This window comes from Balaenoptera musculus, chromosome 11, assembly GCF_009873245.2.
Source record: "Balaenoptera musculus isolate JJ_BM4_2016_0621 chromosome 11, mBalMus1.pri.v3, whole genome shotgun sequence".
In the NCBI taxonomy this organism is placed as follows: domain Eukaryota; kingdom Metazoa; phylum Chordata; class Mammalia; order Artiodactyla; family Balaenopteridae; genus Balaenoptera; species Balaenoptera musculus.
In genome coordinates, this window is record NC_045795.1 from 22,346,227 (window position 1) to 22,418,315 (window position 72,089).

General features: G+C 36.2%; 4 protein-coding genes and 1 pseudogene across 4 annotated transcripts; 4 read left to right on the plus strand and 1 right to left on the minus strand.

The window, feature by feature from the left end:
- Window positions 1-2,857: 2,857 nt before the first annotated feature.
- LOC118903536 (olfactory receptor 10C1-like) lies at window positions 2,858-3,820 on the minus strand. The gene is given in 1 exon segment (XM_036868686.1): window positions 2,858-3,820. A coding segment is annotated over 1 exon segment (963 nt).
- A 17,025-nt stretch (window positions 3,821-20,845) lies between these two features.
- Window positions 20,846-21,774, plus strand: LOC118903540 (annotated as a pseudogene).
- Window positions 21,775-30,342: 8,568 nt separating this feature from the next.
- LOC118903541 (olfactory receptor 2G3-like) lies at window positions 30,343-31,284 on the plus strand. Its single transcript, XM_036868694.1, has one exon. The coding sequence runs from the start codon at window positions 30,343-30,345 to the stop codon at window positions 31,282-31,284; it is 942 nt and encodes a 313-aa protein (XP_036724589.1).
- Window positions 31,285-48,615: 17,331 nt separating this feature from the next.
- LOC118904495 (olfactory receptor 2B2-like) lies at window positions 48,616-49,545 on the plus strand. Its single transcript, XM_036870697.1, has one exon. It carries the CDS (start codon window positions 48,616-48,618, stop codon window positions 49,543-49,545), a length of 930 nt encoding a protein of 309 aa, XP_036726592.1.
- Window positions 49,546-66,628: 17,083 nt separating this feature from the next.
- Window positions 66,629-67,593, plus strand: LOC118903542 (olfactory receptor 14J1). The gene is given in 2 exon segments (XM_036868695.1): window positions 66,629-66,905; window positions 66,908-67,593. Coding segments are annotated over 2 exon segments (963 nt in total).
- The last annotated feature ends 4,496 nt before the right edge of the window (window positions 67,594-72,089 follow it).

A 72,089-nucleotide genomic window follows, 5' to 3' on the forward strand; every position in this document is an offset into this window, starting at 1 on the left:
GCACAGCTCCTGGGGTTCAGCTTTGGATTTGGCCCCGCCTTTGTGTGTAGGTCGCCTGAGGGCATCTGTTCTTTGCTCAGACAGGACGGGGTTAAAGTAGCAGCTGATTAGGGTGCTCTGGCTCACTCAGGCTGCAGGGAGGGAGGGTACGGAATGCGGGGTGAGCCTGCGACGGCAGAGGCCGGCGTGACGTTGCAATAGCCTGAGGCATGCCGTGTGTTCTCCCGGGGAAGTTTTCCCTTGATCACGGGACCCTGGCAGTGGCGGGCTGCACAGGCTCCCGGGAGGGGAGGTGTGGATAGTGACTTGTGCTTGCACACAGGCTTCTTGGTGGCTGCAGCAGCCTTAGCGTCTCATGCCCGTCTCTGGGGTCCGCACTGATAGCCACGGCTTGCGCCCGTCTCTGGAGCTCTTTTAGGCGGTGTTCTGAATCCCCTCTCCTCACACACCCCAAAACAATGGTCTCTTGCCTCTTAGGCAGGTCCAGACTTTTTCCTGGACTCCCTCCCAGCTAGCTGTGGCTCACTATCCCCCTTCAGGCTGTGTTCACACAGCCAACCCCAGTCCTTTCCCTGGGATCTGAGCTCTGAAGCCTGAGCCTCAGCTCCCAGCCCCCACCCGTCCTGGTGGGTGAGCAGACAAGCCTCTCAGGCTGGTGAGTGCCAGTCGGCACGGATCCTCTGTGCGGGAATTTCTCCGCTTTGCCCTCTGCACACCTGTTGCTGCACACTCCTCTGTGGCTTCAAAGCTTCCTCCCCACCACCCCCGTCTCTGCCAGTAAAGGGGCTTCCTAGTGTGTGGAAACTTTTCCTCCTTCACAGCTCCCTGCCAGAGGTGCAGGTCCTGTCCCTATTCTTTTGTCTCTGTTTTTTTTTTTTTTTTCTTTTGCCCTACCCGGGTACGTGGGGAGTTTCTTGCCTTTTGGGAAGTTTGAGGTCTTCTGCCAGCGTTCAGTAGGTGTTGTGTAGGAGTTGTTCCACATGTAGATGTATTTCTGATGTATTTGTGGGGAAGAAAGTGATCTCCACGTCTTACTTCTCCGCCATCTTGAAGGTCTCCTCTTATTTACTTTATACCTAGTAGTTTTTACCTCTTAATCTTTTTGATGCAATTGTGAATGAGAATTTTTTTTGTTAACTTCTCTTTCTCATAGTTAATTTTTTGTGTATAGAAACAACATATTTCTGTATATGAATTTTATATCCTACAACTTTATCAAATTTATTGATGTGTCTAGTAGTTTTTGGTGACATCTTTAGGATTTTCTACATAATAATAATCTCTAATGCTTACAGATAATTCCTGCCTATTTGTGTAGCATAATTGTTAAGTAGTTATTTTTGCATGTCCGGATTATTTCCATTCTTAATTACTATACACACATATCCAAAAAACCCACAATGTATTGGATTGGCCAAAAAGTTCGTTCAGGTTTTTCCATAACATCTTACCCAATATTATGTTTGGGTCTACAATGAATCAGATAGTTTTTGGTGAAATGGGAATATCTCACAAAACACACATCTTGGTCATTAGCAAACGTCAGTACTGTCCCCTGATCATAAAATTATTACATTCTTCTTTTTCTTTTCCAGCTCTATTGAGATAAAATTGTCAAGACAAGGTGTATAATGTGATGACTTGATATATGTATCCATTGTGAAATGATTACCACAATCAAGTTAAGTAACACATCCCTCATCTCACATAGTTATCATTTGTGTATGTGTGTGATAAGAACACTTAAGATCCAATCTGTTAACAAATTTCAAGTATAAAATACAGCATTATGAACTATAGCCAGCATGCTATATGTTAGATTGCCAGAACTTATTCATCCTATACTGTAAGTTGTCATAGCAACAGTCAGAGTTCTCCATTCCTTGTCATATTATCACTACTCTATGAGTAGTTATTAATCCCTCACAGATCACAGCACCTCTCTGAGAACTAGATGTTCAAATCCAAGGCAATGCCTCTATAGATGCCCTGAGCTATTAGATTGTGTTGTAACCGTGTTCATTTCTCTTAAAAACAAGTTTTTTGGATAATTTCCAAATATATTCAGTCAGGATTCATCAGCACATATATAAATTTTATAAATTATCTAAAAACCTTTAAAATTATTTATATTGATTATTTTTAGTTCCGTTTTCTTCTTCCACCCCTGAATTTAAATATGATTTCTCTTTCTTTTTAATAACAATTTCACCATGGGGACTCCTGGTAAAAATTTCCCATATTTTTCTTGTAATATTCTGCAACAAATATCTCTGAATCTTAAGAGTTTGCTTTTTTTGGATGTTTAAATATCTTTTATAGTACACACAACTCAAAAATAATTATTTAATTCTGTATAGTGTCTATATCATAATTAAAGTGGAAGAATTTTAAAACATTTTTATGGGAGTAAATTATACACACCACAGAGTTTTTAGGTATTTAAGAGTAATGTGGGACAGACATATGTGGGAGCAGTACCCCAGTGACCAGGGCAGAAGTCAGATGGGCCCCTCAAGGACTAGAAAATGCCTAGGAGTATAGAGTGAGAATTAGCCAAGCTTCTGAGTTACAATATGGCAATTTATACTCTAAGACTGTACTTTAGCCTAAACTGAAATATTTTGCAAAACCTGTCTATTGTTGGTTAAATTATTTGTTAGCCAACTTCCTTCCAAAATTTGGCAGTGAGAACAGTGAGTACAAAGGTGTCTCCAAAATTGCAATCACTGTTACTAAAGGAGGTCCTTACAAAACAGGTTGACGAGTGCAGTCTTTTGTTTCTTTCTTTCTTTCTTTACTCTTAGGTTGTGTGTGCATCTTTTTCAAAGAGAAGATTTGTCTGATTCTCTGGAATCTACCCATGAGTCAAAACTTTTTTCTTACCCAGAGTTCTCCAAAGAGCTGCCTTGACTTCGTTGTTCCGTAAACTATAGATGATAGGATTGAGCATGGGAGTCACCACTGTATAGAAGAGGGCCAGGAGTTTATCCATCCCTGGTGAATGGCTAGCCTTGGGCATTAAGTAGGTGACAGATCCTGAGCCATAGAAGAGTGTTACTACAAATAGGTGGGAAGAGCAGGTGGAAAGAGCTTTTTGGCGGCCTTCAGGGGAGGGCATGATCAGCACAGCAGCTAGAATTCTGCTTTAAGAAGCAATGATTAATAAAAATGGGCTGGAAATGCAAAGGATGGCCACAGCAAAGACTGCAGCCTCATTATGGGATGTATCCCCACAGGCTAGTGCCAGGATAGGGGGGAGGTCACAGAAGAAGTGGTCTATTTCACAGGGGCCACAGAAGTTCAAAGAGAAAATATAGTTGGTCTGGCCCAAGCCTACAATGCATCCCACTCCCCAAGAAACCATTGCCAAATGGACACACACTCCACGACTCATTCGTGTTGCATAGTGAAGTGGGGAGCATATGGCCACATAGCGGTCCAAAGCCATGGCTGCCAAAAGACAGCACTCACTGATACCAAATAATGTAAAGAAAAACATCTGTGTAGCGCAACCCTTCTGGGAAACTCCTTGGACCTCACTCACAAGGCTCTGCAGCATCTTGGGTATGACAGAGCAAGTGTAGCCAATCTCCAAAAGAGACAAGTTGGCCAGGAAGAAGTACATGGGGGTATGGAGGACCGGGTTGGTCCAGATGGCAAAGGCTATGAGAGCATTGCCTGTCAGTGATGCTGAGAACATGAGTAGGATGAGGGTAAATAAAAGGAAACACTGTTCGGTGACCTCAGAGAATTTGGCAAATGCAAAGTGTTTCACAGACACGCTGTTGTCCTGCCACAAGGAACAATTGAGGCTCATGACCTGAAAAAAAGAAAGGCAAAGTCATCAGATTCTTTCAGATAGAAATATAAATCTTTATATTTCTCTTAGTAAGCTCTACTGAGTCAGAGAGATAAATTTCTCACCAGCAATTCTAAAAATCAGAAATTTAAGAAATTATACTCATCCCTGTACGTTTTCAAATCAAATCCTATTCTGTGTTCATTATCCCAGTTGATTTATCCAACGTATACTTAGTCAGCAGGCATAAAATGGAAAGAAAAATGTCAGCACAATTCTCTCTCATCCCTTCCTTTAATCAGTTGTTAAATACTACCACATAAAGGTCCTCTCTTACTCATTTCTTTCTTTTTCTTTTGTCACTGACTTGCTTTCTTTACTCATTCATTCAACAAGTATTTATTGAACACAGAGTATTTTCCAGTTACTGTTGTACGTCGTGGATTCAACAATGAAAAAAAAAACACTATTTCTCAAATAGAACTTATTTAGTTAAGGAAAGCAAAAATTAGATGACCATTTAATAAATAAATAATTGCTGCCATGTAGAGAATTAAAACCCAAGTATGTCTCGGCAACTGATCAGTATAGATTGAGTGTTCAAGGAGGGTTTTTTGGGGTTTTTTTAACATCTTTATTGGAGTATAATTGCTTTACAATGGTGTGTTAGTTTCTGCTTTATAACAAAGTGAATCAGTTATACATATACATATGTTCCCATATCTCTTCCCTCTTGCATCTCCCTCCCTCCCACCCTCCCTATCCCACCCCTCTAGGAGGTCACAAAGCACCGAGCTGATCTCCCTGTGCTATGCGGCTGCTTCCCACTAGCTATCTATTTTACGTTTGGTAGTGTATATATGTCCATGCCACTCTCTCACTTTGTCACAGCTTACCCTTCCCCCTCCCCATATCCTCAAGTCCATTCTCTAGTAGGTCTGTGTCTTTATTCCTGTCTTGCCCCTAGGTTCTTCATGACCATTTTTTTTTTCTTAGATTCCATGTATATGTGTTAGCATATGGTGTTTGTTTTTCTCTCTCTGACTCACTTCACTCTGTATGACAGACTCTAGGTCCATCCACCTCACTACAAATAACTCAGTTCGTTTCTTTTTATGGCTGAGTAATATTCCATTGTATATATGTGCCACATCTTCTTTATCCATTCATCTGTTGATGGACACTTAGGTTGCTTCTATGTCCTGGCTATTGTAAATAGAGCTGCAATGAACATTTTGGTACATGTCTCTATTTGAATTATGGTTTTCTCAGGGTATATGCCCAGTAGTGGGATTGCTGGATCATATGGTAGTTCTATTGTTAGTTTTTTAAGGAACCTCTATACTGTTCAAGGAGGGTTTTTGTCAATGAGAAGCATGAGCTGAGATGTGAATGACAAGAAGGGGAAGACTGTATCACAGCCATTCATATTTTTATCTATATTGTGATGCTGAGATAATTCCATCATTCCAGCAAATTTCTGTATATTTAATATTTCTCATCTGCCATCTCTTCTCCACCAGAATGTTCTTTGCTAAATGAAAATTACCATTACTTCAAGTTAAAATTCAAATTTATTAATATAATTCATGAATATCTATGAATCAAGTCACTGATTTTCGATAGAGACGTCTATCTCATCCCTTATCCAAATGGACCCCATATTGTAGTCATAGCAAAGTACTTGCATCTTTTAGTACATGTCTTGAATATTTTTATTTTTTTGTGCTCATTTCCCCCCGGGGGCTTGACATTTGCTCCCCTATTTCTCCATCTACTGAACAGCCTATGTTCAAGTTCCAGCATAGCTTCATCTGCTCTCCAGAATCTTCTTCCCAACTCCCCTTCTCCCTCGCCCCCATACTAGTTAGTTACATGCCCCTTCCACTCTGTGTTCCCAACACTCTATAACTGCTATTTGAGCACTTACACTACTCCAAGGACAATTAATTGTTCATGTCTTCCTGAGTGTAGCCTCAGACACAGACATAGAATGAAGAATTTTACTTATACCATTATATCCACTACCCTTAACAATGAATAAGCTCTTACGTAATATAAAAAGTTTGAATGCTAAGCTTTACTCTGGCTGCCTATATATTCTGCCCATTGGTGCGTATTCTATTTTCTGAAGTTAATTATGATAAATCTCATCTCCCTCAAATATCTCAAATGTGACAGTTATTTTTCTCTCAATCTGATAATTACTATCAATTCCTGGAAAAAAAATATTCCTTGTTCTTTTTGTGGATGGACTACAGTTTACATTTTTCTTTTAAAATGTCATCAATCAAAATTCTAAACAATGTTTGTCATGAAAAGGGCAGAAGAATGAGGAGGTTTTACTTTATTCTTCTGGATTCTATCTGTTCATTAGCATAACCTGAGATCATGCTTATGCTACATTCACTTATAATACATCACTGTTTATTCCACATTAACATTTGATGCCAGTATATATTTAAAAAGTATGCTTTTTGAGGTTCCAAATTGTTATGAACAGACAAAAGTATTAGGTGCATTCACAAAAACATATGTACAAAAATGTACAGTGTTGGGTATACACATATACCTGTACACTCACAGACAGAAACACACGTATTTAAATCCATACTAAATAGCATAGTAATGAGTATTCTGGAGATAGTATCCCTGGGTCCAAATCCTAGTACAGTCATCTAACACTCAGTCACAGCTAACATTCCCTTAAATATCTGTTCCTCAGTTTTCCCACTTATAAAAGGATGTGATAGTAGTACCTCCCGAATGGGGTTGCTATGAAGATTAAGTGAGTTAATTCCTATAAAAGCACTTAGAAAAGTGGTTACGTACTCAAGTATTTAGCTAGCAGTGCCTGTAAACTTGCATACTCTCATAATAAATTTACTTTCGCGTATACCCTCTCTTGCCGAATTTTAAATCACAATCCCCAATCATTTCTCCTATTCATTCTCTTCATTTCCATTTCATGTTTTTCTATTTATCTGCCATGATGGAAAGAGAAAAAGCAAAAAACACATACATACATATATACATATAAACATAAAAATGCCATGTGAATGTTATGTCCTGAGAAAAATAGTTGTATATTATGAATCATTTAATCTACTGATTTGGATTTCCACCGAGCTATGCAATAGTTCTTAAAATTTAAGGATGGAAACAAGTGGACTGATCCAAAATTCTGTTAAATATGAAATAAGAACTCTGCACAATTACAGGGACCCTCAATGTATATGACTGTTGAAAAATTTGCTCACAGTATCAGGTAGTCTATATAATGCATTTGCACTTATATTAAAGCATTTATAAACATTGTAATTAAATTAATTAATATAATTTAATATCTACATTTCCCTTGTAGCAACACAATTCAGTTAAAGCTGTGGGGAAAAAAAAGATACAATGGTTTACGTTTTTTAATTCAAAACATTTAAAAAATATCCTGGCTTCTCAATAATAGCTTATGCATTTGCTTAGAAAAGTCTGGAAGTGGAGTTATCATCCCTTTTGCTAGTTAAATACACAAACATGTATCTTGCTCATTCTATCTTCCTGTGTCTGGGAGGAACTGCAGTTTCCTCAGTGACGCTGATGGAAAGACCAAGGGGGAAATCCCAACCAGAAAAGGAGAATGCCTGACTCTTAAGTAGTGACTTTGCAAAGATTTCATTTCAAAAATACCCTTGTCCTATTTAGACTTAGACAGAAAATGCAATTGCCTATTTTGGGGGTGGGAGTCAGGGAATGTGAGGAATGGGAGAAACCTACTGGTGGATGGCACATAGGGAGGGCTGACTGCACAAAGACTAATGCATGCTGTTAGTCATTCGATATTTTTAGACCCACAAGATGAATTAAAAAATCATCCTTTTGGGAGATTGGGATTGACATATATACACTAATATGTATAAAATGGATAACTAATAAGAACGTGTTGTATAAAAAATAAATAAAATAAAATTCAAAAATTCAAAAAAGGAAGTCATCCTTGATAAATACTTTTTAAAACCTCACAAAGTTCAGAGATAGCTGAAAAAACAAGATATCAGGGGTAGTGAAGATCTGTGAGTGCTTCTAAATATTTACACTGACAAAGAATGATACTCTGTCTGGAAATAAATATTAAATCATATAGAAATAAATGTGTAGGTCTCACTGGAGGTGAGAATACAAATGAACGTCATCAAATTCCCTTCTCCCTCCCTGTCACTTGGAATAATACTAAACGAGGTAAAATCTGATTTTTTTCACAAACAAAGAAAACTTTATTCTTTGATCAAAATATGGAGAGATGCGAGCTCGAGCTCTAGAGTACATGCTTTCCTGATTTTTAAAATTACACATTCTATTATTTTCAGGATGTACTCTCTGTTGGCCTTTGTCCAGGGACCTTGAGATCCATATAGTAGAGGTCAGCTTTATGTATATACCAAGAATATTTAATTTTAATCATTGTCTACAGAAAGAGAGTGAGCAGGCGTCAGGAGTCTGCAGAAAGGAGCATCACGGGCAGTACAACAGTTTGGCACGGACATTCTTCTGTCTCTCACCTGATGCATTTTCTTGACTTAAAGGCTCTGATCCATCATTTCTGTGTGAAGGAAGGATGATAAAGCCCTTCCTATCTTTCTTGCCTCGTTGTTAGAGGCAAACCATGAATGAAAAATAAGGAATTAAAATGCAGTTTATCAGCATCAAAACCACTTGCCCTTTAAAAGCCTTATGTTAATGAACTCATAGGACACTGCGTGCAGTATTCTCTATTATTACCAGTCTATAAAAATAACCTATATTAAGAGTCAGTCGTCAACCAAATATGCACTGTGATATTAATCTAAAGATATAGGAGTTTCTTGCCCACCGATAAATTTTGTTTTCATAAGGAAATGTTTATTTCCTATCAGCCAAAGTAAAACATGTGATACCTTATTAGATATTTTATCTGAAACACATAGTACAGTGCCTGGAATACAAGAAAAAAATATATTAACCTTCATCATTCTAAAATTGTCATTTCTAAAATGCTTGAGTAGTAGATACAATTTATGTAAATTGGTCATTAAAGATTGTGGAGATGATTATCCATTGCTTTCCATAACTTCCCATAGTCATTTCATTGAGGACCTAATATTTAGCTGGTGATATTTAGCTGGTGACATAGCCAGCAGAAACTATTTTATCACTTGATTGGAGTAACATATACAGGATAATCAAGGCATTTTCATTACCCAACAATAAGAGATATATCTATTTTCTGTGATACAATTTATTTAGAACAACTTACAGCAATTTTATGACAGGGATACTGGCAAATTGAGTAAATTGTTACACTCTTCAGAGAAGGAGAAAAATAACATTAAAATAATGGCCAGAACTGAAAAATACTTTGGGTATTAGCTATTCATTTTTACACTTCAATCCACAGTCTTCCACAACCTTCTTTTCTTAAGACATCAGTTATATCACATACCTTTAATCATAACATTTGAGGAAAAAAATTAGACGGTATTTGCTTCCAATGAGCCACTCCCTGATTTTCTCTGCACACTCTCCTTATAGTCTCTCAAAATTCAGAGGATGTAAATCTCCCCAGTTCTCACTTCTAAGACCATGCACTAAGAAACTTTTGTTGTATTCAGGACCATGTCTGATCTCAAGAAGAGTGTGTGTCTCCTGAGAGAGAGCATCATGTCCCTCCTAACAATGCCCTTAGCTACACACACACACACACACACACACACACACACACACACACACACAGAATCATGCAGGGCTGTGCTGATTACATCATGGTATATTTGAGTTTTTCTAGTCCTGAAAAAAAAGAATATGAATATGTTATACTTCATTTATTCTCCTTGTTCTGAAACCTTATCCTGTCTCCCTTCCCCAGGAGACATATATTCTTTTCACTAGAGTGTCAGGAAATAGTTTGATTCTATCTCTCAGGAATTGCCACAGACAGATCTGTCTCTATTTGTTGATAAATGGTAATATTTAGGAAGCAAAAGAATTAAACGTAAAAGACAATGTAGAAAGAAAAGTAAAAGTAAATCAATAGTAAAATATAATAACCTATATTGTAGGTAGCTGTTATCATAGACTGTGTACATAATATGATCTGAATTCAGGGGAAATGTACTATGGTAACCAAGTATTTGACCACTCTAAACTATTAATATGAAATATTCAGATTTTAATTTTTTGTCTGAATTAAACAAGATAGTCATCAAAAATAATTATGAAAACTACAAAAGTAACTTTCATGTCATATTATATTGATGCAGTTAGTATTTATTCTGATTATTATAGAAGACTCAATAAATCATAATAATCTTCTAGTTACACATGAGTTTGACAAAGTGCTTACTTGTTTCTATCAAAAGTAATATAAAAATTTTTAAAAAGTAATATAAAAAATCAAGTCAAAGATATATTAGAATTATGAAAAAACTGTAAAGTACCAAATACTTATTTAAATGATATAAAAAAGTAGGTAAGTTACTGAATACCTATTATTGACATGAAATAAAGGCAAAGGAGGAAGACTAGGGAAGAGGAAGTTGTGATTTGGGAAGAAAATTCCCCTTATTGCCTCCTTATTAAATAAATTATGCACAGGAGGAGGTCAAGATGGTAGAGTAGAAAGATGTAGAACTCACTTCCCCCCAGTGAACTCATCAACAATACATCTACATGTAGAACAGTTCTCACTGCAAAGTAACTGGAGACTTGGAGAAAGACTTTTTACAAGCAAGGCTGTAAGAAAGATCCACATGGAATCGGGCAGGAAGAGAAGCCATCTGGTTGGGACGTGTGCCCCTGGGAGGGGACTCAGAGGAAGAGAGATTACATGGGCAGAGATCCTTCCTAGGTAGTGAGTGGTTCGAACCACATATAGGGCATCTCAGCCCTTCCCTGGAGTCCTACACAGGGAAGAAGAGCCCCCTTGGCTGGTTGGAGTACTGGTGCGACTAACAGAAGGGCTGGGGAAGGGAAGCCTGGACTCCAGTCCTGAGGAGCACGTGCACACTTGCTTGCTCCTGAAGCAGTGAAGAGAGGGAGGGTTGAAAACTGCATGAGTGGCTGGCGGTTTCCCAACACTGCCCCCGAGGTTCATGCCCCAGCCTGAGCCTAGGAAATGTTCCAGCCTTGCTTGCTTCAAGATGCAGCTCCACATTTACATTTTCCACACTTTTCTCTCTCTCTCCTCTTTCTGGGACCCCTATAAGCTGAATGTTGGTGCCCTTGATGTTGTCCCAGAGATCCCTTAAATTGTTTTTATTTTTCAAAATTTGTTTTCTTTTTGCTATTCTCATTTGGTGATTTCTATTAATCTATCTTTTAGATCACTTATGCATTCTTCTGTATCACCTAGTTTGCTGTTAATTCCTTCTAGTGTGTTTTTCATTTTAGTTATTGTATTCTTCAGTTCTGATTGGTTCTTTCATATATTTTCTAGTTCCTCATTAAAATTCTCACTGTGTTCATCTTAATTCAGTTAGCATTACTAGTACTTTGGATTCTTGATCTAGTAAATTGTTTATTTCCATCTGTGTGGGAGCATCCTTATAGTGTCTGTGTGTGCCCAGTGGCTTTGGTGAGAGAGATGGTTTTGACACGAACACAAGTTATGCCTTTCCTCAGGGTGTGCTGACAGCTCTCACCTTGTTAGGAGGTGGGGCTGGAGATGAAGGGGCTGGGGCCAGAGCCAGGTGTGAACCAGGGCTTCCCCTCTGTTCAGTAGCCATCACAGTCCTATTGGGGGTGTGGGTGGGTCTCAAGTTGCTGGAGCAGAAGCCCTGAAGGTTGGGTCAAGCTGGCTTCATTCCCTTTAAGTGTGTGCCCTTCGCCCTCTCAACATTAGTCCCCTGAGCCCCAGAGGTGAGAAGTGCTGGAGCAAGAGAAGCTGGTATGATTATTCAGCATTGGTCAGTGTATTGGGTGTGGTGGTCTGGTCGCCATCAGAGATGTGGTTTGCTTCTAATGTGCTGCCCGTGTAAGTGTCAGTCATGGCCTCCCCCTCCCTGCTTAGAGGCCATTTAGGGTTGGAGCTGCCACAGCATCTCACAAAGAGCTTTCTCCTTGATCATGGCAGCCTTTGCTCCAGTGTGGAGCTGTGACTAGAAGCTACAGCTGTGCTGGAGCATTAGCTCAGCTCAGGGTGGGGTACGCAAAAGGGCAGTCTCATGAAACCAGTCAGCCAGCTGCATGGTTTCACTCTGCCCTTTCCACCCTACTTTGGGAGGAAGGAAGCGTTTGTGCACTACTCTCAAGCAGAGTCAAGGCTTCCCATAGCCCAATTGTTAGTCCCATTGGGCTTCCAAACACCCAAGGGGGCTCTCCTTCCCTTTGTTGGACCCCAGAACTAGAGTGACAAATATGTGGTTTGAGCTGCTCGCTCCCCATAGAGGATCTCACCTTATGTCATCTCCCTTTCCTCTGAGACCCTTCCTAGGGGTACAGGTCCCAACCTGATTGCTTCTCTTCCCTTCTGACCTGATTCTGCATCTTTCTTACAGCCTTGGTTGTACAGGAGTCTCTCTGCTAGTCTCTAGGTAGTTTTCATTGAGAATTGTTTGACATGTAGATGTATTTTTGATGCGTTTTTTGGGAGGAGGTGAGTTCCGAGTCCTCCTAAGCTGCCATCTTGATTTGAATCCAGCATATTCCTTAATCTTGTATGTCTTCTCTTGATCTTACCATGCACTAGGCTCACTGTTGATAGCCTCTAAAAAATTCTTGAAATAAACATAACAAAATTAATAGTTGATGACTCTGAGTTGTAGGAATATGTGTTCTATTTTTTTTAATATTTTAAGCATCTAAAAGAATAACAAAGAAAAACTAGAATTGTTTGTTAAAATATCAGTTCAGGATCAATCCAAGAAGAAGATATAACAATTGTAAATATTTATACACCCAACATAGGAGCACCTCAATACATAAGGCAAATGCTAACAGCCATAAAAGGGGAAATCGACAGTAACACAATCATAGTAGGGGCCTTTAACACCCCACTTTCACCAATGGACAGATCACCCAAAATGAAAATAAATAAGGAAACACAAGCTTTAAATGATACATTAAACAAGATGGATTTAATTGATATTTATAGGACATTCCATCCAAAAACAACAGAATACACTTTCTTCTCAAGTGCTCATGGATCATTCTCCAGGATAGATCATATCTTGGGTCACAAGTCAAGCCTTGGTAAATTAAGAAAATTGAAATCATAAGTATCTTTTCCGACCAAAACACTATGAGACTAGATATCAATTACAGGAAAAAAACTGGAAAAAATACAAACACATGGAGGCTAAACAATACACTACTAAATAAACAAGAGATCAATGAAGAAATCAAAGAGGTAATCAAAAAATACCTAGAAACAAATGACAATGAAAACACAACGACCCAAAACCTATGGGATGCAGCAAAGGCAGTTCTAAGAGGGAAGTTTATAGCAATACAATCCTACCTCAAGAAACAAGAAACATCTCAAATAAACAACCTAATCTTGCACCTAAAGCAATTAGAGAAAGAAGAACAACAACAACAAAAAAACCCCATGTCAGCAGAAGGAAAGAAATCATAAAGATCAGATCAGAAATAAATGAAAAAGAAATGAAGGAAACAACAGCAAAGATCAATAAAACTAAAAGCTGGTTCTTTGAGAAGACAAAATTGATAAACCATTAGCCAGACTCATCAAGAAAAAAAGGGAGAAGACTCAAATCAATAGAATTAGACAGGAAAAAGGAGAACTAACAGCTGACACTGCAGAAATACAAAGGATCATGAGAGATTACTACAAGCAACTATATCCCAATAAAATGGACAAGCTGGAAGAAATGAACAAATTCTTAGAAAAGCACAAACTTCTGAGACTGAACCAGGAAGAAATTAAAAATATAAACAGACCAATCACAAGCACTGAAATTGAGACTGTGATTAAAAATCTTCCAAAAAACAAAAGCCCAGGACCAGATGGCTTCACAGGCGAATTCCATCAAACATTTAGAGAAGAGCTAATACCTATCCTTCTCAAACTCTTCCAAAATATAGCAGAGGGAGGAACACTCCCAAACTCATTCTATGAGGCCACCATCACCCTGATACCAAAATCAGACAAAGATGTCACAAAGAAAGAAAACTACAGGCCAATATCACTGATGAACATAGATGCAAAAATCTTCAACAAACAGAATCCAACTGCACATTAAAAGAATCATACACCATGATCAAGTGGGGTTTATCCCCAGAATGCCAGGATTCTTCAGTATACACAAATCAATCAATGTGATAAACCATGTTAACAAATTGAAGGAGAAAAACCATATGATCATATCAATAGATGCAGAAAAAGCTTTTGACAAAATTCAACACCCATTTATGATAAAAACCCTCCAGAAAGTAGGCACAGAGGGAACTTACCTCAATGTAATAAAGGCCATATGTGACAAACCCACAGCAAACTTCATTCTCAATGGTGCACAACTGAAACCATTTCCTCTAAGATCAGGAACAAGACAAGGTTGTCCACTCTCACCACTATTATTCAACATAGTTTTGGAAGTTTTAGCCACAGCAATCAGAGAAGAAAAAGAAATAAAAGGAATACAAATTGGAGAAGAAGAAGTACAACTGTCACTGTTTGCAGATGACATGATACTATACACAGAGAATCCTAAAGATGCTACCAGAAAACTACTAGAACTAATCAATGAATTTGGTAAAGTAGCAGGATACAAAATTAATGCACAGAAATCTCTTGCATTCCTATACACTAATGATGAAAAATCTGAAAGAGAAATTAAGGAAACACTCCCATTTACCACTGCAACAAAAAGAATAAAATACCTGGGGATAAACCTACCTAAGGAGACAAAAGACCTGTATGCAGAAAACTATAAGACACGGATGAAAGAAATTAAAGATGATACAAACAGATGAAGAGATCTACTATGTTCTTGGATTGGAAGAATCAACATTGTGAAAATGACTGTACTACACAAAGCAATCTACAGATTCATTGCAATCCCTATCAAACTACCAAAGGCATTATTCACAGAGCTAGAACAAAAAATTTCACTATTTGTATGGAAACACAAAAGACCCCGAATAGCCAAAGCAATCTTGAGAAAGAAAAACAGAGTTGGAGGAATCAGGTTCCTGGACTTCAGACTATACTACAAAGTACAGTAATCAAGACAGTATGGTACTGACACAAAAAGAGAAATATAGATGAATGAAACAGGATAGAAAGCCCAGACATAAACCCACGCACATATGGTCACCTTCTTTTTGATAAAGGAGGCAAGAATATACAATGGAGAATAGATAGTCTCTTCAATAAGCGGTGCTGGGAAAACTGGACAGCTACATATAAAAGAATGAAATTAGAACACTTCCTAACACCATACACAAAAATAAACTCAAAATGGATTAAAGACCTAAATGTAAGGCCAGACACTATAAAACTCTTAGAGGAAAACATAGGCAGAACACTCTATGACATAAATCACAGCAAGGTCCTTTTGGACCCAACTCCTAGAGAAATGGAAATAAAAACAAAAATAAACAAATGGGACCTAATGAAACTTAAAAGCTTTTGCACAACAATGGAAACCATAAGCAAGATGAAAAGACAAACCTCAGAATGGGAGAAAATATTTGCTAATGAAGCAACTGATGAAGGATTAATCTCCAAAATTTTTAAGCAACCCATGCAGCTCAATCTCAAAAAAACAAACAACCCAATCCAAATGTGGGCAGAAGACCTAAATAGACATTTCCCCAAAGAAGATATACAGATTGCCAACAAACACGTGAAAGGATGCTCAACATCACTAATCATTAGAGAAATGCAAATCAAAACTAAATTGAGGTATCACCTCACACCAGTCAGAATGGCCATCATCAAAAAATCTACAAACAATAAATGCTGGAGAGGGTGTGGAGAAAAGGGAACCCTCTTGTACTGTTGTTGGGAATGTAAATTGATACAGGCACTATGGAGAACAGTATGGAGGTTCCTTAAAAAACAAAAAATAGAACTACCATATGATCCAGCAATCCCACTACTGGGCATATATCCTGAGAAAACCATAATTCAAAAAGAGTCATGTACCGCAATGTTCATTGAAGCTCTAGTTACAATAGTCAAGACATGGAAGCAACCTAAGTGTCCATCGACAGATGAATGGATAAAGAAGATGTAGCACATACACACAATGGAATATTACTCAGCTATAAAAAGAAACAAAATTGAGTTATTTGTAGTGAGGTGGATGGACCTAGAATCTGTCATACAGAGTGAAGTAAGTCAGAAAGAGAAAAACAAATAGCATATGCTAACACATATATATGGAATCTAAGAAAAAAAAATGGTTCTGAAGAACCTAGGGGCAGGACAGGAATAAAGATGCAGACGTAGAGAATGGGCTTGAGGACACGGGGACGGGGAAGGGTAAGCTGGGATGACGTGAGAGAGTGGCATGGATATATCTACACTACCAAATGTAAAATAGATAGCCAGTGGGAAGCAGCCACATAGCACAGGGAGATCAGCTTGGTGCTTTGTGACCACCTAGAGGTGTGGGATAAGGAGGATGGGAGGGAGACGCAAGAGGGAGGAGATATGGGGATATATGTATATATATAGCTGATTCACTTTGTTATAAAGCAGAAAGTAACACACCATTGTAAAACAATTATATTCCAATAAAGATGTTAAAAAAATAAATAAAAATAAACTATTATGTGTGTTTAAAAAAAAAAGGCCAATGACAACAAATGTACAGATGCTTTTTCTAGCACTAAAGTCTGACTACCTGAAAAACAGCTTATCATTCTAATATATAGCAGTTCAACTCTCAGAAAGTGTTTCTGAATAACTCACTTCAATACTCTTTCAATTGAATATATTTCCTCTTGCTTAATTATTAATGTTCAATAATAAGAACAATCACCACAACATATTTGGTATGTCAAGTCAGTGAGGAACTAATACATTATTTAATGGGTCAAATGGTCAAATATTAGATTTCTGGCTAACCAATGTAATGAAAATATACATAAAAGGGTTAAATAGTAAAGATTTTGCTGCAAAGGATGAATCTTACTTGGATAATGGGAGAAAATATAGATGAGTACTTGCATAAACTTAGTATTTGGAAGGTTTTCATAAGGCAAATCCAAAGCCATGGTGATGTCACGAAAGGATGCTCAACATCACTAATCATTAAAGAAATGCAAATCAAAACTACAATGAGGTATCACCTCACACCGGTCAGAATGGCCATCATCAAAAAATCTACAAACAATAAATGCTGGAGAGGGTGTGGAGAAAAGGGAACCCTCTTGCACTGTTGTTGGGAATGTAAATTGATACAGCCACTATGGAGAACCGTATGGAGGTTCCTTAGTAAAAATAGAACTACCATACGACCCAGCAATCCCACTACTGGGCATATATCCTGAGAAAACCATAATTCAAAAAGAGTCATGTACCACAATGTTCATTGAAGCTCTAGTTACAATAGTCAAGACATGGAAGCAACCTAAGTGTCCATCAACAGATGAACGGCTAAAGAAGATGTGGCACATATATACAATGGAATATTAGCCATAAAAAGAAACGAAATTGAGTTATTTGTAGTGAGGTGGATGCACCTAGAGTCTGTCATACAGAGTGAAGTAAGTAAGAAAAAGAAAAACAAATACCATATGCTGACACATATATATATAGAATCAAAAAAAAAAAAAAAAGGTCATGAAGAACTTAGGGGCAGGATGGTAATAAAGACGCAGACCTACTAGAGAATGGACTTGAGGACACGGGGAGGGGGAAGGGTAAGCTGGGACAAAGTGAGAGAGTGGCATGGTCATATATACACTACCAAATATAAAACCGATAGCTAGTGGGAAGCAACCGCATAGCACAGGGAGATCAGCTAGGTGCTTTGTGACCACCTAGAGGGGTGGGACAGGGAGGGTGGGAGGGAGAAGCAAGAGGGAGGGGATATGGGGATATATGTATACGTATAGCTGATTCGCTTTGTTATACAGCAGAAACTAACACAACAATGTAAAGCAATTATACTCCAATAAAGATGTTAAAAAAAAACAAACCATGGTGATGTGTACATTTTTTGTCTAGCAGATTGCAAGACAAAAATAATCACTGAATTGGAATGAGTGGAGGCACTCTTAGGCACTGACATTATAAGAAATACAAAGTTTTTTCAACTCCTTTAAATATAACAATGTTATATCTATAAAGTTAATATGTAATATTAGGAGAACATATTTACTTATAAAGCACATATTTTATTATAAAAAATTTCATCATAGCAGTTTTTAACTTATGTTAAAATTATAATATGGAACTTATTCAAATAATTTGGTGCATTCTTATAATAAAGTATTACTCAGGCACTGGTGCTATGGTTGATATTTTTTGACATTGAAAAATATTTATACTTGTTAATGAAAATAGCTGGTTACAAAAGAGAAACAAGTCTCACTTATTCAATTATGTAGCTAAAGTCTAATAGCAAAGGCATTGCTTTTTTTCTTTTCTTCACCCACAGGAAAGAATATAAGAACACCCACACTTGAGGGGCTGGGTTAGAGGTGACAGAATTTGTCTGTGATATTGTCTGGCTGGAGATAAAGCAAATGTCCAGTTGAGAAATGCCTTCCTTTATGCTTCTCCCTTGAGAAACCCATGTTCTGGACACTCTATACAACTCCATGTTAATTAGTAACTTGGAGATACAGATCCCCAAGGTCTTGAGCATCCATATCCTATGTATTTCTCATTTTTTCTAATTTGATTTTCTCGAAGGATTACTACTCAAGAAATGTTTACTTTCACCGAGCTCATTGGTATTGGGCAGTGATATTCACTTCAGTGGAGCAATTCTAATATGCCTAAGTCATGTCACCAATCTTTTTTTCTGCATGCTGACAGAGATAAAAGACAGAAGGGGGATGACCTAGATGATGCAAGAAACCTGTCTTGATTTCTTGTATTGCCACATCTTTCTCCCTCTTGAGTGGCCTCCAGGTACATTAGTCAGCGTTGACTGACTCAGCGACTTTAATGACCGGCTTTGTCTCTTCTCTGCCTTCCTTTTCAGGAGTCCTTTCTCTATGCATCGATGTCAAATATAATCATTGTTCATACCACAAGAATAATCAGAAAAAGGCATGGTAGGAAGAAAGTTCTTGAATTTTTTGCCAAAAGGAAAAAGATTTTCCTTTAGATATTTCTTCCGTTTTACATAGTTAAAATATGGAAATAAGCTAAATGTTCTTCAATGGAAGAATGGATAAAGAAAATGAAACTATCTATCTATCTATCATCTATCATGTTCAGCCATGAGAAAGAAGGAAATCCTGCCATTTACTACAACATGTATGAAAATACTATATGGTATCACTTATGCAGTGAATTAAAAAAAAAGAGAGAGAGAAACAGAGAATAAAGAATAGAATGGTGGGTTTCACAGGCTAGGGGCAGGGGTAAATGGAGTGATGTAGGACAAAGGATACAAATTTTCAGTTATAAGGATAAGTTCTGAGGAGCTAATGTACGACATGGGACTTTAGTTAATAATGTGGTATTTTATACTTGAAAGTTGCTGAAAGTAGATCTTAAGGATTCTCACTTCACACAGAGAAAAGAGTTAACTATGCTAACTAGGTGAGGTGATGAATATGTTAGTTTTCTTGATCTTTGTAATCATTGTGCAATATATATGTATATCAGGTTATCATGTTGTACACTTTAAATACAGACAATTATATTTGTCGAGTATTCTTCAATAACATTAAAAAACAAAATTTTAAAAGTATAGTCATCCCACTTAAAACACAATGTTACTTTTTGAAGTACAAACATACCTGAATAGGCTGACAAATTTAGCTTTCATTATTCCTAAAAGTAAATGACTCAATAAGATACTGACTTTAGAGCATTAAATTTGATGATGATAATGTAGAAAAATAGTAAGTGAAGAGGTATGGTGAAATATATTATAATCTGGACTGGTTTTGTTCTATAGAATGTAAAATGGATGACAAAGACATATTTTGCCTTTTCATGACTTGACCAAATGCCAATTCCTTGTCTTTAACTAAATGGGTGTGTGTAGGTGAGTTTTTACCTTATTTTTTTATCTAAATGTTTTTATCAAAAACATTTTATCAAAAACTGAACAAGTGTGTGCACATCTGAGTTTGTGTGTCTGTGTTTTTATGTGCATGTATCACAAATATCTTTTTTTCATCAACTTTGAGATATAAAAACTGTGGTCAGTTGTTAAATAACATAAAATTATTTAGCTTCCCTCTGTGTTGAAATTCACCTGTGTCTGACCCTGTATCACACTCTGATCAAATACTTAGTTGTAAGAAACATTATCATAACCTGCTTTGTCTACTAGTAACAAAAGACAGAAAATATATTCCATTTATTTTTCTGATCCACTACTTCACTGTTATCCATTATTTTTGCATTGTAATTTCTGTAGAAACAAACAATGATCACTCATAATTCATTTCATACTGGGCGTTTAAATTTGCTTCAGCATTCCTATCTTCTTTTCCTCTACTAACAGAATTATATAGCCACCCAAACTGAGGGGTTTTCTTTTCTTCTTAGGAAAATTACCTTTAATAATAATTTTCAACAAATGGGAAAAAGAGAATGGTCACATGAAAAAAGGAGGATGGTTCAAATATTTTTTGAGTCAAGAAATGATGACAGAAAAGAATGCCTTTGTTTTTAAGAATGTCTTTTTAAAAGACATTTATAATTACCTTTTAATAATTACCTTTTAAAATAATTAATAATACCTTTTAATAATTATCTTTTTAAATAATTACCTTTTTTCCTTCTCTGTGAAAGCTCACTAGTTTAAAAAAAAATCTGAGTTTACTTCAAATATTACAAGCAAATATTAATAATGTTCTTTCCCTCAATTGAATTTTGTATCCATTTTTTTCTTTTACAATAACAGACTAATGGAACAAAACAATGAAATGTCTGGGGGAGATTTTATTTTGCTTGGATTCTCAGACCAGCCTCAACTGGAGGTCATCCTTTTTTGGTAGTTTTGATATCATATCTTTTGACCCTCCTGGGCAACACAGCCATCATCCCGGTCTCCTGCCTGGACTCGAAACTTCACACATCTATGTATTTCTTCCTCACAAATCTCTCCTCTCTTGACCTTTGCTTCACCACCAGCATTGTCCCCCAGCTATTGTGGAACCTGAAGGGACCAGCAAAGACCATCACACCAATGGGCTGTGCCATACAACTCTATGTGTCTCTCTCACTGGGTTCCACTGAGTGTGTTCTCCTTATCATCGTGGCATTTGACCACTATGTAGCAGTCTGCAGACCTCTCAATTACACTAGTGTCATGCACCCATCATTTTGCAGGTCCTTAGCAGGACTAGCATGGCTAAGTGGAGTAGGACACACTCTCATCCAAGGAACCATCGCCCTTCGGCTTCCTTGATGTGGACATTACCATGTGCCCCACTTCTTATGTGAAGTGCCTGCCATGATCAAGTTGGCCTGTGTTGACATCCATTCATATGAAGTCCAGCTTTTTGTGGTCACGTTAGTTCTCCTTCTTCTTCCTATGGCATCGATATTGGTCTCCTACAGATTCATTGTGCAAGCAGTGACAAAAATTAAGTCAGTCCAAGCTTGGCACAAGGCTCTAGGGACCTGTGGTTCCCATCTACTACTGGTGTCCCTCTTCTTTGGGACCAGCTCAGCCATATACGTTCAACCAAAGAGATCCTATGGCCATAGCCAGGGCAAGCTCCTTACACTCTTTTATACTGTTATAACTCCCACCCTCAAACCCCTCATATATAGGAACAAGGATGTGAAAGGAGCCCTGAGAAGACTGCTGAGAAGAGAACAAAATTCCTAAGGAAAAATCAGGGAAACAGTGACTTTCTGTTGTGGAAACTTATTAAAGAGACATAACATTAAATAACTACTCCCAACTTGTTGCTTACCTCTCTGTCTGTATTTACCTACAATATGGCTAGCATGGTTTAGAAAAAAGAAGCACATTTAGATTCCACTTACATAGCTCATGGAATGTCGTGTGTGTATATGCGTGTGTTTTATAAACATATTCACACTTCTCTTATTAAATGTCTTTGAAGGGCTGAAGCATATCTTAAAACTGGGAGATTTTGTGATCTACCCAATACATATGTGCTTGCATATCTGATTAGGGAATTAAATAGTGTTTAATATGCAACCAGAAAATTGAAAAGTATATATTAGTGTGAGGAGATTACTGTAACACTTCCTTCGTAAAAGAGCTGTTGTGTAATATTATTTAAAACGTTTTACACACAGTATCCCAATCCTTTCAAGAAAAAAATACAACAAAACTTGAAAATGTGGGCTTTTTTTTTATAGTAAAGGATCAGATCCATGAATCTACTTAAAATGCTATTAAGAAAGAAAAATATTTGTTTTTAAATAAAAACAATAGAAATAATTGTTAAATAATTATAAAAAATTACTTTATAATTTAATGAAATACTAAAACTTAATGTAACCTAGTTTCAGATGGACCTAGAGTCTACGGGGCAAAACCTTGTGTTCAATCTTATTCAACGCCGTATTTTTTCTCCCAGTGTCTTTGTTTTTTTGTTTTTTCTTTTTTTAAACATCTTTATTGGAGTATAATTGCTTTACAATGGTGTGTTAGTTTCTGCTGTATAACAAAGCGAATCAGCTATACATATACATATATCCCCATATCTCTTCCCTCGTGTCTCCCTCCCCCCCCCCCACCCTCCCTATCCCACCCCTGTAGGTGGTCACAAAGCGCCGAGATGATCTCCCTGTGCCATGTGGCTGCTTCCCACTAGCTATCGGTTTTACATTTGGTAGTGTATATATGTTCATTCCACTCTCTCACTTTGTCCCAGCTTACCCTTCCCCCTCCCTGTGTCCTTAAGTCCATTCTCTACGTCTGCGTCTTTATTCCTGTCCTGCCCCTAGGTTCTTCAGAACCATTTTTTTTTTAGATTCCATATATATGTGTTAGCATACGGTATTTGTTTTTCTCCTTCTGACTCACTTCACTCTGTATGACAGACTCTAGGTCCATCCATCTCACTACAAATAACTCAATTCGTTTCTTTTTATGGCTGAGTAATATTCCATTGTATATATGTGCCACATCTTCTTTATCCATTCATCTGTTGATGGACACTTAGGTTGCTTCCATGTCCTGGCTATTGTAAATAGAGCTTCAATGAACATTGTGGTACATCACTCTTTTTGAATTATGGTTTTCTCAGGGTATATGCCCAGTAGTGGAATTGCTGATATGACATAAATCACAGCAAGATCCTTTTTGACCCACCTCCTAGAGAAATGAAAATAAAAACAAAAATAAACAAATGGGACCTAATGAAACTTAAAAGCCTTTGCACAGCAAAGGAAACCATAAACAGGACGAAAAGACAACCCTCAGAATGGGAGAAAATATTTGCAAATGAAACGACTGACAAACGATTAATCTCCAAAATTTACAAGCAGCTCATGCAGCTCAGTATCAAAAAACCAAACAACCCAATCCAAAAATGGGAAGAAGACCTAAATAGACATTTCTCCAAAGAAGATATACAGATTGCCAACAAATGCATGAAGGAATGCTCAACATCATTAATCATTAGAGAAATGCAAATCAAAACTACAATGAGATATCACCTCACACCAGTCAGAATGGCCATCATCAAAAAATCTACAAACAATAAATGCTGGAGAGGGTGTGGAGAAAAGGGAACCCTCTTGCACTGTTGGTGGGGATGTAAATTGATACAGCCACTATGGAGGACAGTATGGAGGTTCCTTAAAAAACTAAAAATAGAACTACCATATGTCCCAGTGTCTTTGTGATTGTAAAACACATGGGCTCTGAAGCCAGGCTGCCTTGGTTTGAAACTTTGCTCTTTCTACTCACTATCTATGTATAACCCTTTTCTCTTTACCTAACCTCTATGTTCCTCAGTTTAATCACCTCCTAGGTTTGCAGTGAGAATTAAATAAATTAATTCATGCAAAGTACTTAAAAATCACTCATGGCACTGGTAAGTGCTGAATAAATCTTAAAGATTATTAAAATTCTTTCAAAAATAGTATGGTGCTCTACAACCTACAAACTCTTCACTCGTCCTCCATCCTTCTTAACCTGTGCTTGGTTTGTTTGTTTGTAATTGTCTTGTATTTTGTATTGTCCTGTACATTGCACTTCTTTTTCACTGTGCTGGAAACACTAAGACCAGCCAAAATCTCTCTTCACTTCTCTTTAGATCAGCAACAATTTTCACTTCTTAAGAGCCGGTTTTGACTGTTTAATCTGTGCTCCAGAGAATATGATTGAGACTTTGGGTTAAAATGCTTGAGTTCAAAACCTAATCTGTCAAGCTAATCAAGTAGGTCTGAACTTAAGTACTTGAGAGTGCTGTGTCAAGTCACAGTGTCCTCATCTGAACAAGAGTGGTAACAATAGGTCCTACTTTACATGACTATTGTGGTAAACTAATCTGAATTTAGTCCATAGCCTGTTAGATATTAATAGAAACAACCCAATAATTCAGGCTATTTCTATACCACTTTTGTGATTTCAAAACTCATGATGACTTCATAGACCTTAGCCATTTGATCTCTCTGATATCTTTAATCACTTTCTAAGATTATTCTAATAACCTTTCAATAGACCAAAGGATCCCCATTCTTTTTCATAACTCCTCTAACTCAGCATAAACTCTAAGTGTGAGTTCTACATTATAGTTAGGTCTACCTGACCCTCACATGAATATAAAAGTCTTCTTAATCTTATTCCCGATTGTTATCTTAACCCTTTGCCTCCATCTCATTCATGTTCCAGTGCCCTAATTCAGATCCTCTGTCACAAAGTTTGCAGATTTGTGGCCCTGAGCTGAAATGAGTTTATAGACATATTTGGTGTGGAGATCAGAGTTAATTCAATGACTGTGAGTGTCCTCAGCTGTGTAACTCGCTCTCTGCTTCACAACAGACCTTCACCCCAGCCCAAGGAGCTCATGTAGCTCACCTTCTAGCCTCTTAGGCACATAACCTGTTGGTATCTGTGACTGAATTTCTAAAATCTCCTAACTGTTTTCTTCAAACCTTATTTTTTCTCCATGATAAGTTTGATTATTCTATAAAATTATTTTCCATATATAAACTCTACTTTTCTCATTTAAATGGCTTCAAATGATTACCAGTGTTAAAAAACATAAATTCCACCTAGTAAATTTGAAGATCTAATTGGCTTTATTGAATGAGTCATAAATCGGGCAGCATCCCATCTACCTAGTAGAGAGAAGCTATACAAAATGGGAGCCTATTATAGGCAGGAGAAAAGAGTGAATTGTTTCAGGTTTAGATAAACTACCTATGCGGGATGGAAGGGGACTAAGTATTAGATTGCCTCATTGGTGCTGTCAACAAAAAATTAATCAGCTGATCTAAGAAAGAATTGGAAAATTTTATTGGAGCCAAATTTGAGGATTATAACCCCGGAAGAGCATCTCAGAAAATTCTGAGAACTGTTCCGCCCGTTAGAAGTCAAGACACAGTTTATAAAAGTTTTTTGAGACAGAGGGCTGTACATCAAATGACATATTACTGACAGTTTACATAATCCAGATCTAAGCACCATCGTGGTGGGTCATGTGACCCCTTACAAGATCAAGAAGGAATGTCATCTTTTAAGGAGTTGTCTTGTTGATGCTGGGAGAAAGTTGCTCTTTTTATGGTTGAGCAGGTATTTCTGCTGATGGGAGAGGTTTGGTGGATACATAATGCAGATACACAATGCACAGTGTGGGGAGAGAGGAGGCCAAAGAGCAGAGAAGAAGGTTTATGTTTAAATTTTTATTGTATTGCCAGAAAACATTAATTTTATTTCAGGGTGCTGACCAGAAAATTCCAGACTGACCAGCTAAAACCACATTCCTGGAGGAGGTTGTAACTGCAATTAGGTTAGGTATTATGTCTTGGTTTGCTTATGTGGGCTTAGCACAGTGACTCCATTTTAGGCCTGTTATTTCTTTTCTAAAATAAGTCTAAATAGCACATAGTTCCAGGTTCTCCATCATCCTGATCTAATTTATCCCTTATCTTCCACAACATGCTGTCATTCATCTTATGTTCAATTAATATTTAAACACCCAGCAGTTTCTGAATATTTTTCCTTTTATTAAACTTTTGCAATTTACACTGTATCTACTTCTCAAAATCCAACTTAAATCTCATCTTTTCTTGTTGCCCAATTATATTCCCTTCCTCTGCATTGCCAGGTCATCTTTCACGTACTAATTAATAAACATATGAGAAAAAACCGGATCTTTCAAGGAATTCAAGTACTCTATTATAGCAAGAGGAGAGAGAATGTAATAGGAAATGACAAGAGATACACTTGGAAGAGTAAAAAAGGACTAAATCACAAAGGGACTTACAAATATATTATGCTAAGGAGGTTGAACTTTCCTATGATCTCTAGGAGAGTATTTTGTATTATATAAGATCATGGACTCTACAGTCAGACCAACCTAGGTTCTAATTCCCAGGGGAAGTTATTGAACTTCTAGAAGGTAAAGTTTTCAAATCTATAGTGATTGGAATAACAGTACCAAGTTCATAACGTGGTGAGCAATAAGTGAGATAATGCATGACCTGCTTGGCTGAGTGCCTGGCACCTAGCAAAACTCAGTGCATGTTTACCCACTGATATATTAACAATGAGACTACTCATGGGCTGTGATTAAAACAGAAGAACAATAATTTTATTGCTTTATTCATCCTGCCCGTACCAGGTAGCCATTCTTTCCTTGCTCCTGGATTACATCTTTAGAATGCCCCATAATCTTTTTGGTCATTTTCAAACAGTAAAAATGTCCACTTTTAGTAATAAAGTATTCTCATGTTAGTACTGTAATTAAAATGTTCACTATGAGGCAACACTTTATTTACATTTGAAGATTCTGTGCTTCCCAAGCTTGGGCCTGTTCCTGTCTGAGACCTTGCAGTGGGGATTTGGGTAAAGTAAGAGTTGTTACTATCCATCTTGTGCATCTTCCTCTGTGCCTCTAGCTTGGTAAGTGCAGTTTCTGAACTTGCCAGGGTAAAACTCTGCAGAGGGAAAAGGAGAAGTTAGGCAGTAAAGTTTACTTGACTCTGTAGCCAAAGACTGCTTTTCAGTTTCTCACATTTATGTATTTATTTTTTGTCAATTATCAGGCAATTATAAATGTGAAGTCATCTGGTTAACTTCATCAGTTATCAGGGGAGTACAAATTGAAATCATGATATATACCACCAAATTGGCTAAAATTAAAAAGACAGAAAATATGAAGATATGAGTCAACAGGATATAGTTTTAAATATATATGTACTTATATGTATAATATAGATTATCTGATTGGAAATTTAACATGAATATGGCAGAAATGAGAAAACAACTCAGTGTTGGGTGGTTATGAGGCCAGAACTTAAATATCTTTGTGGTTTGGCCTAGATGGAAACAAAAGTGAAAAAATCAGAGGGGCAAAACTATCTCTTTCAGAATCATCTCCTGGGACAGTTCTTCTTTGGATACTACAGAGCCTGGTACTAATTGCCATATTGGGAGAACTGTGTCCCTGGGATCTTTCCAGATTCAGTGTCCTGTGTCCTTCCCAGTCTTTGCCTACTTGCTGATCTTCAGGGAGCTCCATCTCAAATAATAGTCCCTACAACCAATACATGGGCCTTTGGCACTCTCTTGTCATTTCAAGGTAATAATAATTTGAACGCTATGGCTTAAAGTTCTTTTTCACATTACACTGAGAGTATCAGTGTGCCAAAAAAAAAAAAAAAAAGTCTGGAAAAGTTCCTCTCTTTCAACTTATTTACTTCTATTGATGCCTTGATTTTATATCTACACGATGCCTATGACTTTTAATGGTAAATTGAGATTCTGGTTTAAAGTAATGTTCATCCAGGTGAGGAGAGATCATATAGTACACCAATGATGATCAATTTTGCATCATAGTGGAATAGAATCCTTCTACAAGCCTAAAGTGAACATACTGTTATAACTATCCTTATAAATAGGGAACCAGTTCATGACTGTGAATTGATCTTTCATGGTATTTCTGTTGAAGTATTGTGTTGTGTGTGTATGTTTGTGGCGGAGTGGGGCGTGGGTTAAAACACAGGAGAAATTCTCATTTGACTGAGAGGATAAGGTAGCAACCTGCAGGCTGGATTAAAGAGAATTGAACAAACGACATGGGTCTGGCTTTTTCTTATTCCTTTGATAGGAAAAATGAGTACTTTTTAGGGTAACTAAATGGATGGGAATTGACCATGAATAAGAGAATGGAAGGAATTATGCATGTATGTGTATATTTGTGTTTTTGTGTATGGATATGAATATATATAATTGTGTTTATAAGAAAAATGTCTATATAATATCAACTAGTTTTTCCTTAGCGATTCTTTTGTAGTCTCATTTTACTATTATTTGCTTTCGCTATTTTGAGAGATCACTCGGTGACTTCATACTGCTGTTGAATATCCGGATCCCCCACCTGACCCTTCCCTCAACTTCATTCCCTTTCCACTGGGTTCTGCTAAGTATCATTTTTACATGATAAGTTAAATTAATATATCTATCATTGAGAATATATTTTACTTCTATGATTAATTTTCACAACAAGTAATAAAACAATTTTAGGATATGCAGTTATTAGGGAAGTATTTTGAAACCTGAGTGATTTTCAGTGATGACGTGTAAAAGTGCCTGTTTGTCTTAAACATGAAATACAGTTACGGTCTTTGGGAATACGCTTTGTATCAGTGAATATATTTTAAACTTTTGCATTTATAACAGTTTGGGCTTTAAAAATCATTAAAAATCATTAAAAATCTTGGCCTCTTTATATACAAATCAATTTTCACTGCAAAGTAAAGGAGCTGCTACAGTGGAGGATTACTGGACTGAATGTCAATATTATGACATAGTATGAGTGTGTTTCATGTTTGGTAATTGCAATCATTGTTGCTTTTGTTGTGGTCATCCATGTACAATGCTTGATGTCTATTTATCTCTTGTAAAAATAAAATACAGTGTGTGTGTGTGTGTGTGTGTGTGTGTGTGTGTGTGTGAAAAAAAGATTTTGGAAAAGAGAAATGGATTTAGTAAATATTGCAGAACTGATAAAAATAAATTGTGAAAAAAAAAATCTTGGCCTCTTTAATCTTCTTGAAGGTAAAAACTCGACGTGGATTTGATGTGCATCGAGGAGCCTCTTTCATCCCGCCAAACAACCTTCCTTTCCTTGATTCTCATTCCCTCCATTAAGATTCAACCACCTTGGGCTTCCCTGGTGGCGCAGTGGTTGAGAGTCTGCCTGCCAATGCAGGGGACACGGGTTCGAGCCCCGGTCTGGGAAGATCCCACATGCCGCAGAGCAACTGAGCCCGTGAGCCACAACTGCTGAGCCTGCGCGTCTGGAGCCTGTGCTCCGCAACAAGAGAGGCCGCGACAGTGAGAGGCCCGCGCACCGCGATGAAGAGTGGCCCCCGCTCGCCGCAACTGGAGAAAGCCCTCACACAGAAACGAAGACCCAACACAGCCAAAAATAAATAAATAAATAAATAAAAAAAAAAAAAAAAAAAAAGATTCAACCACCTTGTCTTTCATCATGCAAGACAGGAAAGCTGACTCCCGTCCTCAGCACCATGCACCAAAGAAGGCAAGGAGGTTTGCTCTGAATACGTGCATGAATTTACGTTACTAATAAGCTGGTGGACTAAATTAGTTAACTAATCCTTAAAGGAAATGTATTTTTGACATTATGTGTGCATAATGATTAAACATTTAGATATAAATGTTAATATTATTCCTTTCAATAGCCACATGTTTGCCATTTTGTAGGAAAAATAACCTCTATAATCTCCAGAAGTAGACTGTCATTTATATAATGAAAATCCTGGAAAAAACATGTCCACCTCAAAATTACAGTTGAAAAATTGCAATGTTATTTACATATATTATTTACTTATATTAAGCATCAGTATTACGGGGTTTTCCCCATTTAATTTGAATGATTTGTCATAAGCTATAAATTAATCAAATATACTTTTTTCTTCTGATATTCTTCCTTTATTTTTTTCTGTGATAAATTTTAACTCACCTTCTAATAGTTATCTCTCAAGAAAACTCTTTCTTCTACAATTAGCCTTCATGTGCCTCTCTGTACAGAGTCTGGTCCTTAATGTCATTTGCTGCAGCTTCTGAAGGCCACTGCCAAAATTTATTCTATGGGGCACAGTAATTTCTCTCAGAGTCAGTGTTTCAAAGAGTAATTTTAAAAGGTTGTTATTGTGACCAGAGGCCAACACATTATCCTCTCTAAATTCTTACAATATTTTCCTCCTTTTTGTGAACAGGGTGATGGGCATGAACAGTAGTAGTGCGGAAGACGACTTCATCCTGGTGGGCTTCTCTGGTCAGCCCAACCTGGAAAAGATACTCTTTGTGGTTGTGTTGGTATCATATCTCCTGACTCTGGTGGGAAATACAATCATTATTCTGATCTCCTCCATAGATCCTAACCTCAAAACACCCATGTACTTTTTGCTCACTCACCTCTCTCTAGTTGATATCTGCCTTACTACCAGTATTGTTCCCCAGCTGCTGTGGAACCTAAGAGGACCAGCCAAGACCATAACAGCCCTGCGCTGTGCTGTCCAGCTCTACATCTCCCTGGCTTTGGGCTCCACTGAGTGTGTTCTCCTGGCTGTAATGGCTTTCCATGGCTATGCTGCAGTGTGCAAACCTCTCCACTATGCAGCTGTGATGAACCCACGGCTGTGCCAGGCTCTGGCAGGGGTTGCGTGGCTGAGTGGAGTAGGAAACACTCTTATCCAGAGCACTGTCACCCTCTGGCTGCCTCACTGTGGACACCGGTGGCTCCATCATTTCTTCTGTGTGGTACCCTCAATGATTAAGCTTGCATGTGTGAGCGTCCAGGCCAGTGAGGTCCAGCTATTCATTGCTTCATTGGCCTTGCTCCTCTTGCCCTTAGCACTGATATTGGTGTCCTATAGACATATAGTCAATGCAGTTATTAGGATCAAGTCAGTCCAGGCCTGGTGCAAAGCCCTGGGGACATGTGGATCCCACTTGATGGTAGTGTCCCTCTTCTATGGAACCATCACAGCTGTCTACATTCAGCCCAATAGCTCTTATGCCTGTACGTATGGGAAATACATCTCCCTCTTCTACACAGTAGTGACCCCAACCCTCAATCCTCTCATCTACACGTTGAGGAACAGAGATGTGAAAGGAGCACTGGGAAGACTATTTCACGGAGACAGAGACCTAGGCTCATAAAAAATGAAGCAGAGCACACAGTGGTCAATTTTTTTATGGCAAAAAAAACCCTGAAGTTCATCTTGTACAAGATGAACTTTACTAACCTATAAGAACTTTACTAAGGAACTTTACTAACCTATGAGAACACATGTAATCTTCACAGTCTGCATTATTGTCTATTACTTGGCCTCAGAACTATCTATCCTCTTCAACCTCTTTCTCAGGCTTCTTTTGGGCCCTTTATAAGGCAATATCTCCCCACACCCTTTAAATGTGCATTATTCACATCATTTCTGTTTCTTGCCCTCGTTTCCTATGGTTTTCTTCAGTCTTCCTTCCTTTTTTCCACTCTCCATTCTATTTTGTCCATTGTTCTTTCCTTTTTTACCCCTTCCCTTCCCTCCTTCTTGTTGCTTCCTTCCTTTTCCCCGTTTTTTTTCTTTCTCTTCTTTCCATTTTTATGATGTGCTTAACAACCATTTCCCTGGCTGCTTCTACATTATATCCCTTCCCATAAATATTTGAACAATTCCTGGAAACAACTATCTCTAAAAGTAATTTCCTTTATTTTTATTATTTATTTATTTTTGGCTGTGTTGGGTCTTCGTTTCTGCGCAAGGGCTTTCTCTAGTTGTGGCAAGCGGGGGCCACTCTTCATCGCGGTGCGCGGGCCTCTCACTATCACGGCCTCTCCGATTGCGGAGCACAGGCTCCAGACGCGCAGGCTCAGTAGCTGTGGCTCACGGGCCTAGTTGCTCCGTGGCATGTGGGATCTTCCCAGACCAGGGCTCGAACCCGTGTCCCCTGCATTGGCAGGCAGATTCTCAACCACTGCGCCACCAGGGAAGCCCCAAAAGTAATTTCCATTTATTACATTTGCCTTGTGGTATACAGTGGAGAGATTAGACTAGAGAATTTGGATTTTAACTCCACAACTTCCTTTTGGAGCTTGTGCAAGTTTTATTGAAGTTTTTTGTATCCACATTTACTTATGAGTAAAAAAAGAATGAGCTTTATTATTATGTTGATTAAAAGATCCAAAAGGTAATATAAGTGTAGTGTATGTTTAACAGTTTTTTGTTTTTGTTTTTGTTTGTTTGTTTTGTAATGCAAGTGCCTGACTTAAGCTTTGATTGTGGAAGCATCCACTTCAAGGGTTCTCAGAAAGAACCATTGGTTCATTTTAGGTAACTGAAAATTTGGGCCGCTTGTTCTTCTCTTCCTGCTCTTTTAATTCCTGCTCTTATGTTTTCACCAATAAAGAGGGAACCCAGAAACCTGAGGCCCCCACCTGCAGCCCCAGTAAAAGCAGAACCCCAGACCTGCTCTCTGTCTCTACCCGAGGCCAGACTTGCCATGTACAATCTTGAACTTGTTAGTAATGAACCTTTTTCTTTTTTCAGAGTTTCCCAGTGGTTATTGTTGAGGGCATCTGGCAATCATAAGAACCACAAGGGCTAATCCAGCCACAACACTGCTTAACCATAAGGTGAGACCAGCTTGAAACAATAAGTAAAGCAACTGCAAAAAGTAATCAATAAATATCAATTAAAGTCGTTTCAATCTTCTAATTTTCTGATCATAATATTCCCTCTGTTTTAATCTAATATATGCTTATTACTTTCAATTGCATTCAGTTTACCCAGTCAATAATTAGATACCCATTTATGTTTATATCTGAATGGAAAAATAATCACCTGAAAATATGGCAAAAATAAGTTACTCTTTTTTTTGTCTTCATAATATGGAAATAACATATGATTTATTTTCTCCACTCACGTATTAAAAAGTATGACACACTTGCTTTAATGGTGACAACACAGTTGAAATCATTATTTCCAAAGGAAAGATATTGTAGTGTGGTAGTAAAGAATATTTGAACTCAAAGAGACCAGAGTCTATGCCCTGTCTCCATCATTCATTTCCCAACTGCATAACTCCAGGTAAATCACTTAACATTTCTAAACCACATTTTCTCCATTTCTAAAATGAGGACAACCTCAGAGATTTGTTGTATTTTAGGAGATCGTTAGAAGGCATATAGTAAGAACTCAGTAAATGCCAGTTATCATTAATAAACTCTGTTGATCTTGGTGATAATTATGGTATCAAATTGAGTGGTCTTGATGGCAAGTATATGTTTTCTGGGCATAAATTATGTGGGTAGTCACAAGTCACAATTAATATTCTACTAAGTTCACTTGTGATAATCAAATGAGTTCTGCTTTTAACATCTAACCAAATATGTTGGTTAGTTGTTTCACTCAAACATGCATTTTTTTTCATAGACAAGCCAATAGCAACTAGTCTACTGTGATCTAGTAATTGTGACTCAATTACAGTATCTAATTCTTGCTTTGATTTCTGTGGTTTCATATTCTCAGAGTCTGGGGGAAAATGTATTCCTCATGTAAACTCTGAACAAAGATATCCCTATCCAAACATTACAGCACACCTCATGTTTGGTCATATAGTTCACCTTCCAACCTACAAGCTGGATTCACATACTATAACAGTATCAGATGAGGTCCTTATTGGCAAGTTCTTCTGAAAAGTTGTACCAGCATGAGCCGTTACTCACCTGTATAATTATCCATATTTTTGTTTTCTCTTTTATTTAGTTTTTATAACCACAAGCTGTCTTTTTCTCCTTGTTATCCTCACAGTTACCCTTTTATATTTTCATAGCATTACTTAATTTCTCACTTTAAATCAATAAGAAATTTATATTAAAGAAAACAAACCTATGATCTCTGCCCTTAAAGAACTTCCCTTAAGAGGAAAACATGTGCACAAAGAACTGATGAATCAAGTCATAAATCAACATATCAACAGTTTATTCATTATTCACTTAATAAGTAATAATTTATACACCATTGTATGTTTATCACTGTGAAGAATTAGAACATCTTAGCATTATTGACAAATATAATAGTCCTATAAAATATATTACATGATTTGTGAAACAAAAACCAATTTAAGGTCATAATAGATGCAAAATAAAACAAGAGGGCAAGTATATTGAATGCCCGTGTGTTTGAGAAATTCATAGTAAAGGATAGATCTACTGACTACTGAGTAGTGCTTTGAAGGAAGAGATAAAACTACAAATATATGTGGAATCAAGCAAGTTGCTTTCCACGTAAGAACGTCCTGAATGTGCTAAGGCTCAGAGGGCATCACCTTTGAAGGATGAAAATCAGATCATTGGCTTCCAGTGATCTATATCAGGAATAAAAATAATATGGCACCTTACATTTTTATAACTGCATAAATCTTTATTGAATAAAAAGTTAAGGTGAATTTTTTTTGAGCTTAACACGTATTTTCTATTATTTTATCCTCATAACCAGCTACCTAAATAGATTTTTAGAAAAATGATTCTGATTAAGCATAGTAAATTTAACAAAAATATTTATTACCATTCCGTTCTAAAAAACCATAAAAATTGTATTAAATACAAAGTTGTATGAATCCGTAAGGACAAATAGAACTAGAGAGGATCTGAGAGCAGAGAAGAGATCGATAAACTTTTGGAAGATAGGAAATAGGTGGAAGAAAGTAAATGACTTAACAGAAAAAAAAGTGACATCTAACTGCTTTTAAAAGATTGGGAGGCAGAGAGGAGCAGCCAGTAAGAATAAAGGTAATTTGTACGACAGAGCCCTGGAGTAGCAGTGGAGGCTTGGGAAAGGAAAACATTGGGTATCTTATAAGGCAGGTTGTAGAGGCTAAAATCAGAACAATTAAAAAATCTGCCTAAAGGGACTTCCCTGGCAGTCCAGTGGTTAAGACTCCGCGCTCCCAATACACGGGGCACAGGTTCAATCCCTGGTTGGGGAACTAAGGTCCCACATGCCGCACACATGGTGTGGCCAAAAAAAAAAAGAAACTATGACTGTGGAGCACAGAAAATAGAGATTCAATATAAGAATAATTGGTACACCTGGGAAGAACAAATGGAACAGAAGTTATTTAATAATAAAAGTAAACTTAAACAAATAAAAATAAAAATCTGCCTAAAAAGTGGATGTCCCTCTAGCCCACACAACCAGGTGAGGGGCCTTCTGATATCAAAGCAGATAAAAGGTGTGGTCACTCTTAGAAAAGTTAAATCAGAGAGCCTCGCCAGGCCTGGCTGAGATTTGACTGTGGTGCCACCCTAAAGGCAAGGAAATCGGTTAGGTGCAACATATAGCATCCCTCTCTCAATTTTTTCCTCATTCTGCTCCCAGAACACTGGCCTGACCTATAACTCTTTAGACAGGAAAATCAAGTGTTTCCTGTGGAAAATCTGGAAGACCAAAAGTGTACTGACATTTGTGTTATTCCAATGAAATATCTTGATCGTCCTATTAACAAGCTTTGCCCAAGTGTGAAGCACTTCCAATCAGATTTCTAGTGAATGCATTGCCTCACCTCTGAATGAAGACTCTAACACAGAGAGACAAACATAAACAGAGAAAGAAAAAAAAAAGAGAGAGAGAGAGAGAGAAAGACATGTAAGAAGCAGAATAAAAGAAGAGCAAATATCCTTATAATTGGTATACTTAATGAAGATTCATGAAACAAACAAAAAAAACCCCGTGACTCCAATAAAAATTAAAAAAACAAACAAGAAACACATTACATTGACTTAGTTATTATTATAATTATTACACATTTGATCAATATAACAAAATATATTGGTTTGTAAGTTTCTGACAATTTTTAAACTAAAAAATAAAGTTTTATTGGAAGTGTAAAAAAAAAACAAAGACAAAAACAAGAAAAACAAACACCCATGATTTAAATGCAGAACAATAAGGAAAAAAGGATGGTGATCTAGCAATAAAAAATATTAGAACAGTAAAAACAAATTTAAAAGACAGAAGTATTCAAGGATAAACTTGAAATTTCTTAGAGAGTAGAAGAAAAAAAACAAGTAGATGAAAAATAGTAGAAGAAATTTTTTAAAAATCAGAGGATGAATGGAGGACATTTGAAGGAAGGGAACTTCAGGCAGAGAGAAAGGAACAAAATTGAGGGAAGGAAAATGCTTTTAAAATATAAGAATTTAAAGAGCTCACTGAGCAGTGGTCTACCAACATGGGGCGGTGGGAGCTGTCTTCCCCAGGTGCATGCACAAAGCGGGTACATTGTAGAGAATTTTAAAACAATAATAAAACCAACTGAAGTCAATCTGCTTGTTATTATCACTTGTGCTGCCAATTCTAAACAAATTCAGTGATAATGTATACTTGTCAAAAAAAAAATCAACAGAAAAACTTATGGATCTAAAGTCTAAACAATTGCTGCAGTCTCTATTTAGTTTTAATAATGTAAATTTTGACTTAGTAAATTTTTATTACTTATTTTTAAGAAGCATTGCATTCTACCTGGAAGTTGATTTAGAGAATTCCCAGTCAGCTTCTGACATAAACAGACTTAAGAGTTACTTTCTAATGGCTGGAATTATTCTAAATAGCTTCAGACACAGTTTGAAACTCCAGTCCCTGTAGTGCTGCATATTTCTGCACTTGAACAGTAGATTACAAATAAACATCGATACCATAGCAATTGCAGAAACTTGAGATACTTCCCTCTGTCTTCTGATATGACCACCTGGAGTTTTTAATTTATGTTTAAAATTTAAAACAGTGAAACAAAGTGTGAATTGAAGGTATAATATCTTTGGTAAGTGAATGTTTAACTGAAGTTGACTACTATAATTAAAATAGAGATTTGTTCTTTTTAATTGTTAATTGCCTTTCTTAACATTAAGGAACAAATGAAGAAAATAAAATATTACATCAGTGGCAGATGTTGTTCCTTTTGCAGATGTTTGGTTTTCATATTGTAATATTTGTTTTATTTGTTTTATTTTTTATTTTTTATTTTCTACTGACACAATTATATATTCAAAGTTCAGTGAAAGAATATATTCTTATACTATTTTTTTTTCTTTTTTGGGTAAGGTGAAATTTCCCCTCTACCCCTCTTGAGTTCTGGTGGCTGGACTAATAACAAAATTGACATAAAACAGATTAACAGGAGAAAAATAAACTAGGTTTAATTTGTGCACGTGGAGGTCTCATAGAAATGGGACTTAAGAAGTGGCCAAAGCTGGCCACTTTTATACATTTTAGACAAAGAAACAATAAATTTATAAAGAATTGATGGGACAAAGAAACTTAGGTTTTGAATGTTTAATTAGTGAAAAATCTAAACTGTTTGGGTGCTGGGTGGTAAATTAAAGAAGTAACAAGGTTTGTTTATGCAGGCTTCTCTGCCCACATTCTCTGTCTCTGGCAATAAGTGTGTCCTTTTACCTCCAGATGCAGGGAATGCCCCTTTCACACGAGAGATTTGTTTCCTGCTTTCAGGGAGTCAGAGAGGAGGATCAGAGTGTCCCTCTTGCCTTGGTCACTTATTAAGTAATTTTGATTCAAAATAATCAACATGCCAGAAGCACGTTTTGGGGCGGCCTACCCTGACCATTATTATTATTTAATTTTATGATTATGGCTGAAAATAATTTCATTGTGTAAAAGAGAGAGTTGAAAATTATCTACCTGTTGCATGTGTCAACAAGTACACAGCAAAATGAAAGAAAATAGATCCACACAAAGAGAGCAAAATGAGATTGCAGTTACCAGCAACCAAGCAAAAAACTAAAAGCTAGGAGGGGGATGGGGTAGAGGCTGAAAATTCATATGTAAAGACTGGTAAATAAAAATGGCATTTGAGTACTCATCAAAAATACCAGAAAGTAGACCATAAAGAAACAACAGTTTCAAAGTGTTAAAGGAAATTAACTTTTTACTCAGAATTTTATGCTCAGACAAAATATCAATCAAGTAAATATTATGAGATACTAAAGAAATTTTCAGATATGAGAGCTCTCATTTTTCTTCTTGTTTCAGCATTCTCAGGAAGCCACTGGGGGCTACACTCCACCAAAAGGAAGGAGAAAACTAAGAAAGCCAAAGGCATGGGTAGCAGCATACTAGGGATTTAATGCAGGAAAGAGAGGGAGAAAATGCCTAGTGAAGGATTTCAGAACATAACACCTGACATATGCCACTCTGGCATATTCACTATTTTGAGTTAAAGGTACTTGAAAAACAGCACATACAAGAAAAACACTCTGACCTTTTTTTTTTTTTCTTAAAATCAGGAGATGACATTCGCATATGAAAGATGTCCTCCTTATACCAGAAGTAAAGTAACAGGTCTTATCATCAAGGACCAGAGGTGAAACCAAGAAAATTCTACACAGACCTTGTTAAAATAATTCTTATTTTCCTTAGCCTCCTCATATAACCTGACATAGTTTAGTCACTTTTCCACAATTTTCTCTCTTTGTTCTACCTGATATAAAAGTAAGTAGATTTTGCCATTTTCTTGGGATTTCACTCTTTATGAGGTCTCCCATGTCATGTAAACTTGTATTAAATAAATTTGTATGCTCTTCTCCTGTTGATCTGTCTTAACGTCAATTTAACTCTCAGTTCCAGACAAAAAGAACCCTGAGGATCAAGGTAAAAGTTTGCCTCCTCGACACTAGGACGGTTGAAAAGGTCAATTTCAAGAAGACGTGCATGTAGAGAATCCAGTTTGAAGCATGAACGCTCCAGCAAAGCCCATCAAGAAAAATGAGCTGATAGACTACCTAATGTGTTCGATCATTCTGAAATGAGCCTTGCAGTTTTGTAGGCTAAATTAATACCAAGCATAAAAAAATTACACACAGGCATAAAACAGTTATTAACTCAATGAACAGCCAAAAACATATGAGAAAAATTTAATCACAGTGCACCACACAGCTTAGCTGTGAAAACTATCTTTGTTATCAATATAATATACACTGAATCATTAAAAATTGAGGTATAATTGTACTGGGGGCGTTTGAGGAACAGCTGCATGTGTTTTAATGTGGGTGTGAAAGGAGGAATGAAATATTATGCAGAAGAAAGCCTAATTCTTATCTTCCGTAGCAGGAAGCTAATACATAAATATGCAATGGAAAATAAAATTTAGAAATAGCAGCCGATATCCAGTGCCTCAGGAAATCCTGTTATCTCCAACCTCAAAATATATCCAGAATTTTACCACTTCTCTTGCTAAGACCATGCTCTGAGTCTCCACTGTCTCTCAGCTAGATTACTGTTTTAGTGTTTATTTTTGTTATCACTTCCGTGCTTCCAGGGAATTCTAAACACAACAGAGTAATTCTGAAACTCAAGGTCGATCATTCCTCTTCTCATTTCTCTGCTTAAAGCCCCAAATGTCTATGCACAGGAAAAGCCTAAATTCTTACAATGGCCTCTCCTGACCTCATCTCCCTACCCGCTCTTGACTCACTCTGCTCAGCCTGCTGGCCTACGTGTTGTTATTAAAATACACCAGGTAAGGCCTTTGCTGTTCTCTGGCTGGAAAGCTTTATCCCAGTTACCTGCTTGGCTAACTTCTTCCCCTCCTTCAGGTATTTAAATCTCACCTGCTCAAGGAGAGCTCTCCTGACCACTCTGTTTAATTCTACCATCTGTCCGTCTCACCCACCTGATACTCCTCATCCTACTTTATGGTTTCTTTCATCGAGAACACTTACCATCTTCTGACAGATTATACAGCATAATTTATAAGGCTTATTATTCATTATTTTCCCCCTTCCTCTAAAATTTTAACTTCAGAGAGACAGCAATCTTTGTTGTTGGCTGATGTACCCCAAGTGCATGGAGCAGTACCTGGCACTCCAAGCACTGAGTGAATATGTTTGAAAAGTTGAAATAATTTAGAAATATTCAAGAAACTGCCAGATAAAAATCTAAAAGAGCTGAAAGTGCTTTCCTTGTAATAATAGGAAATGGAGGTAGAGAGGGTGTGGGATACTAGCTGCTGCTGTTTGTTTTTTTATCTATGTAGAAATATTTGACTTTAAATTATTTATGTATATCTTTGAGAAATAATTTTGAATTAAAAAGTCAAGTTTGAAAATAAAGATGCATAGTAAGGGAAATTTGGTTAAGGTGAAATGTTGGTTTAATTTCAGGCTTTAAGCACATTTTTTTTCACAGTTGTAATCACATTCTACTTCTACTCCTCAGGAAATCTTTCACAAAGGACACCGTAGTTGTGGTGGTGTTGTTTTGTCCTCATTATTGTTAAAAGTTCAAAAAACGTAAAAAATCTAAGACAAGAAATACCATAATAAGACTTCATGGGGCAAACAAATCTCTCCTCCACTCCTAACTCCCCTCTACTCTTTCTGAGATATTCTGTATGTAAACTAGCACATGTGAGGTTTTTACAAGTGTGTTGTTGTTTTTTTAAAAATAAATTTATTTATTTATTTTTGGCTGCGTTGGGTCTTCGTTGCTGCGCGCGGGCTTTCTCTAGTTGCTGCGAGCGGGGGCTACTCTTCGTTGCGGTGCGCGGGCTTCTCATTACGGTGGCTTCTCTTGTTGCGGAGCACGGGCTCTAGGCGCGCGGGCTTCAGTAGCTGTGGCTCGCGGGCTCCAGAGCGCAGGCTCAGTAGTTGTGGCGCACGGGCTTTGTTGCTCCGCGGCATGTCGGATCTTCCCGGACCAGGGCTCGAACCCGTGTCCCCTGAATTGGCAGGCAGATTCTTAACCACTGCCTCACTAGGGAAGCCCTGCAAGTGTGTTTTTATATGTATATTTATTTATATATGTATGCCGATAGGTGAAGTAACATCTTGTGTTATCAATACCCTCTTGTAACTTTTTTCTCCGTAAATAAATATACCTTAGAGACCATTCCAGTTTCGTAGCCATAGACTTGCCTCATCAATTTTAATAAACACAGAATATTACGTTGTAAAGACATATTTAACAACTTCAGGATTGGTAGTCACTTATGATGTTTGTAGCCCTTTGCTAATGCAAACAACGCTGCAGTAAAGTCTTTGTATATCCCTCTCTGCATGCATAAGTGATAATATCTGTCTGGGTGAATTCTAGAAATGGAATTGCTGTGCCAATAGACACGTACATTTTTACACATGGTATATAATCCTAAAATGTTCTAAAAAAAATGCTAAAGCAAAATGGCTTTTCAACATGATATAAAATTAGATATTTTACTTTAGGCCAATTTGATAAGCAAAAATTGTAACCCATTAATATAATTTGCATTTGTGTATGTATAAGAATAAACCAATTTATCATGTATTTGAAAGTCATGCAAAAGCCTGTGGTCCTGGACCTTTGCTGTTGTTTCAGTTGGATTATTGTTTTTTCCATACTAATTGTTTTAATAATTGACAAGTATATATTGTTTTTAGCCTTTTTAGTCTTTCACATGCTTCACAAATGTTTTTTGAAGTTTATCACTTATTTTATGTTTCATTTTGTTTATCATATTTGTCTCTACAGAAATTTTTTTTTTATGTATCAAATACATCAGTCATTTTAAGGCCTCTGAGTTTTCAGTGATCTTTTGAGTGATTGTAGATTTTTGCATGCTATTATCTTGTTTCTACATTTAAAGTTTTCATTGTTTTGGAGTTAATTTGAAGGTAGGAATTTACGGATTTTTTTTCACAGATTTTAAGTCAGTTGACACAACCACATTCTATTGAAAAATTCTCTTAATAATATGAAATTATAATATTATAAAGTTCTTTCAAAAAATTTATTTCATATGATAATTTGAAGCCAAGTTAATTCAGGAGATTTAATAACCAGACTTTTTATGATAAAGAAGTACAAAGTCTGGCATTTGGAGTTACTTGTCCAAGATTACAGATTTAATATTTATAAACAATCATAGGAGTTTCATGTCCATTATTTTTTCTACTACTGCGTAGGTACTGTGAAAGAAAAAAGAAAGGCTAATACAGTAGAGATACTGGATAAAAACATGCTGAATTTTAATGTTGACATTCAAACTGGGGAGTCTGGATTAGTATTGCTCAATAACTTGGAGGGAGAAAAACTAGATCTAATTTGGAAGCACTGGTTTTATTCCTGGTCTACCTGGCTGTGATCTTGGGCAAGTTATTTGATTTTTCTGAATTTTAGAATTATCATTAGCTAAACCTGAATTATTAAAAAGTATTCCCCTAATTTATACAGTGACTATGCCTATCAAACAAATTAATATATATATTATGTTTATTAAATAGCTTATATAATAAATACAAGTATAGAGTGAGAATGAGGAGCCACTATGGGGGGAAACATGAAAAAAATCATACTTTAGGGACTTCCCTGGTGACGCAGTGGTTAAAAGTCTGCCTGCCAAAGCAGAGGACATGGGTTCGAGCCCGGTCCAGGAGGATCCCATATGCGGCGGAGCAACTAAGCCCGTGTGCCACAACTACTGAGCCTGCACTCTAGAGCCCGCGAGCCACAACTACTGAGCCCACGCACCACAACTACTGAAGCCTGTGCGCCTACAGCCCGTGCTCTGCAACAGGAGAAGCCACCGCAGTGAGAAGCCAGCACACCGCAACGAAGAGTGGCCCCCGCTCGCCGCAACTAGAGAAAGCCCATGCGCAGCAACGAAGACCCAACGCAGCCAAAAGCAAATTAATTAATTTTTTAAAAATCATACTTTAGAAAGATGACTTTTGCAACTGTACGTAGTGGTCCTATTTTTCTCAGAATAGTAAGCATATATAAAGGGTAATTTTACCTATTTAATAATGTATATTATAAAAATTATCGAGACAAACACTAAAGTCTTATTGGAATTGATTTGGTTTCCTCTGAAATGACTCTCCAAACTGACATGCCCGAAGTTTGTATTTCATTAGAAACATTTTCCTGATTGTTTTTGAGGTTGTCTCACCTTCTAGTCCCTCTGGTTCTTTTCTCCTGGACATGCTGGCAGCAGCAGATGTTAATTATACTGAATCTCAGAGGTTTAAATGGAAGGATGGGACTAAGATAGTAACAGTATGAGAACTCATGGGAGAGCTCCCTGTGGATCTACGAATTCTATGGACAGCCTTAAATTGGAGTTAGTTTCTTGAAGCTGACCATTTAGTAGGTCAGAGAGAGCTTGGCTGATACTCTGCAGAACTGAGAAGAAATGCAAACAGAAAAACAGAGTCTGGGTATTAATTAGGGTTGAGCCACAGGTCAGTCTCCCTTAACTCCCCCCTCTTTGTCATATACTAAAAAACTGATGAATTACAACCCAGCATCAAGTAAATGCAGAAGGGATTTGGAGAGGTAAGGATAGTAAAAATCAAAGGTCACCTTGCTTTGTCATTGGTTGCTTCATAAGATGGAGTAAAGGGACCATTCAGGGGTAGAACTCTAATGTAATTTTTTTTTTATTTCAGAAGGTTGATTCCACAGCTGCATATATTTTTGTTTGAGAGGAGAACAATGAAATTATGAAAAGTGTACTGACCTAGGATTCAAAATCTTATATTATTCAAATTTCTGCTTCTGAATTTTCTAGATTTATATACTTGGGCAAGTCCTGTAACTACTTGGTGCCCAAGTTTCCTCTCTTCTATCATTAAAAAAAATCATTTTTACTTTAGAAGATTATTATGAGAACAAAACAAACATACATGTGAGGAGGATTGTTATATGAGTACCAAAGCAAATTACATATACGTTTATGGAAAGTTTGATATGAATAGTCTGGTGTTTCTAAATCCTTGGTATACATTATTTTATTATGAGGAAAGCTATGGGAAAATACAAATTTACTGTTAGTGTTATTTACCTTTGGGACCTTATATTTTCATTTAAATATTTTTAGGTGTGTCTTTTTATCACTTCTCTAGATTGAAACTGCTATTTGCATTACCAAGTTTATGAATAATAAGATATTGATTTTGTGTAGAAACCAACTGAGCTCTGAAAGTCATACTATTTAAACAAATCAAAGATTGTTTAAATCTATGACAATTTAGAATAAGGGAATCCAATAGGCACAGTGCATGACATTGAAATTACAGCAAAGATCCTCAGACAATAATATTAAGAAGAAATATCTAAAGTGAATCAGAGGTGAAATGAACACCTAGATGTTGTTTCTATTTTATCTTAATATATTATACAGGAATCATGCTTACAAAGTTGTTAAAGAGTGTATCAGGATGCAAACATCTAAAAAAATGTCCGTTTCCTTAAACCACGTATTCAGATACTTCCTTCTTGCTGCCCTTTCATTCCTTTGCTGTTCCTATTCGCTTGAGAAGCACAGATTCTTCTTTCTTCCCAGCTCCATTTTCTTACCCTCTGGGGGACTCATCAGCATTTTCTTTAACTTCCTATTTAGACAAATTAAGCTCTACGAATCCCATAATTTTCATATACAACCAGAAAGGCAAGAACTCCCCTCTATAAGCTGTCTTATTCCCTTTTTCCTTTTTCTTTTTTAATAATTCTATTGATTCTGTTTTTTTTTTTTTTTTTTTTTTTTTTTTTTGGCCGCGCTACCCAGCATGCAGGATGGAATCCGTGTCCCCTGCAGTGGAAGTGCAGAGTCCTAACCACTCGACGGCCAGGGAATTCCCTTGTTCCCTTTTTTCTTTCTTCATTTTTTCCCTCTTTACTTTCTGAGTTTATCTATTGCTATCATTTTAACATCACTCACTTTATCACCATGTTTTTATATATCTTCAGTGTTTAAGAATGCTGTCATGTATTCTGAAAACCAGTAAAACATGCTACATATTTATCTTTAATAACTTTACTGTTCCCCTGGAGTATGTGATTTGATTTTATTCATAACAGTCCAAGCTTATCTCAGAAACTTAATGGCATGCTGTGTCCATTTAGAGAGATGTAATAAAAAACAATAAAGATTGTGTGGCAGTAATCTTTGAAAGGTAGGAGAAAATTTTCAGCTTTCTTTAGATTTAGAAAAATAGTATCTGAGTGCAGGTAACTAAATAATGAGATCCTCAGTCTTTATTTAGCAAGAAAACAATTCAGATATGGTGAATTCTACAGTTGTTTCTTTTGATTCTAATTGAATAAGGAATTACTTGCATGCTCATTAAGGGGCATCCTTCTGTAAAGTAACCCTGCAACACAGGAGTGATTTTTCTTTGATCAAAATAGATTAGGTAAAATTTGGTTCAGAGATTATGTATAAAGATAAAATTGTTTCTCAATGTTGAAACAGGATACTATGTTTTATTTCTATAATAATTCTCTAGTCAACTGACAATGATATCTGTCCCATTTCTTTGGAAATAAAATATAATACAAAGCATAATCATATTTCCAAGGCTCTATTCCTAAAGTCTCTCTATCATAGGATAAGAAATGGGAGAAGAAAAGAAATTGGATAAGACCAGTTTAAATGAAGAGTGTTATTTTAGTTATAAAGATAGGGTTTATAAGGGGAAGTCTCAGGAAAATAAACTTAATTTTCCACAGAAGGTCACAGGCACTTGGAAATTTTCAGAAACATTCTTATATAATTTTACCTAAGCAGTCCTACTAATATTTCAGCTACTGCTTTTATTTCCCTTAATATTATATATTATAGTGCATAGTTTTTTCTTTATCTAGTTGTCATGCAAGCAGTATGGAGTTTATACACAAGTATTTTGATTCTTATTCTCTAGGTGAACAAATCTAGTCACAAGTGTATGGAGTGACATGTTCAAAATCCATTGATTTTGGTAAGTAAAATAAATGTATTTATTGATTGGCTACATCATTTTGAGAATTAGCAGTAAAACCCTTAAAATGTTTGCATTAAGAGTAAAGAAGGGCATATTTAAACTCAGCTTTGGTTTTTGGGCTCGAAATGGAAAAGCAAATGATGTATCTGGGTTCTGTTGCGATGAAATAGCAATGAAACAGATTGAGGTCATAAATGAAAATAACTTATAAAATCAAGATGCTAACATAATCTAACATATAAGAACACCAAAGGGAAGAGTTTCACAGTTGTTGGTTTCAATAGAATTGAAATTAATTAAAATGTAGTAAATACTTATCATGTTTAACATACACTCTTGCTTCTACCGCATGCTTACTCTTTCAGAGTATATAATCAATATGGTCAGGAAAATAGGACAGGTACAGAAACAGAAACAAATTATATATATAATTTTTTATAAAATATGGAGTGTATCATAAGAGAATTACAAATAAAGTGCTCTGGAGGATTAGTAAAGAAGGAGAGTGGGAAATAATTAAGAACATTTTTGTACTTGAAACGGTCCTTACAGGATGGAAAGCAACAATGGTGTTTCATATCAGCATAAACACAAGGGAGAAAATAAAAAGTTTGGCTATGAAAATTAAAAGTTTGGCTATATTTGAGCCATTATTATAGGAGGCATTGAATCTAAGGCTGCATTTTAATATAATGTGTTACAATGTGGAGATTCACTGCTGAATTTTGAACTGAGATGTGCATGATCAGACTTGAACTTGCGGACTTGCAAGACTTGGTCTTGCGGAGACCACTTTGAAAGCTAGAGACTATGTAACATTGAATTATTTTCTATGTGTCTGTTTTAATGTTTTTGTGTAGATATAGATTTAATGGATAAATACAAGAGACAACATTAAAGAAAAGTTGGTCCAGTTTGACAACTTGGATGACAGGTAGGCAATTGTAATTCAAAGATAACTATTAGGATACCAAAAGAATTGTGGTTTTATAACTAAAGCAGAGAAATTAGAAGTGTGAGATGGATAGATAAGGAGCTCCATTTTAGATTTAATGATTCTGAGTTTGGGGCTGTGAAGCAAGCACTTCTCCCTGTTGTTTCTCACTGTCACTCACTACCCCCACGCTGCCTAATTCCACAACTCAATGACACCAACATAAAAATAGACCTGGCCAACTAAATCTACTAATTCTACTAAGTTAGGAGCACAAGAAGAATATAATGTAAGGCCAACTAAGAGGATCAGAAAATTAAGTAATCAGAGGTTCCTGGGCTCTTTTCCTAGCAGTCACATCATGTTTATTGTCGCTCAGTATCTATTAATTATCTATTTATTACAAATACCATTATACACTGCATAGAGATGCACAAAAATAAGAAAAATCCAGTATTTTAGGGAATTCATAATTTGGGAAATAAATATTAACAGTTATTGAATTACTAGCATATGAAAATAACTGAGTTTTATATATACAGTTTACATTAAATCACTCAGTCCTATGAGATGAGTATAATTATGCTCATTTTAAAGATGAGAAGATTGAAGCACAAAAGAGTTAAATGACATTTCCAAAGTCACACAGCTAGTAAAAGGAATGACTGGGATTTGAAGGGAGAAGGAAAATGTCTTTTATAAAATAACTTGAAATAAAATACGAGACAAATTTGCTAAAATGTGGGAGTCAAACCTAAAGAAATGTAGGTTTTAGAGAATTAAAAAATTAATAATTGGAGTTATCCTTCAGAAATGTTATAATAGAGGAATTATGTGATTTGGATGGAGGAAGAGTGGGATAGAGGCACCTCAGATGGTAGAAGTATTATAATGAATGAGTAAGAAAACAAAATGAGGAAGGAAGAGAAAGGGGGGACTGTTTAGTGTGCTCATGATTATCTTGAGAGGTTAGAAATTTATATATAGCCCCAAATTTCAGGGAGCCAAATATCTGAAACTCTTTCTGGTGATTTCACTCAGAGGTTAAAAGTTCATCAAATTTATTTAGATATCTTTAGAGGAGCATTTCACAGCAGGCAAGTTTCTGAGGCTTGATTATTTTGTGTGTATGTTATCTTATTTGAATTTTTTTGTTTCTTCCCCCTACTTTAAAATTTTCTTAATAGGATCAGTACTAATGCTTGGGAGGGGTAACAGGAGTCCTGATACTCCATCTTTTCACTGTACAAACTTTATGAAGTGCTCCAATTCCCATGATGTTTCTGACTAGGGTCAGTTTAAGGAAGAAGAAAATGCCAAGATGCCTTGGCTCCCCCCTCAGCTGCTGACCCACCTGCCTTCCTCATCTGTCTTTTGTTCAGCCTGTATTTGGGAAGCTCTGCCTTCTCGCAATCTGGTTTAATCTATACTTTGTTGTTCCTGTTAAATATTCATGACAAGTAGGGTTGACGGTAGTTCTATCGAAACTTTTTAGAAGAGAAGACATCAAAATCCAAAGGAATGATAGCTAACCAGAAGACACTCATTACATAAGGAGAATTTCCCAACTACTTTGCTAGTGTTCTTTTTATTCTTTTCTTAATAATCTTTCAATATTACACTGATAATGTTGGCTTGACATTTTACCATAATTGGGGTATAGATGCAGATTACAGCAAAAATGAGAGTTTCATCTTAGCATCTCTGGTCCTTAATTTCCAGTGGCTTCCTTTTACCATTGATGCCCATCCCTAGAAGTGGGTATTTAGAGGTCTCAACTGGAATTTCACCTATCGGTGCCAGTATGTGGATCAATAATCAGAGCTCACTAGATGATTTTATCTTATTGGGATTCTCTGATCGCCCCTGGTTGGAGACACCACTCTTTGTAATCTTTCTGGTGGCTTACATTTTTGCCCTGTTTGGAAATATCTCCATTATCCTAGTTTCCCGCCTGGATCCCCAGCTTGACAGTCCCATGTACTTTTTTGTCTCTAATCTATCCCTTCTGGACCTCTGCTATACTACCAGCACTGTCCCACAGATGCTAGTCAACCTTCAGGGACCAGAAAAGACCATTAGCTACGGTGGTTGTGTTGCCCAACTCTATATTTTCTTGGCCTTGGGTTCTACTGAATGCATACTTCTAGCCATCATGGCCTTCGATTGTTATGCTGCTATTTGCAAGCCCCTTCACTACCCAATCATCATGAACCAGAGACGCTGTATCCACATGGCCACTGGGACCTGGATTAGTGGCTTTGCTAACTCCCTTGTGCAGTCCACTCTCACAGTGTTGACCCCAAGATGTGGACAGAGGGTGATGGACCATTTCTTCTGTGAAGTTCCTGCTCTTTTGAAACTAGCTTGTACTGATACTCATGTGAATGAGGCTGAGCTCAATGTGCTTGGGGTTTTGCTACTTCTGGTGCCCCTTACCCTCATCCTGGGCACTTATGTGTTCATTGCTCAGGCAGTAATGAGGATCCGCTCTGCTGAAAGTCGCTGGAAGGCCTTTAATACCTGTGCTTCACATTTGCTGGTGGTCTCCCTCTTCTACTTTACAGCCATCAGTATGTATGTCCAGCCTCCCTCTAGTTATTCTCGTGACAGAGGGAAGATCATGGCTCTGTTCTATGGGATTGTCACACCTACACTCAATCCATTTATCTATACACTGAGGAACAAGGATGTGAAAGCTGCCCTGAGAAGGGCACTGACTAAGGAATTTTGAGTCAGGACAAGATGATCTCTGAAGAGAAGACCTAAGAAGTAAGGATGGATGTGTTTGCCTTTCAGAGAAGATGTCAGACATGGAAGTGATGAGAGAACAGTGTATCAAGTGTCATAAAGTTCACAGGTGGAACAGGGCCAAGAAAGAAACAATCAACTCTTAGTGATCTCCACACAGCACTTATCCACTTTTGAGACATCTGTTTTACAATATTGAATCTTACCAAGTCATATCACTTTTATCCCTAACCCTAACTACTAGTTAACTTAATTTTAGGGGGAGAAACTGGTTTAATAGCTAGAGGAAAGATATTTAGAAAGTTTAGAAAATATATTTGGAATAAACTGTTTCTAAGTGACTGCCAAGTAAATTGGAAATGATCCCATCTTTTAAAAAAATGCCACTACTATCCTGAGTTAACTTTAACCAACATGTGTTGACAGCATTTAATCATCTTTTAACATTCAAAGTCCAATTATATCATTCACCAAAGGCCCCAGAGGCAAGTGATATCAAAAGACATTTAGGTCAAAAGCATATAAGATAGAAGTATGCAAAGGGAAATGCATAAAAATATTTAGAGACGGTGATTTTAAATATAAATTACTTTTACCATAAACCTCAGTCAGTCTTATACTGTTACGATAAACAATGAGGTTATGGTCGATACAAATAGAATTTACTCTGGAGGAAGAGAGAAAACACAAGGATGCTTTGGACAGTGAACAGTGGTGGAAAAACTAAGGCAGAAAATATTCTAACTTGAGAAAACTTACTAGTAATTTATGAGCTTAAAAATGTAACTTCCTTTGTCACTTGACTGGGTAAGTTTGGCCCATTTCAATGTAGGGGTTATGAGAATATCATGTTGAATTAAAAGCCTTGGTTGATTTTTTAGCTTTATTTAAAAAAAAAAAATCTTATAGCCTCTGGCTATGAACTGCCTCACAAATACATATTAGTCAAAGATGCCTAAAGAAAATAGAGTGAGTTCAGCAAAAACTCAACATCATTGCCTGAAATGCAAATCAAATCTCATTCTTCATTAGTGAGTATATGTAGCCCCATAAACAGAGTGATGTACAATCTGTGTGCCTTTTGGGGAAAACCATTCATTATCTTTGACTATAGTTTCTTTGCCACCAAATAGGGATATTAACACTTGCCTTAATTCAAAGGTGTATGAAATTGCCTTTCTTACAGAACATTGAATTTAATATTTAATATTGTAGCTCTGTGTCCCATAAAGTAAATCTAAATAATAAAATTTTAATTCTAAATTCATAGAACTCTACATAATTTTCTATTTGATGATTTATAAAATCACAAACAAAGCACTTATTCTGAGGCATTAGTACAATTTCTGCCAATCTCTCTTTCATATACACATCCCCAAACTTTCTTTATAAAATTATCCTTTCCAAAGTGCAATCTATTGATAAATACATTTAATCATTTTTATTTATTTCAATTTTCTGCAGTTATGTCAAAGTAATGAATCACAGTCTCTTAATAAGATATTCTCTAAGGTCTTGATAAACATGAATTTTCTCAAAATCCATCATTGTGTTTCATCAGTGTGTTTCTCCCTTAATTTTGGAGAATAAGTATGCTGGATGGTATGAATTCTGGAGTCTGAATTAAACTGGTATATGACTGGGAACACTAACGATCTATGTAAGTTCAACACTGCCAAAGATCATGTAAATTTGGAACTGCAAATACTGAAGATAGGATTTAATATAAAATATGCATGAAATCTCCCCCAAAAGATGAAATATTCTGGTAAATTGAGATCACCTCATGTAATGGAATATTTCATATGAATTTCTCTTCTCCCCACACGTCAGCATGAATCCTGGTGCTTTCCTACTCAGCATACTCAACTGCATTTTAGTATTTGTTTTTCTGAGAACACTGGTTATCCCCAAGCACATGCGGCGTCCTCCCCTCAGGTGGGTCCTATTTGAACACCTCATCAGTGCATTGCCTGTCAGTATAAGTCCTTCCCAAGCCCAGGCAATATTCATCTTTGTAATTTCTTAGATTTCTGCAGATTTCTCTATCATGCTTTGGACCTGATAAATGCTCAGTAAATGCACCCACCGTATTTGGATCTAGAGCTACTGCTTTTATTCTTTTTTCCAAGGACCACTGCAACCCTCCCCTCTCCTCCTAAAAAGAAGAGTGCAAAGATCTACTTCCTGTCAATTACATACAGTGAGCACTTCCACTTTCTGTGGTCCAATTGGGAGACAGATGAAGCTAGAATATGAGGAAACAGCTTTTAGAAAAATGAAGGTTCCTGGTTATATGAGAGAAAGAGAGTCTGTTTCCTTAATTCTAATGTAATCTGGAAAAGGATACTAAACATTAAAAAAATTTTTTTTATCACAGTGTTTCTCACAATTCATGATTCATTTTTACATAGGACCTCATGTCAATATGATATTATATATATCTTAATATATGTATTGAGAAAAAATGTTTATAGTGTTAATTTATTCATTCTGTTAAAGCAGTGTACTTCTAAGAGGTTGTGTATTTTACTTCTCAGAGGGTATTTGAGGTTACTAAATAAAAATGCTATATCTTCTTGAGTTTGTTAGTTTTGCTTAAAGGTCTAGATCAAATTTAAATAAAAGAACACTGAAACTACTATTTTGTATTGGAACAAACATGGATATACTATGTTGTAGAAGTTGCATACATTTTGAAACAAAAACATGGGTCAGCAAAGAAATTTAGTGCTGCTGTTGGAGATTGCTTCAGATATGTCCCCAAAACCCTAATGGTATATTTTGATTTACCTTCAATATTACAGGCATATCAGAGCAAACACCTGAGACTTAACCAAAAAAACCGTTCTGAATTTTTAATATTTTTACCTGAATGCTAGCTGATATTTTAGAAGTTTGTACATTTAAATACACAATTAAATTAATTATAGTACATGTACTGTCAAGCAGGCAAATTAATATAGCGCAATGTTGAAAACATGATTAATGAAGAAATCTTTTTAATATTCTTGAAAGTATTACTAAAACATCAGTAAATTTGTTAAACGTTATATTAGTAGATTTTTTAAATATCAGTAAGTCATTAAATAGAAAAATGGTTTGTGATATAGAAGGAGCAGTAGGGAAGCATGTTCAATAAGGTAAAAAATATCTATTTCAAAACAAAGTCTAGTATCTATTATTTATTAGAGGAGCACTAGAAAATTCCCAACAGTGTCAGGAACAAAGCAAGGTTTAAGTAATGTGGCACTACACTGTTTCCTCTTTCTTACCATGTGTGATACCCCATTTTAACATCTACCTTCTAAGTACTTTGGAACCACATAAATCAGAAAAATAAAATGTGACTGTAAGTGATAATTGTCTTTTCTGGGTTGACACAGTTTAAAAAAACATTTTTTTTCCCTACTTCTTGCATTCCTCTTGTGCTGTAGCAACCTCAAAAGCCACGTTTTGAGATGGCTAGATCACAAGATAGACGAGGTCTGGATCCCTTAGTTACTGGAAAGAAGGAAGCACCGACTTCCCAAATCAGATTTTATGTGAATAAGAAATATAGTATTTTGTTTTAAATCACTGGGGTTTGGAATTGATTTGTTACTGCAGCAAAATCTATGTGATTGTACCTTGACTAATATAAGTATAGTATACATAAAATCCCAAATGTAAGATATTTTATTATCTAAATATAATTGTGGAAAAAATGCTTAAAACTGATACCTGCGGTAAATATCACAATTAGGTAAAATACCAGTATTCCCATTATGGACCATGTAAACTTATTAGAAATGTAAGCCACTATTGCTTGTGTTGCCTCTTACATCAATAGCCATATTTATAAATGTAACCCAGCACATGATTTTCTGAGTTAAAATTATAAGATTAAAAAACCCTAAATTTCTTTCTAAATCCACAGCTTGATTTGTGAGAGGGTTATATGTTAGAGAAAGCACAAACTAGTGAGCAGGCCAAAGTCATATTTCTTACATTAATTAAATTTGTACAAAAATATGGCACTAGTTAATATAAACTTATCCACCTGAAACTCTATCACTCTTTTTATTACAAATACTTTGATTTTTCATAAAAAAAGATTCCAGGGAAAAATTTGGATTAACAACTCCATTGGACCACAGGATTACTGCCTTAGGACCACCTGCTTATGACCATAATTCTACAAGAATCAATCTTATTGGGCTTCCCTGGTGGCGCAGTGGTTGGGAGTCTGCCTGCCAATGCAGGGGACACGGGTTCGAGCCCTGGTTTGGGAGGATCCCACATGCCGCGGAGCAGCTGGGCCCGTGAGCCACAACTACTGAGCATGCGCGTCTGTAGCTTGTGCTACGCAACGGGAGAGGCCGCGACAGTGAGAGGCCCGCGCACCGCGATGAAGAGTGGCCCCCGCTCTCCGCAACTGGAGAAAGCCCTCGCACAGAGACTAAGACCTAACACAGCCAAAAATAAATAAATAAATAAAATTTTAAAAAAACAAACAAAAAAAGCAGAACTTTAAAAAAAAAAAGAAAAAGAATCAATCTTATTGGTTACTTTAATTTTCTAGATTAAGGAGTAGCAGAAGAAAAAAGAAACCTGTTAAATGAGTTCTCGTATTTTAATCCTGGATACTGAAAGTGAAAAGTAGAAGGAAATGGAGTTAGGTATTTCTCCCCAATCACATAGCAATAGGTTCTAAATCAAGAAATCCTTGAAAGTAGAAGGTGAATGAGATTTCAGGTCTTGAATTCCTCACTCATCTATCTGTGAAATGTTCTCAGACCATAATGAAATTAAACTAGAAATCAGCAACAGAAAGATAACAGGAGGATATCCAAGCATGTGAAAATTAAATAATATTCTTCTAAGTAATCCATGGATCAAAGAGAAAATCACAAAGGAGATTAGATAGTATTTGGAAGTAAGCAAAAATAAAAATGCCACATATCAAAATTTGTGCGATGCAGCTAAGGCAGTGCTTAAAGGACAAAGCATATTATTAAATGTTCATATGAAAAAAGAATAAAGGTCTCAAATCAATAATCTAAACTTCCACCTTAAAATCAAAACTAAAAGAGAAAAACAAAACCAAGTGAAGTAGAAACCAGTAAATTATAAAGAAAAGAGTAGAAATCCATGAAACTAAAAGTAGAAAATATTAAAGTCATTTAAACCAAAATCTGATTCTTGGAATAGATCAATAAAATTACTGAAACTTCAGCATGACTAACAAGGAAAATAAGAAAGAATATTCAATTTATCAATATCAGGGATGAGAGACTATCAGTAGAGATTCTGAACATTCAAAGAATAATAAGGGAATATCATGAAAAATATTTGCACGTATATTCTACAACTTTAGTGAAATCAATGAGCCTTAAAAACCAAACACTAAAACAGCTCACTTTTGACAAAATAAATAAACTGAATAGTCCTATAACTGTTAAGGCAATTAAATGTGTAATTGAAAAACTTCTAAAAAAAAATCTCCAAGCCCAGATGGCAAATTCTTCCAAACATTTAAGGAAGAAATAACAGCAGTTCTACATATTTTCTTCTAGAATATAGAAGAGGAGTGTAGTTGATATGATTCAACAACAGACCACAAGAGAAATTGAAACAGAGAGGTTTATTACTCACAGGTCCAGGAGGAAGTACACAGTATGCCGAGACAGGCCACAAGGGAAAGTGAAAGCAGAGTGCAGACAGAGAGTGGTAAGATCTGGGGCACATGTCCTTACTAGGGTCCATGGGTGGAGTGGTTTGGGGTTCCCAAGCTAAGGCCAGATCAGTCATTTCAAACCAAAAGGGTGGGGTTTTGGTAAGCTCCACAGGGGTACACCAGGGGAAGGCCCTGGGAGGCAAAGAAGAGATTGTTGATCACAAGGGCTGTTGGGGAAGTCACATCAGGAATTTACATTTTCTTGTGACTCTGAGGCTGTTATGTAGGGAGAGCAGTTGCATAAAGGGGCTAGTGTCAGTTTAAGGTCCCTGCCAGCCTCTTGGCCAAACAAAATAGATGCCAAGGCACCAATACTATGGAGTAGCTTAGCTAAACTCTCGACAATCTTCTAATTTAATAGTTCACTATTTTCCAAGCAAAACCAAAAACATTATTGATCTCAAGGGGAAAACCAGTAATGACTCAGTTACATTTTATCATTTATCTTCATAGACAATGGGGAGATATCAAAGGTAAAGTGAGAATTAAACTTTTAATGGAAAATCTTTCCATCTGAGACATATAAGCAATTGCAGACCATCCAATGTTATCAATTGGATTATAAATAAAAAGAAGTTCTGGTCTTTCTGCTAGCTTAGGGAAGCTGTGGAAGAACATCTTCATGGCACGGATTAAGAGCTGGAATCTTAAAGTCATAGATGCACGAGTCAGAAATTGAAAGTATAGATGGAAAAAAAAAAAAGAAGAATTTTACAAGAACATTGCAGTTAGATTTTTGTCTGAATTCTAAAAGGTCTGCATAAAATTTTTGTCCAGAATCTTGCTTTAAAGAAAATTCTTCCTCATACTAGTGTATTCACTGTATCTCCAGGAACAGAGTTTGAAGATTATTGTTTATTTTGAGAAAACCTCCATGTGAATATAGCTAATACCCACTATTTCTAGTTTGATTACAGGGACATAAATCATAATTTTAAATTGATTCAGACAAAAAGACAACCATTTTTTAAAATATACTTTAAAATTTCTCTTGAGATTTCTTCTTTGACCCTTGTGTTATTTAGAAGTGTGTTGTTTAATCTCCATATATTTGGAGATTTTCCAGTAATCTTTTTGCTGTTTTCTTCCAGTTTTATTGATATAATTGACTTTAACATTGTATTCATTTTACATGTACAACATAATGATTTGATATATGTACATATTGTAAAACGATTACCACAAGTTTAATTAACACCCATCACCTCACATAGTCACAATTTTTTTTCTTGTGATAAGAACTTTTAAGATCTACTCTCTTAGCAGCTCTCAAATTTGCAATACAGTATGGTTAACTTTAGTCACCATGCTGTACATTACATTCCCAGAACTTACTTGTCTTATAACTGGAAATTTGTACCTTTCGACCACCTTCTCCCACTTTGCCCACCCTCCCCCCCAACTGCCTCTGTCAACTACCAACCTGATCTCTTTATCTATGAGTTTGTTTGTTTTTTCATATTCCACATATTAGTGAGATCATACAGTATGTCTTTAACATTTCACTAAGACAACCAATTTTAATATTTTGCAAATATAGGTCCTTTCTGAGCTTTCTAGTAATTTAAATGAAAGATATCTAAACACTTTTGTTTGCAAACACACCCATTTGTCTACGATCTTCTTAAAGTGTTCAATTCTGAAATGATAAATTCAATTTTGGTCAGATAAGGGAGGTAGGTATTATTTTAAGAGTTTTGTTGTTGTTGTTGTTGTTGTTTTTAGTGTTTTGGTGGTCATTGGATGCTATTAACATGTATTGATTATATTTATCCATTCTTTAAAAAAATAAAACACCCACACACTTCTCTGATTTTATGTGATTTTATTTATGAAATATAGTTCATTGTTTTATTCTATGTGAACTATCCCACAATTTAAGAAAATTATCCCACTATTTTAATATGTTGAAATCTTTGGATTCTCTATTAATCAGCATGTATAATATTGATTCTAAATGTTGATTTAAAGTCTAAATATTCTAAATGTTGATTAACTTCTAAATATTGATTAAATATTAATTCTAAATATTGATTTCTTTTGGTAATACCCTACTATCTTTATCCAAAGCTTTAATGAAAGTATACAATAGACCACAATAAAAAAAAAACTATGTTAAAATAGAAAATTCTCTCCTCAAAACTGAACCTCAGAATATGTTTTTTTGATCACTCACGAGTTGCCTTTTTTATTGTTCATAATAGCCTTGTAAAACCAAGGTGAAACATATTGCAATATTTAGGCAGCACTGTATTAGTCACTGGCAATCAAAACTGATTTTACAATGTTTGAAATTCAATTTCTTAGCCTTAAAAAATATGAAAATATTTTTATTAAATATAAAAATAGGGGAACAGAGCTATTTTTAAATAGTTGTCAAATTGAATATAATTTACATTGAATTTTTAAAAATTTTATTGGAGTATAGTTGGTTTACAATGTTGTTTTAGTTTCAGGTGTACAGCAAAGTGATTCAGTTATACATATACATATAGTCATTCTTTTTCTGATTCTTTTCTCATATAGGTTATCACAGAATATTGAGTAGAGTTCCCTTTGCTATACAGTAGGTCCGTGTTGGTTACCTATCTTATATATAGTAGTATGTGTATGTTAATCCCAAATTCCTGATTTATCCCCCCCTCCATGTTTCCCCTTTGGTAACCATAAATTTGTTTTTGATGTCTGTAAGTCTGTTTCTGTTTTGTAAATAAGTTCATTTGTATCTTTTTATTAAAATTAGATTCCACATATGAGTGATATCATTTGATATTTGTCTTTGTCTGACTTACTTCACTTAGTATGATAATCTCTAGGTCCATCCATGTTGCTGCAGATGACATTATTTCGTTGTTTTGTGGGGGGTTTTTTGACATTTAAGAGTAGATATAAGATTTTAAAATTTTTTAAAAATTTATTTCATTGTTAAAAAGGTAGATCTCATGTTAAATGTTCATACCACAAGTTTTTGAAAATGCCTTTCTCATTAGGTATTTGAAAACTGAATACATTCATCCTTGGATAAAAATTACCCATCTATAGGATTGTTAAAATGGCGACTAGATTATCAGGTTCAGAGTTATTTTAGAAAAGATATAGTGTTTGGATAAAGGTTGGACTCAATGACCTCTAAGTCTTGTTTTAACTCTAAGATGCTTTGATTCTGTAATTTTGTATGAGTTTATGTAACAATTACTAAACATTCTCTTTTTTACATGAGGTCCAAACAAACACGCATGAATTCATGGGTGACCAATAAAGTTGAAATTGATAATTCTTGCTAGAGGAATGTAAGTCTGAACTTATACTATAGAAAATAAATCTTATACTATAGAAAATAAATAAATAAAACCAGCTCAATTCTAGAATAAAGATGCTCAGTTTTAGGATTAAGTGAGATTGGTTCCTACTGACTAAGATCAACTCTGGTGAGTGAAACATTCATCAGTTGACAGGCACTTACATTGTTTTCATATCTTGCTGTTGTGAATAATGCTGCAATGACATGGTAATATAGATATATCCTCAAGATAGTGATTTCATTATCTTGGGTATATACCCAGAAGTGGGACCGCTGAATCATATGGTAGTTCTATTTTTAATTTCTTGAGAAACCTCCATACTGTCTCCATAATGGTTGTACCAGTTTATCTTCCTCCCGAGAGTGTACAAGGGTTCCCTTGGTGGCAGCTGCAAGAATTGGGGTGCCAGAGGAGTGTACAAGCTCCTTTCTGGGAGACACTAGTGAACTGAAGTAAGGCAGAGGGAAAGTGCAAAGATGACATCCGTTGGCTTCCATGCCTGAGAGAATATCAGTAGACCACTATATGTGTGCCCAACCCGATGCCTGCCCCTCAGGCTGAAGCTCCAGGAGAAGCAAATAGGCCTTTATCACATAAAGAGTTAGGGTGTGTTTAAGTCTGCTGTCTGGTCTGGTCCCTGGGGCAAGTCAGTCCAAGTGCGCAAATACTTTAAGAGCTGTCTCTAAGTTTGCTGTAGCCTTGTGGGTGTCATGGACACACCCAAGCCAGCATTTGCTATCTCTTATCTTTCTGATGATGGCCAGTCTAACAGGCTGAGGTTATTTCTCATTGTGGTTTTATTTTGCATTTCCCTAGTGGCTAGTGATGTTGAATATCTTTTCATATACCTATTGGCCTTTTGTACATCTTTTTTGGAGAAATGTCTGTTCAGGTCTTTTACCCATTTTTAATTGAGTTATTTGAGGTTTGTTTGTTTGTTTGTTTTGCTATTAAGTTGTATGAATTTTTTTAAAAATTAATTTTAGATATTAACCCCTTATCAGATATATGGTTTGCAAATATTTTCCCATTTTGTAGGTTGCCTTTTCATTTTGTTGATGGTTTATTTTGCTGTACAGAAGCTTTTTTGTTTAATGTAGTCTCACTTTTTAAATTTTTTTGTTGCTTGTGCTTTAGGTGTTATATCCAAAAAAACTGCTGCCAAGACCCATGTCAAGAGCTTTATCCCTGTTTTCTTTTAGCAGTTTCATGATTTCAGGTCTTACATTTAAGTCTTTAATCCATTTCAAGTTAATTTTTGTATGTCAGATAAGGATCCAGTTTCATTCTTTTACATGTGAATATACATGTGATATCTCAATATCATTTATTGAAGAGACCATCTTTTCTCCATTTAATATTCTTGGTTCCCTTGTTAAATATCAGTTTGCTATATATGCTTGGGCTTAATTCTGAGCTCCCAATTCTGTCCCATTTTTCTATTTGTCTATTTTTATGCCACTACCATACTGTTTTGATCACTATAGCTTAACACTATAGCTTAAAATCAGGAAGCTTGATGCCTCCTGCTTTGGTTTTTTTTCTCAGGATTCCTTTGGCTATTTGGGGTCTTTTGTGGATCCATATAAATTTTAGGGGTGTTTTTCCACTTCTGTAAAAAATGCTATTGGAATCTTGATAGTGATTGCATTCAATCTATAGATGACTTTTGGTAGTATTGACATTTTAACAATACTAATTCTTCCAATCCATGAAAATGGGCTATGATTCCATTTATTTGTGTCTTCTTTGATTTCTTTTATCAATTTCTTGTAGTTTTCAAAGTTGAGATCTTTCACCTCCTTGGTTAAATTTATTCCTAAGTATTTTACTGTTTTTGATGCTATTATAAATGAGACTGATATCTTTATTTTATTTTCAGAAAATGCATTGTTAGTGTATAGAAATACTACTGTTTTTGTATGTTAATTTTGTATCCTGCAACTTTATTTACTTCATTGATTAGATCTAACATCTTTTTTGTTGAGTCTTTAGGAATTTTTGTATTGGGTTGGCCAAAAGGTTCATTCGGTTTTTTCCATGAGATGGCTCTAGTAGCACTTAGTTGTCTTTAACTTCATTCAAAACAATATTGTTAGATTGTATATGACAGCTGTCATATCAGTGTGCATTAAAAAAAAGACATCAAAACTTGTGAATTTTTGTGTAGCCGTTTTAATCTTGAAGATGGAAGAAGAAAAGCAACATTTTCGGCATATTATGCTTTATTATTTCAAGAAAGGTAAAAATGCAACTGAAATGCAAAAAAAGATTTGTGCAGTGTATGGAGAAGGTGCTGTGACTGATTGAACATGTCAAAAGTGGTTTGCGAAGTTTCGTGCTGAAGTTTTCTTGCTGGACGATGCTCTAGAGTAGGGTAGACCAGTTGAAGTTGATAGCGATCAAATCGAGACATTAATTGAGAACAATCAATGTTATACCACACGGGAGATAGCCGACATACTCAAAATATCCAAATCAAGCATTAAAAATCATTTGTACCAGCTTGGTTATGTGAATCGCTTTGATGTTTGGGTTCCATACAAGTTAAGCGAAAAAAACCTTCCTGACCGTACTTCCGCATGTTATTCTCTATTTAAATGTAATGAAAACGTTCCATTTTTAAAACAAATTGTGACAGACGATGAAAAGTGGATACTGTACAATAATGTGGAACGGAAGAGATCATGGGGCAAGTGAAATGAACCACCACCAACCACACCAAAGGCCTGTCTTCATCCAGAAAAGGTGATGTTGTGTATATGGTGGCATTGGAAGGGAGTCCTCTATTATGAGCTCCTTCTGGAAAACCAAGTGATTCATTCCAACAAGGACTGCTCCCAGTTAGACCAGCTGAAAGTGGCACTCAACGAAAAGCGTCCAGAGTTAGTCAACAGAAAACACATAATCTTCCATCAGGATAACGCAAGACCGCATGCTTCTTTGACGACCAGGCAAAAACTGTTACAGCTTGGCTGGGAAGTTCTGATTCATCCTCCGTATTCACCAGACATTGCACCTTTGAATTTCCATTTATTTAGGTCTTTACAAAATTCTCTTAATAGAAAAAATTTCAATACCCTGGAAGACTGTAAAAGGCACCTGGAACAGTTCTTTGCTCAAAAAGATAAAAAGTTTTGGGAAGATGGAATTATGAAGTTACCTGAAAAATGGCAGAAGTTAGTGGAACAAAAGGGTGAATATGTTGTTCAATAAAGTTCTTGTTGAAAATGAAAAATGTGTCTTTTATTTTTACCTAAAAACTGAAGGCACTTTTCAGCCAACCCAATATATAAACTTATGTCATATGTAAATAGAGACAATTTTGCTTCTTCCTTTCAAATTCTGATACCTTTTTTTTTTTTTTTCTTGGCTAAATACTATAGCTAGGATTTCCAATTCTATGTTGAATAAGAATGGTGAGGGGTCTTCCCTGGGGCTTCCCTGGGGCTTCCCTGGTGGCGCAGTGGTTGAGAATCCGCCTGCCAATGCAGGGGACACGGGTTCGGCCCTGGTCTGGGAGGATCCCACATGCCGCGGAGCAACTGGGCCCATGAGCCACAATTACTGCGCCTGCACGTCTGGAGCCTGTGCTCCGCAACAAGAGAGGCAGCAATTGTGAGAGGCCCGCGCACCGCGATGAAGAGTGGCCCCCGCTTGCCACAACTAGAGAAAGCCCTCGCACAGAGGCGAAGACCCAACACAGGCATAAATAAAAAAAAAAAAAAAAAAAAAAGAACGGTGAGGGAGGCACACTTGTCTTGTTGCTGATCTTAGAGGAAAAGTTTTCAACCTTTCACCACTGTGTAAGATGTTAGCTGTGGGCTTATCATATATGAATTTATTATGTTGAGATACGTTTCTTCTATGCCTAATTTGTTAAGTGTTTTTGTCATGAATTGATGCTAAATTTTGTCATATAATTTTTCTGCAGCTATTGAGATGATCATATGGTTCTTTTCTTTCTGTCTATTAATATGATGTATTACATTGGGTGGTTTTCATATGTTGAACCGTCCTTGTACCCCAGGTACAAAGTCCATTTGACCATGGTGAATAATCTCATTAATGTGCTATTTAATTTGGTTTGCTAGTATTTATTGAGAATATTTGCATCTATATTTATTAGGAATATTGACTTGTATTTTTCTAATCTAGTAGTGTTTTCTGGTTTTGGGATCAGAATAATGCTGGCCGCATAAAATGAGTTTGGGAATGTTTTTTTCTCTTTGATTTTTGGAAGAGTTTGAGAAGGATTGGAGTTAATTCTTTTTTAAATGTTCGGTAAAATTCACCACTGAAGTCATCTGGTTTGGAGCCCCATTGGTTTTCAAAGCTAAATGTTTGGGGGGCTTGTCTTCCAGGTGCAGGTCTTAAAAGTTGGGGTGCTTGATGTTAGATTCAAACCCTTGGCTCCTTGGGGAGAAGCTCCAGGTTTTGAGTTTCCTCTAGTGAGATTGTCTCTCAGTCTCTCCTACCTGCTTCAGTATAAATTTTTTCTTATTTGTAGATGTTTAGGAGTCACAAAGCCAGTTTTTAGGTTTTTGTTCTAGAGAAAATTGTTTCATATGTAGCTGTAGATTTGATGTGTTTATTAGAGGAGGTGAGTTTAGAATCTTCCTACATCACCGTCTTGAACCAGAACTCATGATAGCTTTCTTAAGTTCTCTTTCTGAAAATTCATTGTTAGTGAAAAAAAACACTATATTTATGTTGATTGCATCCTGCAACTTTACTGAATGTTTTTACTAGTTCTGATAGTTTTTTGATGGAGCCCTTAGGGTTTTTCTATATTTAATATCATGTCATCTGCAAATAATGACAGTTTTACTTCTTCCTCTCCAATTTGAATTCCTTTTATTTCTTTTTTCCAATTGCTCTCTCCTGGACGTCCAATACTATGCTGAAAGAAGGGGTGAGAGTGAGCAGCTTTATCTTTTTTCTGTTCTTAGAGTGAAAGCACTCAGCTTTTCACAGTTGCATATGATGTTGGCATGGCTTGTCATATATGACATTTATTATGTTGAGATACATTCCTTCTATGCCTAATCTGTTGAGAGTTTTTATCATGAAAGAATGTTAATTTTGTCAAATGATTTTTCTGCATGTATTGAGATGATCATATGATTTTAATCCTTCATTCTGTATACATGGTGTATCACATTTATTAATTTGCCTACGTTGAAACATCCAAGCATCATAGGGATAAATACCACTTGGTCATCCTGTATATCCCTTTTAATGTGCTGTTGAATTTTGTTTCTAATATTATTTTGAGGATTTTGCATCTATATTCATCAGGGGCATTGGCTGTAATTTGCTTTTCTTGTAGTATACTTGTCTGGCTTTGGTATCTGGGTATACCTGGTCTCATAAAATGACTTTGGAAGTGTTCCCTTGTCTTCTATTTGTTGGAGAAGTGTGAGAAGAGTTAATATTAATTCTTCTTTAGATTTTTGGTAGAATTTACCATTGAAACCATCTGGTCCTTGACTTTAAAATTATTAAATGGAAAGTAATTTGAGCAGAATGCTGTGTAGCCTTTAAAACTTAGTAAATATGTATCCATGTAGCTTCAGAGGAAACCTTTGTAACATAAATTTCATAAATTTATAGTCATATGATTATTACTGAAAATATTAATAATGTGTATAAAACATGGCAAGAGAATTCAGAAATTACAAAACAACATTGTGGGCTTACATTCATTTCTAAGTACTTATAAACTAGTAAACAAATATTTAAATAATAAACTTTAATGGACTGGGCCTCTTTATGAGATTCTCAGGTACTGTTGCTAAATTTGTCTTAGGATCTTTTAGTAGATAGTTTTATGTTTATTAGAGATCATAATGGATGCCCGAAATAGCTGTTCCAAATCTGAGATGCAATGCATAGGCTTCAGTTTCTATAAACACTGACCTCTAGTTTTCCAGGACACCCAACATTAAAGATTTCTTTTAATGTTTAAAATCTTGTTTGCCTTTTTGGAATGCATGATTTAACTATCACAGTGGTTCTCCAAGTGTGACACTCAGACCAGCAGCAGCTGCAGCAGCTGCAGCATCTGGGAGTTTGTTAGGCGTTCAAATTTATGGATGTCACCTCAGACCTCCTGAATCAGAATTACTAAGTGTGGGCCTTAGGTACTTACGTTTCAACAAGCTCTCCAGGTGATTCATACCACTGCTAAAGGTTGCAAACCATTGAACTAGGGACAAAAAAACCCCCACAGTTTACCAAACCACTCCTCGTCTGTGCAAAAAGTTCCAAGTGCCAGGTGACAGAGAGGTAGAGAAAATGAAATGTTTTTATTCAGTTCAGGCTTCCATTACAAAAGATGAAAGAAAATAAAAAGAAAAGCCCAACAACAACAAAAACCCTGGGTTCTCAAGGGAAACAACATGCTTAAAAAGATGTCACTATAGATGAGAAAGGTCAGAATTTTGTGATCAGCTTTGATAACTACCTACATACCAACAGCTGCTGTGGTAAGTTTTACAATCTTGAATGAGGAAAGAGAAAAACGTTTTATGGAAACTGACAGAACCTTATGTTCTTCAAATTGAATTTGAAAAAGCAAGACTATTAATTCTAACAAGGAAAATGAGCGATTAATCAAGGTCATATATTTAATTCACATGAATATATTACAAAATGAGCAATTTAAGAAAAGCCAGTAAATTAGGAAACATTAATATTTTATGTGTTTATATAAATATTCAGTAAAGTAATTGTACTATAACATGTAAAGTACTTATACTGTACTATAACAGTATAGTAGTTGTACTATAACTATGGTGATATCATAGTCTCTGATATCACCATGCAAGGCAAAGCCTTGGATAGGTAAATGTTCAGTGTAATTTTGGCCTTTTTCCCAGTGTTTCCTCATGTCTTTCATAAATACTTAGAGATTTTAGATGTAATGCGATGGTATGAATTGCAAAGGAAAATGTTTGGTACTCAGACTCAATTCTGTCACTTAAGTACTCTAAACCATATTTTTTTCTTTTAAAAATAGAGATTAAAATGCTTACACCATAGAACATAAAGAAATAAAACTTGTATGGATTAAATGAGACATATTTTATGACAAAATAGAGCATGGTGTCTGTCTCATGAAAATGAATGCTCAAAATTGTTCAGTCTTTTTATTTCCCAGACTGTTGATAATTACCGGTATAAATATGGCAGACTAAAATATTTAATGTACCAAAATCAAAATTAAGTATGGACAATAATGTTGTTTATTATTTGATCAGATCAAGGGAAAGGGGGACAAAAATCAAGGCACAGAAAGGGAGAAATTAGAAATGAAGTTTCAAAGAAGAAGCTGTTAGGTACCAGAAGAAGCTCTGTACAATCAGATTAAACACTAAATCTGAGAGTGAAATATAAGTATTCCCTTTGCAAAAGTTTTTTGCTCTTCATTTCAATGAGACATTTATTAAATAAATTGTTAATTGGAAGGGCAATAGCACTACACAATTTGGCCCTTGGCTCTGCAATTACAGGGGCTTTCACTATAATAGAATTGTTTGCCAGGGAAGAATCTTAGGTATCACCCCATTCAACAATATTTCCTCTAAAGAGCCATTCAATCTACTAAAATAGGGCAATATGCTATAAACAAATAAAATTTGTCCAATTTTAAGAAAACCTCTAATCAAGAGCTGATCACTGATTTTCTATTCTTGACTTAAAGCAAAGCAATGGGTTTCATCTGTGGAAATAGAATGGTGTTTTTCAGTTGTGGAAATTCAGCTGTCCTTCTGTGACAGGACCAGTGACTCTGATCACATTTGCACTCAGGAACTAGCAGTTTACTAGTGTTTTCTGTAAGCTCCACGAACACAAGAAATACATATCTTCACCTTTGGATCCTCAACATCTAGGGCACAGCTGATGAATAACAGGTACTTAAAAGTTAATTGTTGAAAGAAGCAATGATGAATAAATGAATAATTTATTTTAACATCTCTCTACTGCATTTCCCCTATCCTCTTTATCTTCCAGCTGCCAACACAATGTGTATCTCCAAAATGGTTATGGCAAATGTAACCACAATGAGCGGATTCTTCCTCATGGGGTTCTCCAACAACCGTGAGCTGCAAATCTTACATGCATTGCTTTTCTTGCTGATGTACTTATTAGCCTTAGCAGGTAACCTCATAATTATCACCATCACAACCCTGGACCAACATCTCCAATCCCCAGCGTATTACTTCTGGAAACACCTTTCCCTCCTGGACCTCTCTTTCATTTCTGTCACAGTCCCCCAGTCCATTGACAATTAACTTATGGGCAATGTCTATAGTGCCACAGTCAGTGCATACTTCAGGTTTTCTTCTTCACATCTTTGGCCTGGGCTGAGGTGGCCATTCTCACAGTGATGTCTTATGACCGCTCTACAGCCATTTGCCTCCCATTGCACTGCGAGGTCATCATGGATCCCAGAGCCTGTAAGTGGGCTGTGATAGATGCATGGCTGAGTGGAGCCATCTCTGGAATCTTGTACACGGCTGCCACATTCTCCATCACATTCTGTAGGGCCAAAATACTCCACCAGTTCTTCTGTGATATCCCCCAGTTGCTGAAGCTCTCCTGTTCCAATGATTACCTTGGAGTGATTGGAGTGGCTGCCTTCATGACTGTGCCGGCATTAATCTGCTTCATCTCCGTTGTTCTCTCCTACATGCACATCTTTTCCACAGTTCCAAGTATACCTTCTGCTGAGGGCCGATCCAAGGCCTTCTCTACCTGCCTGCCCCACCTCTTTGTTAGGTCAATTTTTCTCTCCGCGGGCATTTTTGAGTTTCTAAAACCGACTTCAGATTCTCCAACTGCTTTTCACATTATGATATCTATCTTTTATGCAGTAGTGCCCCCAACACTGAACCCTATTGTACGCAGCTTAAGGAATGAGGCCATGAAGGGAGCTTTAAGAAAGTTACTGTTGGGTGGTGAATTCACCAGGAAAAAGACACTTTTGTCCTGTTTTTGGTGACTGTTCAATATTATACACAAGAAAATTTTTTTAATAATCGGAATTCCTTCCATATGTAATGTTGAGGAAAAGCAGTAACAGTTTTCTCTGCACGTTTATCGTGTAAAGTAGCCATTGTCATTACGAACACTCTTTGTCTGATTTCTTCACGTGTTTAGTCATTGAAACAATTTATTTATTCTTTCATATTAAGAAAAAATAACAATTTATACTTCTACTTCCTTTTCCCTCCCAATACATATAGAAACACAGACACATACACAGGCACACTGATGAACATAGCACACTTAGTACCTGACATATAGTAAATGCTAAATAAAATGGGGTTATCCTCACCCTCCAGCACTGTTGGTGGGAATGTAAATTGGTGCAGCCACTATGAGGAACAGTATGGAGGTTCCTTAAAAAACTAAAAATAGAGTTACCACTCCAGCGATCCCACTCTGGGGCATATATCTAGACAAAACTATAATTCAAAAAGTTACATGCACCCCAGTGTTCATTAAAGCACTATTTACAATAGCCAAGACATGGAAACAACCTAAATGTCCATCAACAGATGAATGAATAAAGAAGATGTGGTACTTATATACAATGGAATATTACTCAACCATAAAAAAGAATGAAATAATGCCATTTGCAGCAACATGTATGGACCTAGAGATTATCATACTAAGTGAAGTAAGCCAGACAAAGACAAACATGACATTACTTATATGTGGAATCTTAAAAAAATGATACAAATGAACCTATTTACAAAACAGAAGTAGATACACAGACATTGAAAACAAACTTATGGTTACCAAAGGGAAAGGGGTAGGGGGGAGGGAAAAACTAGGAGTTTGGAATTAACATATACACACTACTATATATAAAGTAGATAGCCAACAAGGACCTACTATATAGCACAGGGAACTATACTCAATATTCTGTAATAATCTATAAAGGAAAAGAATCTACATATATATATAAAAGAATATATATATGTATAACTGAATCACTTTGTTGTATACCTGAAGCTAACACAACATTGTAAATCAACTATACTTCAATAAAAAAATAAAATGAAAAAGAAGGGGGAAAAAAGCTGAGTTACATATGAGAGATTTCTTTAAGTATAACTTTTCTAAGCACTTATTATATTAAAAAAATAATAATAAATTTTTAAAAAAGTAATTTATGTTTCCATTCAAAAATGAACATTCCAGAGTGCATACAGAGGCAGAAGGGACAAGTCATCAGAGGTGATGGTAGTCCTACATCTGTCTTAATCACACAGCACATCATAAGTACTTAGTAAATAGTGATCAATTTCAGTGGGTTGGTTGATCAGTTATTTGATGGCGACATGGCCTTTGGATTACAGCTGTCAACCCAGAATGCAAAACAACAACTACTGCATGAACAACACTGAGAAATTCAGAGCATTGTACCATCTAGAGCAGTGATGCTCAAAGAGGGTGATTTTGTCTGTAGGGACATTTGGCAATGCCTGGAGATATCTTTAGTTGTCACGACTGTTTGGGAGGATGCTCCTGACATCTAGTGGGTAGAAGCCAGGGATGCTGCTAAACATCTTACAATGTACAAAGCCCCCCACACAAAGAATTATCCAGCCCCAAATGTCAATAGGGCTGCTGTTGAGAAATACGGATCTAGATGCACTATGCCTTAAGGAAGTTACTACAAGACAAGATAAATATGTTGGTACAAATTTATTCTTCAAGTAAGTATATTCCAGCCAAATATGGAAGTAAGAATAAGTTGTGGATTGACAGGATGATGTTGATCATTCAACATCATACGTACAGTAATGGAAAAGAGGTCATGGGAAAGACTACCTGCTGCATTTATGAAGAGTCTTTATATGACAGCTGTGTCCATTCATGCTGCCTCCTGCAATCAGGCTTCCACCTCTATTATCTCACCAAAACTTTTCTGCTTAAGGTCGGTAATCACTTCCTTGTATTTAGCAACAGTGTCAAGGTTGAATCTCATTTCTTAGCAATAATTGTATTTGGTGATACCAATATGAGAGAATTTGTAGAAGATGGCTGAGAATATGAAAAATGTCATTAACTGTTGCTGTCTAATAGCTTACATTTCTTCTATAAAACAGAGGTGAGGGCGCTGCTAAGAATGAAGAGAGTATAGGTAAGTTAATGAAGGAATGGTGAATATTTGAAACAATTCCCAAAGGAAGTAGGAAACAGTGGGAACAAAGGGCAAATAACTAAAAAGTAAGAGTGAGTTCACTATTTTATAAAGATACCAGACTACATTATTGTGGAATTTCTCCAGATTTTCTGGGCAATATGAGTGGAAGAGACTGTCTGCTGCTTTGGGGTATTTGGTGGAAATATGGAAGGAGGACATGTATGCCGGAGAGCTGGAAGTCACAGGAAAAAGAACAGAAGTTTTCTACTGTAACTCTTACAGGCATGGGTTATGGATCTATAAGAACGTAAGTGTGGTCTGAAACTGAAGGTATTTTTGAAGCCAAAGAAATGAAAAAGAAGTAGTGTAAAAGGCTACATATTATTTGATTCCACTTTTACAATTATTTATATGATTACTTTCTGGAACTGCTGAAACTATGGGGACAGAAAGAGATCTGTGGTCACAGAGGCTGTCTGGGGGAGATTACTAGAAAGGGGCATGGGACAATTTTAGGGCATGAGGGGACTGTTCTACGGCTTGATTATGGCTATGGTTACATGACTATATGTTTGTTAAAAACCACAAAATATATAGTCAAATGGTGATTGTTACTGTATGTAAATTATACATTAATAAAAATTTTGGAAAAAGAGAAGTAGTGGGAGAAAGAAGCGGTAGAATTTTATGAGCTAACTCCAAGATCAAGCATGAAAGGAGAATATGTAGTTGGGAAGAAGTATAGGTTGTTAACATGATGAGATCCTCAAATCCTTTAGTCATCTTTGAAATGTCTTTCTAGGACTCTCCTATGTTTTTGTGACATCTTTTCATAACAACTATTGCACTTATCATGTTGTATTCTAATTACCTGGTATCTGTCTGTTTTCCTCTTTATATGATGAATTATTTGAGGGTAGAGAATTAAGACTTGACCTCATACACATTTGTATTTTCTGATGTTCAGCAGATACCACATCCCTTACACTAAGTTGGTGGTCAACAGTCATTTTGAATAAAAAATGAATGAGGCCAAAGAGGTCTGAGATTTACAAGGAGGTTGCACCATCTACTTGGATATTGATTGTGCCAGCATCATGACCAGTGTGAAGCTGGATTATCTGTTGATACAAAGATACCCTGATGATGGCCAAATTTGGTGCTAGGAAGAAAACACTGATACAAGTGCCCAATACTCACTGAGGAGATTAAATGGATGAAGGAAACAAGAAGATGTAGAGAATTTTGCTGTAAAAAGATGTAGGCTTCAAAAGACAAGATATTTTTATGTGATAAGGAAGAAGTAACAAACTAGAAGAAAAATAAGACAATGCATACCTTGACACACCCCGCACTGCCAAACTGTGAAGGAAGGAGCAACTTTGAATGATAAGGGAAACAATATTTGGGAGAAAAACCGTGCATTAATGTGCAGAAAAGTCATCATAAAAAAGTAATGATATTAGAGAACTTTGTCATAATATTGTTAGAGTTCTAGGGAATTGTATTAATGAGGAAATATTCAAAGGGAAGCATCTCAATTCAGAATAAGAATAATAGTGTGGGATAGGAAAGGTGGGATAACTGAAGGTGAAAAAAATATTATGTTGCCTGCTTTTATCTTTCTTCGTATAGAACTTCTGCAAATGAAGATACTTGTTCATCACCCAGATCTATACATTTTGGTCCTAGAGAAGACAGAAGGATGCTTTTTCAAAGATGCACTAATCTTTTGGGTTGAATGTATGAAAATAACAACTATTTACCCATGAAGGGAAGGGACGGGCAGGATATGACAAATTTCAGAATTATTTTCGTAAGTAAGAGGAACATATAATTTCACTTTGGTTTACATAATAGACTTTTGGAAAGCAGTGTATTAATTATTTATATGCCAAGTCATGGTTGCCATGCACTGCAGTAATATTATTTATTTAAAACAACTTTTTGGTAAATCATTTAATTAAATGAAAAAGGGGAACATTTTGTATTAGGTGCTTCCTGAAGATAAGAGAGAAAATGGAATCATTTTTCCTTAAGATAGATTTGATGTAATCATAAAAATAACTTTCACATGAGAAGTACTATAGAATGAAAACTGGAAGGATCAAATTAAACTTAGGTCACTAGAACTTGCATTGCATATTAATATAATTATTTCAAAATGTGGGTTAATCTGAGGTTTTCTGGAAGAGACAACCTTTGGACAGGCAAGAGAGAAACATTATGGTTGCATGAACTAGTGTTTTGAAAGTCTTCTCTCAAATTTCACTTAATCATATTTTCAAAATAAAATTGCAATATCTTACTCTATCATGTTGTTTGAAAATGCAGAGGAT

Excerpts from the sequence above, each read along its gene's own strand:
- LOC118903541 (XM_036868694.1), top strand. The coding sequence starts at position 30,343 with ATGGGCATGAACAGTAGTAGTGCGGAAGACGACTTCATCCTGGTGGGC.
- LOC118904495 (XM_036870697.1), top strand. The coding sequence starts at position 48,616 with ATGTGGATCAATAATCAGAGCTCACTAGATGATTTTATCTTATTGGGA.